This window comes from Ananas comosus, linkage group 11, assembly GCF_001540865.1.
Source record: "Ananas comosus cultivar F153 linkage group 11, ASM154086v1, whole genome shotgun sequence".
Classification (NCBI taxonomy): domain Eukaryota; kingdom Viridiplantae; phylum Streptophyta; class Magnoliopsida; order Poales; family Bromeliaceae; genus Ananas; species Ananas comosus.
The window spans coordinates 9,518,714-9,582,467 of NC_033631.1; the positions used below are offsets into that span (position 1 = coordinate 9,518,714).

At 35.0% G+C, this 63,754-nt stretch overlaps 7 protein-coding genes across 11 annotated transcripts; 1 reads left to right on the top strand and 6 right to left on the bottom strand.

The window, feature by feature from the left end:
• On the bottom strand, nucleotides 7,873–8,827 carry LOC109717642 (50S ribosomal protein L31, chloroplastic-like). Of its 2 annotated transcripts, none has more exons than XM_020243510.1 (2): nucleotides 8,600–8,827; nucleotides 7,873–8,442 (listed from the first exon to the last, which is right to left on the bottom strand). In XM_020243510.1, exons 1-2 carry the CDS (start codon nucleotides 8,678–8,680, stop codon nucleotides 8,113–8,115), a joined length of 411 nt encoding a protein of 136 aa, XP_020099099.1. In that variant the 5' UTR covers nucleotides 8,681–8,827; the 3' UTR covers nucleotides 7,873–8,112. The 2 variants fall into 2 exon arrangements, with proteins under 2 accessions (XP_020099099.1, XP_020099098.1); XM_020243509.1 differs by having other exon boundaries at nucleotides 7,873–8,445; nucleotides 8,600–8,825.
• LOC109717640 (putative pentatricopeptide repeat-containing protein At3g47840) lies at nucleotides 8,691–11,875 on the bottom strand. Of its 2 annotated transcripts, XM_020243503.1 has the most exons (3): nucleotides 9,313–11,875; nucleotides 9,118–9,220; nucleotides 8,732–8,773 (listed from the first exon to the last, which is right to left on the bottom strand). In XM_020243503.1, exon 1 carries the CDS (start codon nucleotides 11,634–11,636, stop codon nucleotides 9,495–9,497), a length of 2,142 nt encoding a protein of 713 aa, XP_020099092.1. In that variant the 5' UTR covers nucleotides 11,637–11,875; the 3' UTR covers nucleotides 8,732–8,773; nucleotides 9,118–9,220; nucleotides 9,313–9,494. The 2 variants fall into 2 exon arrangements, with proteins under 2 accessions (XP_020099094.1, XP_020099092.1); XM_020243505.1 differs by lacking the exon at nucleotides 9,118–9,220 and having other exon boundaries at nucleotides 8,691–8,773.
• Nucleotides 15,052–19,284, top strand: LOC109717641 (SNF1-related protein kinase regulatory subunit gamma-1-like). Of its 3 annotated transcripts, none has more exons than XM_020243506.1 (7): nucleotides 15,052–15,336; nucleotides 16,327–16,505; nucleotides 16,701–16,790; nucleotides 17,387–17,548; nucleotides 17,671–17,753; nucleotides 17,840–18,031; nucleotides 18,738–19,283. In XM_020243506.1, exons 1-7 carry the CDS (start codon nucleotides 15,189–15,191, stop codon nucleotides 19,108–19,110), a joined length of 1,227 nt encoding a protein of 408 aa, XP_020099095.1. In that variant the 5' UTR covers nucleotides 15,052–15,188; the 3' UTR covers nucleotides 19,111–19,283. The 3 variants fall into 3 exon arrangements, with proteins under 3 accessions (XP_020099095.1, XP_020099096.1, XP_020099097.1); XM_020243507.1 differs by having other exon boundaries at nucleotides 16,336–16,505; nucleotides 18,738–19,282; XM_020243508.1 differs by lacking the exon at nucleotides 16,327–16,505 and having other exon boundaries at nucleotides 15,064–15,336; nucleotides 18,738–19,284.
• Nucleotides 19,967–20,752, bottom strand: LOC109717146. Its single transcript, XM_020242819.1, has 3 exons — nucleotides 20,740–20,752; nucleotides 20,553–20,641; nucleotides 19,967–20,284 (listed from the first exon to the last, which is right to left on the bottom strand). The coding sequence occupies exons 1-3, from the start codon at nucleotides 20,750–20,752 to the stop codon at nucleotides 19,967–19,969; spliced, it is 420 nt and encodes a 139-aa protein (XP_020098408.1).
• Nucleotides 21,227–28,694, bottom strand: LOC109717147 (auxilin-like protein 1). Its single transcript, XM_020242820.1, has 10 exons — nucleotides 28,679–28,694; nucleotides 27,773–28,127; nucleotides 23,731–26,269; nucleotides 22,969–23,481; nucleotides 22,762–22,837; nucleotides 22,556–22,626; nucleotides 22,407–22,472; nucleotides 22,203–22,292; nucleotides 21,861–22,037; nucleotides 21,227–21,483 (listed from the first exon to the last, which is right to left on the bottom strand). Exons 1-10 carry the CDS (start codon nucleotides 28,692–28,694, stop codon nucleotides 21,448–21,450), a joined length of 3,939 nt encoding a protein of 1,312 aa, XP_020098409.1. The 3' UTR covers nucleotides 21,227–21,447.
• LOC109717730 (putative glucose-6-phosphate 1-epimerase) lies at nucleotides 40,734–45,522 on the bottom strand. The gene is made up of 10 exons (XM_020243618.1): nucleotides 45,354–45,522; nucleotides 45,120–45,233; nucleotides 44,331–44,444; nucleotides 44,114–44,165; nucleotides 42,600–42,737; nucleotides 41,908–42,006; nucleotides 41,708–41,805; nucleotides 41,406–41,513; nucleotides 41,221–41,302; nucleotides 40,734–41,144 (listed from the first exon to the last, which is right to left on the bottom strand). The coding sequence occupies exons 1-10, from the start codon at nucleotides 45,434–45,436 to the stop codon at nucleotides 41,079–41,081; spliced, it is 954 nt and encodes a 317-aa protein (XP_020099207.1). The 5' UTR covers nucleotides 45,437–45,522; the 3' UTR covers nucleotides 40,734–41,078.
• Nucleotides 47,865–51,621, bottom strand: LOC109716987 (laccase-2). Its single transcript, XM_020242623.1, has 6 exons — nucleotides 51,190–51,621; nucleotides 50,844–50,995; nucleotides 50,199–50,443; nucleotides 49,779–49,907; nucleotides 48,743–49,666; nucleotides 47,865–48,312 (listed from the first exon to the last, which is right to left on the bottom strand). The coding sequence occupies exons 1-6, from the start codon at nucleotides 51,286–51,288 to the stop codon at nucleotides 48,182–48,184; spliced, it is 1,680 nt and encodes a 559-aa protein (XP_020098212.1). The 5' UTR covers nucleotides 51,289–51,621; the 3' UTR covers nucleotides 47,865–48,181.

The window sequence follows — 63,754 nt, forward strand, 5'->3', positions numbered from 1 at the left end:
AAATTAAAAGTTTGGCTCAAAATATGAAATATTATTAATCACATCCTACTGGACAAGCATGTTTTCTTCAGGTTGGAATATTTGGATCCTGCTATTAATTTTTAGTGTTTTATACTCAAATTCGACACACTTACAAATATAACTATGCATTTGTATTTGTGGGACTGGTGATTTATATTTTATTATTTATTATTTTGTATATGTTGGTCTTGAGGGAGATTTGATGATACATGCACGTGCCAGGAGGGCACACGTGTGCACTCGTTGGGACTTGTTTACTGTGATGAGACAAGTCAAACATTTGACTTTGTACCCAATTGGAGCAGGTAACGTGTAAGGAAGTGGCCACTTGCTATGCTAAATAAATTCCAAAGTACTTTGATGAGATTATACAATAATAATAATAATAATAATAATGAAGTGTAGTGAGACATCATTTAAATCCAAAAAAAAAAAGTGCAGTGAGACCATTCAAGTGAAAACTATTCTTAAAAAGCAAAAAAAAAAACTTTAAATACCACTTATGTGATTTTACACTTTCTCATTTTAATATTCTGTAGTTTAAAATGTATCACTTTTATACCCTATAATTTTANTTCTCTTTTTTTATTTTTTCTTTAGTTTTTTTCTTAATTTTTCGTTAAATTATATGCAAAAAAATTTCAGATATCCATCTAGATTTACCGAATATTTACTTTAGTACCCTTTAATTTTAATTTTGTTACTGATTTGAGAAAAAAAATAATAAAATTAATAAAAAAAGAGAAAAACGAAACAACAGGAGGGCAAATTGATACAATTTAAACCATAGGGTACTAAAGTGAGAAAATTGGAAACCACAGGAAGGATTTTTAAAATTATCCTTTATTTTGTTTTATTCGCTTCCCGCTTTATTTATTTTTTTTTAAAAAATATAATTATTAAATTTTTTGCCATTTGCGTTGGGGACTGCAGGCACTGCGTGATGACAAACTAAACCGTAGTTTGGAAAACACTTGCCAAAAACGGGAAGGTGTCATCTCATCCGAGGCGTATCCACGGCGTGATCGTACGGTGGCCACGTGCAGGTGGATTGTTGGAGGATGATGGACGGCCCGGGTCCGAGCCCCCACTCTTTTCCCCTTCAAAGAGCGCGGGAACCTGATCGCGTGTGGTCTGACCCGACTCTTTGATTTGTACGGCCCAGATCACGTGGGGGTGGTGTGGGGTTAGGTGTAGACATCCAACGGTCCAGATCGGCCTTGACGCGCTGTTAGAACTTGGAAGATATTGACGGGGCCTACGCTGTGTCAACTGGCCGAACTTGAGCGACGCGCTGTTACAAGAAGAAAACGAGCGAAGATATTATCGGGGCCTACGCTGTATCAACTGGCCGAACTTGAGCGAGCTGGCTGGGATCTGTTCGTTCGTGTTCGCTCATTTACTATATTATCGGGTGTCAACTGGCCGAACTTGTGCGAGCTGGGACCGGTTCGTGTTCGCTCATTTTATTAAACACGCCGAATACGAGTTCACTCGTTAAAATATCGAGCAGTAGATTAGATTGGTTTTTTTTTTTTTTTTTTTTTTTTTTTTTGCTTGTTCTTTTTAACAATATAATAATACTAGCAATGAAGTTGAGGGGATCGGAACTCGAGGCTACTAACCCAAGCACTACATGGGATTTTAAATACAATTCGAGTAAAAAGAAAAATTTTGGCACTCACTTGTGAGAAAAAAGAAACAATATTTTTAATAAAAAGGGGATAAAAAAGAGAAACAATTATTTTTTAAAAGCTAGGTTAGGTAATGACTTTGAAGGCCATTTGGTCATCATTTATTGCACTCAATTTTCTTGGTTTCAATCATCATTAGATCCACTTATAAAGTGATTATTAGGGATTGATTGGTTTTTATTAAGTTAAGTGTTTGGAGAAGTGGATATTATAATATATTTTTTTTTTTCCTGAGAGTAAAGCTGTGCCAAGTGAATGGTATAGATTAAACAGAGTTTTGTGAAATAATGATACATTATTTCACATTTATTTCTTTTATTTTAATTTGTGTTATTTTTTTTGAACTAATTGTTTATCTTCACATGAGCTGCAGTTCAAGTTTCTGCAATATATATGTGTAGTCTGCACCTTAGCAGCTGGAAACCTATGTAGGGTTCAGAGAATCTTTTATCATAGTTATAAAAAAACATTATAAAAATAAATATTAAACCTTTTTTTTTGTGTGATGTAGATGCAGATTCATTTCCATATTTAAGGAGCAGGATTCAAATCTAGGTCTCCTAACATTGCATAATCTACTTGGTCTTCTTATATTTTAGCAAATTGCCATTTATTTGTTTAAACTCGAGTTAACTTAATCGAAATAATATATCATCAAAAGCACAGAATTTGCATGCTAACATTACGTCGAAAAAAAAAAATTAACAGAAAATTTGCATAATTTTGTTTGGCTGACGCTATTGCAAAAGTTTTTATCAGAATCCAAATTGATCATTAAAGTTACCTTACAAAAGATTCTATAGACACACGAAGCGCAAATGTTGCGATGGATCTGTTTAATTTAAGGCTTACAAACCAAATTAGTTGTTTTCTTGCAGTAAAAAGCTTTAATTTGCTTACACATCATCTCTTTCTTGTCTTAACATATAACTTCACCAAATCATTCAGAAAAACAAAAAACACTCCAGAAAATTTTAAATAATCCTACCTAATATACCCCCCACGATATCCAAAAGAATNCTTGCAGTAAAAAGCTTTAATTTGCTTACACATCATCTCTTTCTTGTCTTAACATATAACTTCACCAAATCATTCAGAAAAACAAAAAACACTCCTAATTCATTGGAATAATCCTACCTAATATACCCCCCACGATATCCAAAAGAATAAACCTTAGGCCACTACTATTAGCTTCTACCTTATCCATGCTTTTATTCAAATTGCTTTGGATAGTAAATATCCAAAAAAAATATGCTACAAGAAATAAGATGCCACATCTATGTAATTAGGATAAGATCATTCCAATGAATTAAATTACAAGCTAGATAACTTTTTAATTGTTCTTGCTTGTGCCTACTCTTCGTTACACATGTAATGATAAATCAATACCTTATTCTATCTTATCCATTCTATTATATATTATAAGTGTTATTCTTCTAATAACACCTCACCTATTTGTTGTTAACAATTCAAATAGGAAAGGTATATGTACCTTCAAATTTCATTAAACAAAAGAGAATCAGATTCCAGAAGCAACATCACTTTAATATAATTTGCCAACCACTTGCTAGAAGAATCTTGCCATCGATAGTGGTTCTTTCACTACTCCAACTTTGTTAAATCAAGCATTAGGAACTACTATATGTAAGAGAACACGTAAAAAATTCGCTCCATTTGTGCCTCCATTCGTGCTTGGTCCTGTATTAACACTCGATGCTCAGATTAAGGCAATTCGAAGTAAACCCTCTTTTAGTCGCGTTAAAATACGACCTTTTTCACGATACGACCTTTTTTAGAAATTAGAAAGCCTTAAAATACGACCTTTTTTACGATAACAAGAGTTTAATGTACGTTTAGGATCCTAGTTAAAGGATCGATATCTAATTGTATCTGAACAAAGAAATGTGATTGAAGGGGGTTAAGAGATGATTGTCTAAATGTTAAAGGGGTTAAATATAGCTATTTGTATTTTTTTAGAAGGGTAAAGTGAAAAGGATGTTTTTTTTTTTTTTTTTGAAGTTTATCTCATTTTCTTTCTTATATATATGTAACTTTATTAGTATTCTTAGAATGAGAACAATTGAAATGGAGAAAAACTTCATGTTAATAAACAAAAGCTTAAACTTATTTTGCCCATATAGTGAAAATTTCATATCTATTTTGTGCTCAACAACATTCTTAAAAACGAATCACTATAAAGTATAAACCAAATAGTTCAATCAAATTTACTGCTCCAACTGTTCGGTTAATCAGTTTATAAAAAAAGCATATCGATCGATAAAAAATGAGCTTGTAAGGAGTTGATTTCAACCGAACCCGCGTTTAATATGTTTGTCGAGTGTGGTTTCGACAAATTAAAACTTTGTCATGCATCAAAATTATATTAATCAACTGCAAAACAAGTTGGGTTTGGAGATGAAGGGAAAGGTGGGATTTTGGTTGGTTTTTTTCTTTTTCTATAAGGATGAATATAGCCCTGGATTTTGGCTTTATGCTTGCTTATTATTTAGGAACTTTATGCTTGTTTATTTAGGAGAAGCAATCCACTACATCAATGTTTATAGAAGTGTTATGATTCGAGGTGGGTCATATGTTAAAGGATAGTGCTTGAAAAAGTGCATCCTATTTATTATGCTTAAAGCGCGATTTAAAACTGTAGATTTATAGCCCTGTATGGAAGAGTGTCTAATAACCGACCTAACGATTAGTGACCTAAAAAAAAAAAAAAAAAAACTGATGTTGGGAGAATCTGAGTTTGCTAAAGTTTCTAAACGGCGCGATTCGATCATTCAAATTCTCCATCATCATTCATTTGCTTTACGAAATCTTTTTTTAAAAGAATGATATTACGCGTCTACGTCCATTCCAAAAGAGTAGATGAGTTTCGAATAGTGTGCGGAGTTTCTAATCTCGTGACTGTATCTCTTAGTATAATGTAATTCTCAACGCCTTGATTATATTCGCATCTACTTCTGAAAATTGGCATTGTTACATGACAATTATCATGCTATATATGCGGCTCCAAAACTTTTTTTTTTTTTAGTTATTTTGATAAAATGACAAAAAATTGTTACATAACAATGATTACATTGAAATAACTGCTTGTACATCCGTATGCGTCCGTGGTCCTTCACTGTCTCGAATTAGGAGGCACACTCAATTATGCCCAATAGTAAGATTAGTAAGATTTAATTTATATTTATATTTTTATTTTTTTGTGAAAAGAAATAGTAAGATATGTTATGGCAATTGCGGCTAGTCTGTTCATTTTCGCAAATAATATTATAATAATATTATAAATATCACAATGAGTTAGTTAAAGTATAGTTTTTAAGGTCAGAACCATTTTCGCTCGGTAGTGTTAGACAACTTTTAGTATCAAATGGACCCTTAAGAAAGTTATGATTTACAAAGATGAACTATTAAATGCTTAAATGAGAAGAAATTCTACTTGTACACCCCAAAAGGAGGGTGATGTAGATCATACACCCTTCATTTTAGGATTCACAAAAATTATTTAAATTTTTAATAAAATTAAAAAAACTTGATGTGACAGAACAAATAATAAATCTTTGGTTCGAAGTGGGCCTATAAACATATCAATGGGCCGAAAAGGCCATTTGATCCAAAACAACTGGGCCTGAGCATCGATAGAGAGCCTCTAAAACAGCTTACCCATTTTGCAAAACCAAGAAGTCAAACGTCTATTTATGACACATTTCATATTTGTTTTACCGAAGGTGAAATTCTGATTAAAGTAGACTTTCGGGTGAACTAGAATTCAATAAAATAAAAAAAAATACTGTTGTTTGTGTTGTTGTGGAACGAAAGTCTTTTTAGTTTTACTATTTGTTTGACAGAAAATAACTAACATAAAAATTAAAGGTATGATAGATAAATTATTATTATTATTATTATTATTATTTTTTCTGAATTGGATTCAGGTTAGGATGGGTTGAAGGAAATTATGATATTTTCGAGAGTTTTGAGTTTTGACTGAACGTGAAGTTACGGTGATCCAAACAATAGAAGTGAGCATTTACAATCGAAAATTACTTCATCCCTTTCTATTTTCGATAAAACAAATATATCTTTAGGCAAGAATTTAAGTGCTATGACATGAGGTCATACCGAAAGCTTGCCGGGACATTGCGTGCCGGGCCGTGCCGATACGTGCCGGTCACAAAATTCGTGTGCTGACACATAATAACATGAAATATTTATTTTTTTTAGCAACAAAATATTCTAACAATTTATTATGTATTTTTTATCAAGTTTTTTGAATTTTATTGAAAAAATTATCTACTAATTTAAAAAATAGAGGGTTTTGAGCTGTGCCATCGACATGGGAATATATCGTGTCGATATCTTACTGGCACAATACGGCACAACAAATATGGCCCATACCGATAGGCGTTTAAATCCTTGCCTGTAGGCAAAAAGCCAGAGAAGTTTTTAAGCCTCACATATAGAAGCTCTAGTTTGAAGTTTTTATGCTTTTGTCACCCTCCAAAGCTACCAACAGAAGTTTAGCAAAAGATCTTTTACTGTATTCTCAAACAACACTTTTACAGTAGATCCTGTCAGGCACCACGACCTTAATCCATACCTAGACAGATCAGACTAGATTTAGACCACAGTTGCTGTTCACAACCAAACACTATTTTAAGTCGAACCCAGCACCTTATCAATGGGATCTCAATGGGATTTCAAGTTAACCAAAAAGAAATTTTCATTATACTCCCTAAACATTCAATTCATCTCAATTGATTCAATCGAAAGTCCCGCAACCCCAAACTGCAATGAAGTGAACAACTAATAGAGATACAAAAGCAGGAAAATATCCACCAATTTATTTGCACATGAAGGTTAACAGCAGAAAAGTTCACTCAGCCCAAGGAAATTTTTGTGTCCTTTCTTTTCCCCTGACTTGTATGACTAAAATTGAAAGCTAATCAAAACCCAAGTTAAATGTTAGTTTTCCTTCAACTCTCAATGAAGTTTAAGCCATTTCAGTTCCTAATTTAAAGTCATCTCATGAGATCTTGCTCGGCCATTAGCAAAAGTTGACAATCCTTTTCTGATTTTTTGAGATCAGTTTTTGTGCTCATGGCTGTTCAAGATCTCACGACAAAGCAATCAATTAAAACAACACTGCCGACAGCATCCTAGAACAAGAATCTTCTAAATTCTCTCTTAGTTCCATCAACAGAATAGCCAAACCGAAGAGAGGAAGCAAAAGAGTTTCGTTAATATCAAATAAAACTTATAACTGAGACAGAAACATATGCATACATATAATAGGATTGCAAACCAATATACTTCATGTACCTTTTTTTAGGTTACAGAAGATCCAAAATTCGCTATGTTGTTAATTACAACAACACAAATAGGAATATACTTCCTACATCACGCTAATCCAGATCTTCTAGAGTTGCTAATTCTAACTAATGCAACTTACAAACAAATCAACAAAGGAACTTACTGCAGCTGGAGTTTCCTCACCATACTACTAGCTTTTCATAGTACTAAACATAGGCACCTAGAATGTTGACGTGTATTGATACTGAAACTATCTGTTACAAATTATGCGAATTGGCAGTTCAAAGTACGAAAATTGATTCAACTTCTAGCAGAAATAGAAGCAAAAGTTACAGAAAGAAAATTTTATACATAGCAAACTCTACATTACAAGCCATACACTAGCAATAACGGCGCAACTATAAATCAATCAGTCTAATCTAATCGCCGTGAAAGAATACGACAGCAAAATCATGAACCCACAAGCAGGAACTTACCATAAATACATTCGTTTAACGACAAATAGGAACAACGGGTGTTTGAATAAAATTACTTTAAAATAACCATTTCAGAGCAAACGCCGGCATTCACCAACATAAAGGACAGTAGCATAGTTGTAACAAAACAATCCCCACAAGAACAACCACGTTCCTAAATTTGGTAAATCAACATATAAGGAAGAGGAATCATGCATTAAGATGTGGTGAAAATGTTGGGTTCACTTCTTACCGCCTGTGCCCTGGTAAACTAAGAGAAAAGGAACCATTTCGAAGCTAATTCTAATGTCCACAATCATGAACTCGCAATCAAGAACAACAAGGCATTCCTCGTAGTAACAACAACAACAACAACAACAACAACAACAACAACAACAATTCATGTATGGATAAAAGTGATTAATCATACTATAAGAAAGAGCGGGAGTGTTTGATTCACCTCTTGCCGTCCTCGCGGTTGTAACTTCAACATAAAAGAAGGCAACAAAATGTAGGTTTCTCACAAATGATGATGATGATGATGATGATGATGACAATGATGAAGATGAACAGGTTCATAGTTTTAGAATAGGAGAATAGAATTGAGGGGGTTGAATTGGTTACTTCTTGGCGCCGCCCTTGCCCTTGGAGGACTTCTTGCGCTGGGGGAGGACGATCTCGCCGTGGCGGAGGACGGGGATCTCCATGAGGGAGGAGAGCTGGCCGTAGCGCTTGCGGAACTTGTCGACCTGGTCGGCGTCGGCGAGGAGGGCGGAGCGGCTGCCCAGGTAGAAGGGGTGGTTGCCGGACCACACGTCCACCGTGTACTCCCGCTGCGTCCCGCCCGTCGTCATCACCAGCTCCCCGTTGCAGTACACCCGCGCGTCCTCGTAGAACTCCGGATGCACCCCGCCCTTCTTCCGACACTCCCACCGCCCCCACTGCCGCTGCTGCTGTTTGTTTTCAAATAAATTTAATATGGAAGAATTTTCAATTTACCGTATGATTTACCGTATTTTCACTTGAAAAATGCTAGCCGTATGTAACACCTAATTATAGATTAAAAATCGACACCCGATAATTCTAGAATTTAGATATATTGGTTACCTGGGATGGGACGAGCTTCCTGGGACTCCTGGTGGCGGTGGAGGTGGTGGGAATGAAGGGGGTTTTCAAGAAGAGAGCCATGTTTTTTTTGGTTAATCTTTTCTCTCCTTCTTCTTGCTCTTCTTTCCTGGGGGCTTATCGCATCCTCTCTCGTCCGAGCCAGGAAATACTGGGCTGTCGAGTGACGGAAATGGCCCTAAGCGACATTGGGTGCAAAATGGGCAGGGCTACAATCGGGTTGGCTCTAATCGGATTTTAGAAATGCTTAAAAAATTTAGACAATTTTTTTTAACAATAAAAATATAAAACGATAATAATAGCTTAAAAAATTGGATTAAAAAAACACGTACCATTGTTATTATTTATTTAAATAGTCTCTCTAGATTTAATATTTTAAAAATAAATAAATGCGAAAAGATTCATACCAAAAAGCTTGTCTTTGATGAAAAAAGTGCTAAGTTGTATACCCAATTTTGAATGCACAAATAATTAATACCGTTCATCATCGCAAGACTTACCAAAGTCACCTCATCTTATTACGCATCACTTCTATAACTTTCATTGCGCCTATGTTCAGTGGAACACTATAAGTTGCTCTCCCTTACCACGCTTGATATATACCTAGTCAAAATTTACTTCAGTTGATAATGCACTTGTAATATCTACAGCCACATAAACGTCAAGGTATTACATTTCGAAACAGTAGACATTACCTTAATCCAACAGGAATCAACTCTTCAATAGCTTTTGTGCTGTAGCAGAATCAGAAGAATCACAACTGCAGTTCAAACTTCCAATCACACCAAAAGCTCGAGGCATCTTATTTGCCGAACATTTGAGTTCTTCAATCAAAGAAGGTATTCTGCAAGCGAAGCTAACAATCTTTACAATACGACTAGCCGTTAGCCGCCAATTCTTCATCAGTTTCCGAGTTTAATTCCGGCATAGAGCCCGCCGTCCGAGCCCCGTAGTCCACCAATCCTAGCATCCCATAAATCTCCTCTCCTCTCGGATGCGTTCGGTCCGCGGCCACGAACACCCCTACCCCTCTTTCTTTCCCTCCTACCGCCACCGAAGACCACCCCGCGCCCTTCTTAACCCCCTTCTCCCTCATCCTCTTTCTCTCCTCCGCCGCCTCGCCCCACCGCCCTTTCCCCGCATAGATATTCGCCATTGCCACGTGGGGCCCCGCGCCCCACGGCTCTGCCTCTATCACCCTCTCTGCCGCTCTCTTCCCCACCTCCTCCTCTCCTCTCGCCGCACACGCCCTTAGCAATGCCGTCCACACCACTCCGTCCCTCTCCCTCTCAGGCATTTCTTCGATCACCTTCTCCGCCTCGTGTATTCGCCCCGCCCGGCCGAGTAGGTCCACAACGCATCCGTAGTGTTCCTTTGTAGGCTCCAATCCGTATTCCTCCTTCATTGCCTCAAAGTACTTTAACCCAAGCTCCACCTTTCCCGCGTGGCAACACGCGGCGAGCACTCCGATGAACGCCACCCTATCCGGCTTTAAACCAATATGCCGCATTTTATCGAACAGTTCAAGGGCTTCCTCGCTACGGCCGTGCTCCGCGTACCCGCCAAGCATGGCCGTCCACGAAACAACGTCGTCGCGGCGGGATTCGTAGAATACCGCTTTGGCGTCCCCTAAGCTACCGCTTTTCACGTACATGTCGATGAGCGAGCTCGCGACCATCGCGTCGCCTCCGAGCCCCGTTGCAATCGCAAGGGCGTGGAGCTGGCGCCCGGCCTCGAGCGCGGCTGCGCCCCCGCACGCGCTGAGGAGGCTCGCGAGCGTGAACTCGTTGGGGCGCGCGGCGGCGCCGTCGCAGCGCCGCATCTCGGCGAGCAGGGCGAAGGCCTCCTCGGCGCGGCCATCCTGAGCGTACCCGGAGATGATGGCGCTCCACGAGACGACGTCCTTGGCGTCCGCCTCGCGGAACGCGGCGTCGGCGGCGGCGAGGCGCCCCGCGCGCGCGTAGAGCGTGACGAGGGCGTTGGCCACCGACCGCGCGCCCGCGAACCCCCGCCGGGCCGCGTGCGCGTGCACCTGCTCCCCCGCGCCCGTGAGCCCCAGCCCCGCGCACGCGGCGAGCACCGCCGCGTACGTGTACTCGTTGGGGGCAACCGCGCCCGAGGAGCGCTCGCGCATGCGGGCGAACGCCGCGAGGGCGTCGCCCTCGCGCCCCGTCTGGGCGTAGGACGCGATGATGGTCGTCCACGCGACCACGTCGCGCGACCGCATGCGGCCCAGCACGGCGAGGCCGAGGTCGAGGTGGCCGCACCGCGCGTACATGGCGGCGAGGGTGTTGGCGACGAACGGGGTGGCGTCGAGGCCGAGCACGGCCGCGCGCGCGTGGACCTCGCGGCCGCGCGCGAGCATCCCCGCGTCGGCGCACGCCTTGAGGGCCACCGCGTACGTGTGGGAGTCGCACTGCACGCCCGCCGCGCGCATGTCGGCGAAGCAGCGCAGCGCGTCGCGGCACCGCCCGGCGCGGACGAGGGTGGATATAAGGGCGGTCCAGGAGACCACGTTCTTAAGGGGCATTTCGTCGAAAACCTGGAGAGCGAGGGCCGCAGAGCCCACCTTAGAGTACGCATCTACAAGCGCGGTGGCGACGAAGACGGAGCGAGAGGCTAAGGTTTTAAGGGCGAAGGCGTGGAGTGCGGCGGCGTGGGGGAGGAGGGAGGGGTCGGAGGCGCAGGCCTTGAAGGCTAGGCTGAGGACGAAGGGGTCGTCGGGGGCGAGCGCGGGGTCGCGGGAGCGCATGCGGGAGAAGAGGGAGAGGGCGCCGAGGGGGTCGGAGGCGCGGACGTAGCCGGAGATGATTGTGGTGTAGGAGACCTCGTCTCTGTGGGGCATTTCGTCGAACTGGTGGCGTGCTTCATTCAGGCAGTCGGATTCCACCAAGCGTTTGAGCCGGGTGTTGGCCTCGTAGGGGAAAGGTGGTGGGCCGGTTGGGACCGGTCCGGTTGAGGTGGGCCGGGCGAACCGGAGCGTTTGGAGGTGAGCCGGAGAGGGTGAGAGTGCGCGCATTGGGTCAGTTTAAACGTGGAAAGGTAAACGCTACTTAGTGTTTTTTTTTTTTTTTTTTATAGTGTATCCAACATTCTATCCATCTATATAACTAGGGATACTTCTTTCTATCTTTTTATATTTAGATGGATAGAATATAAAATATGCATCTTTTTTAAGATGTACCATTAGTATTTCTCACATGAAAAATATTAAAAGAGATTATTTTGATTGGGGATATAAATACATCCAGCTTGATGGAGCTCCCATTCCAATTATTTTTGAATTATACTTGATATGGTTGTTATTTGGAAAGTCCACTAAAAAATTTGCAATTCAAACCTGCGCTTGGAGTTTATGAAAGAGGAGGAGGATAAATTTTAATTCTGTTCCTTATGGTTTAGCATTTTTTTACTTAATTATTTTGTAATTTAAAAAATATTAGGGTTTTGTTTTTGTTTCAGTATCTATTTTTATATAGAGCAGCAAAGTAATAAATAGCAAACTATGTAATGGCACACTATAATATTTTATTAATCTTTATCAATCTGTGTTTTTCAAAAACATCATTTTGCTACTTTGTTAAATAAAAAATTCATATAATAAAATAAAAAATAAAACTATATATTTTTTAAATATTACTTGTTGAAGTATAAATCGATCACCACTAACGTAAGTGCCAAAAGACTTGATATATATAGTTAGTATTCAAGGTTCTAATTTCGAAGTCAGTTGTTTTATATTTTCAGCTAACTAATTACAGTTTAGTCTTTATGAAATAGGAGTAAGAAAATGTGTAAACTTTTGACCCCGAAACTATGAGCCATGTGACATTTTAATATACGAATTTTAATTCGTTATAATATTTTGGCTCGAACGATGAGGCACGTAATATTTTAGGCCTTGAACTTTAATTAATTATAATTTCTGACTCAGTGCTAGAAGGCATATGATATTTTAGTCCTTAAGCTTTCTGAATTGTTTTAATCAAATCCTACAACTCATATTTTTTTGAATAAATATTGATAAATTACTGATATTGATAAATTACTAAAAAGCCTTCCAAATAAACTTTTTTCCGATAAAATTTATAAGCTATTTTGAAATAAATTTCTCTATTTTAATTTTTTTTACTCTTAATTTTAATTTAAATTATTTCTGTTAGTTAAATAAAAATAATACTAAATATGTAATAGCTTTGTTCATTATCAGCAGCTAATTGTTCAATTTTATTTACTATAATTAATTAATTAAAAAATTATTGAAGTAGGATAAATTTTCTAATATATATAAAAGAAAATATCAAAAAGAAAAGGGGAAAAAAATTATGCGTAAAGACCTCCTGGAATTTTAGCTATTTTGAAAATAATATTCTAAGCTTTTATTTTTGACAATTAGATCATTAACTTTACCAGATCGTTCAATAGATTATTGAACACATATCTTACATATAATCTTGTATACTTTAAAACTTATTTCTTCTATTCTTGTATAGGCATTTAAAAATCAACAAATATTGAAAGTAGATTCACATTATTCTTCAATTCACATGCTTATTTATTAAACTTGAAACAAAAAAAATTAAATTTCTTTCTTCATCTTGAAGTCTTACAAGAATTTGTGTAAAACATATGATCAAAATACTTGTATAATTAGTAATTTTGATTAAGAGAAAGAGCATATTAAATTATTTGATAAAATTAAGAAACCTAATTGTTAAAAGAAATGTTGAAGTGCCTATTTAAAAAAAAATGGCTAAAATTCAAAGACTCTTTGTAATGTTCTTTCCAACAAGAACATTTTAAAACGTAGCAACCCTATTCGTACATCTAAAAAGTTGGTATAATTCTAACATCCTCTCCATCCCATTAGCTAATATTTTTATATTAGTCTTATTAATTTTTTTTTGAATTTTAAAAAGTTAAAAGAGATTGATAAATTGCTGGATGTGTGGGTGTACAATTTAATGCTATTTTTGGATGCACAAACAGCATTTCTTTTGAAAATATAGCCAAAAGTTTAGGGATTCTCTCCATATTATATATCTCAATTATCCACAGGTAATACACTCTATAATGCTATTGATGACATGATAATATTATACTAAACACTAAACGCCATTATTAAACTTTAAACACTACTATTATATCCTAGATTCTGTAGCTAATTTATGCACATATATGCATGCTAACGAATCAATAAGAGAGAGAAGAGAAATAAAAAAAAAATTCAAAAAGTAGAAAAAATGAGACATTCAATTTTTTCCTAATTTTTTTTCTCTCATTCTAATCACCGATCAAAATTGATTGATGATTTGAAAACTAAGGCATTATTTGGTTGAGGGATAAAGTGGGAATAGACCACTTTATCACTCTAATTCATCCAAACACTATAAGAGGGAGTGAGTTTATTTAATCCCCCTCTTAACGGGTTATTCTATAATAACCCGTTAAGAGGGGGATTTGTTGTTCCACTCTTTTGGTGGAATAACAAATTTTTCTCTTTATACCTCTACTAGTTTAATAATAAAATATTATTAATTAATATATTATATATATCATTTTATTAACTAATTAGCTAAATTAAAAATTAACTAATTTAATAATAAAATATTAGCTAAATTAATAATTATTTATTAGTGTGTTTATGCAATAACTAATATCTTTATTGATTAATAAATTAATATTTTTACCAACATAACTAATTAAATAATTAATTAATTAATTAATTTACTAATATATTAATTTATTAGCCTAATTTGTTAACTTATTAAATTATTTATAGTTAGATAATTTATTAATTAACAGTACTCATGGTTAATTGATTAATGATTAATTAATCTGGTAAAATTAATGTATTAATTAACATTTATGATTATCTAATAATATTCATGATAAATTAATTTTTTAAAATTATAAATTTGAGATTTTAAAATTTTAAAATTTAATTTTGATTTTTAAAATTTAAAAGTTTATATTTTAAATTTTAAAATATAAATATAAAATATAAAAATTCTAATTCTAATATAAAGAAAAGAATAATATTATTATTTTTTATTTATAACTACCCACTTTAATTCTTATTCCATCTTACCTAACCAAAGGCTATTTTTTTTATTTCTAAGAATAATCTCATTTTAATCCAAACACAAAATTAATCTAATCTCCGCTTATACCTCAATTTATATCTATTTCCGGAATACCAACTTTTTGCTTATTCTCGAACCAAACGATACCTAATAGCACAAAAACTACTGTACGTCTAATAACACAATAATCCTACTGAATATAGTAGATACCTAAAAATGTAGAATACTCGAAGCATTTCTCTATTAAATATTCTCTCTTTAAAACATTTTCTGGAACCAAACAGCCGTTGGCATTTTGCCTCTCTATTTTTTAAATAAACCTTTTCCTTTTTCTCCCTTTTTTTTCTCTTTCGTTCCCCTCTACAAAACCCGCCACGCGTCTCAGACTTTTTGGGCGTCGAGGGTGATACAAAAAGGCAGCAACCGACTCGTGCCCTGCAAGCTCGAAGAGGAAGAAGAGCGAGGGCGAGAGCGATCCGAAAACAATGGATTTGAGGAAGGCGGAGGAAGAAGATGACGCGAACTCAACCATGGCAGCAGGCGGAGGAGAAGTCGACTCCAGCTTCGCTCTCCGATCCTTCCTCGACCGCATCCCCATCGCCTCCATCCCCGACCTCAATCTCTCATCCAAATGTGCCTGTTTTTTCATATATATATATATATTGTATCTATTTTTTTTTTTTTTTTCTTTTGATTCCGTTTCTCCTAGATCATATCCATTCGATCTTTGTTTCTGTACCGTTAGATTGTTTGATTCAGAATAAACTATCCTGACATCATTTCAGTACTCTTTTAGATTTTTTTGTAGTCAGGATAAGCATTCAGTGACATATATTTGGTACTTGTAGATCTGTTTGGATGCTTCGTAATAAAGCTTATTCAGTATATTCTAATTCGGTACACTAGTACTTTATTCGATATATCTTTTTGATTTACTTGAACGTTTATATATTTGGTAGATGAGGAATGTAATCAAATGTCTAAAACTTGATACCGGATAAGGTCAGATACGTTATTTTGCTGAATCATTTTCACAATTGCACTAGAAAACTCTTATGCCGAATAAGATACTCTTGGATAACTTATTCTGGCTTCCAAACAGGGGCTACTAGAAGTTTCTATTACGATTGGAATCTAGAGGTAAAGTCAAAAGTGTAGAATGGGATAGTATTTTCGGCCTTTGAGTTTTTTTTTTTTTTTAAATAAGCTAAATTACCTAATCCTGCCAAATCATGGGCTCAAAAGCTTTTGAGGAGCAAAAATCAAACTCCTACATTTCAATTATGCTAGAAAATTTTCGTACCGAATAAGATTTTTACAGTATTTGTGAATATTTTGTTAGTAAAAAAGTATTTGATCAGGTCACGTAATATTCGGTTAAAATGTTATAAATACTATTAAGATTAGGCCTTAAAATCATAATTTTCACATCTTCTGCAAAATAATGTATTGTTAGATAACAAAATAATATTTTTTTTGAAAGTTTAGATTTTTATTTCGAGTATGTTGTAGTTCTTTTTAAAGTTTTTTAAGCTATAACTGGAACAAAAATTGAGTTGTACTTCTTAGTATTGATTGGTTCCTCTTTTTCCTTTCTTTTTTTTTTTTTCTCTTCTTCTTAAGCATGCGTAGTTCCGGAGTTAAAGCCTGATGATTGTGTATTAGATGCAATCAATTTGATGTACAAAAACAATGTGTCTGGTGCAATGATTGTCGAAAATGTCGACACTGATTTCCAGACATTTGTCAATCGGCATATCGGCTTCATCGAATTTTCAAGCCTGGTCTTGTGGTCTCTTGAGGTAAATGCACCTCTTATGTTTTGTTTCTAGATACCTTGAGCAAAGCTTCATTTATATGATGTCCTAAAGCCAAAATTCTTCATAAAGAAACTAAATAGATTCTTGCTTCTGATATTCTTCTTCGCTACAAATTACAATTTTATATTTCTGTCTAAGCTGATGATGTCCGTGTTGCACATTTTCGATCATTGGTAGGAGTTCAGTAATGTGAATGCTGAGAACAAAATCAGTGATCATGGGTTTCTCTCAGCACTAGAACAGACTTCTCAGATTGCGCGGACAAAGGTGTGCTTTAATGAATCATCAGAATTCTGATGTATAAGAGTATTCTTTTGCTGTAGACTGCCACTAACTTCCTAACATGGCCGCATAGTGATCAAGCTAAAAGTTTACTTGTTGGTTTGATTTTTGGATAAACATTCTCTACTTTGAGAAGCAGCAGCATAATGTTCAGAAATGAAAAAGTCAAGAGCTTAAATGAGCTTCTGAGTTTTAAAAGTAGACGATTTGTTTTGAAGCTGCTTCTTTTGATCCACTGTTGAATAGATTTTCAAAAAATTGGTCGTTACTGCTACTTTGAATTACTATGCTCAAACAACACTTTCGTAGAAATCTCAGTTGGGTCAAGCAGGCATACTAATCAGCATGATCCACATTTAGTCAGACACTAATGAGATGACAAGGAAGCAATATCCATGGATGTGTCATTTCACAATGCTTTTCTGACCTACTTTAGATTAACATTTTGATGTTGCCAATCAACAAATGAAGTTTCTTGACAACCATGTAGAATTTGCATTAAACAAGAAAATTTATAGGTTTTTTTTACTGATTTACTTAGTTCTTAAATTTCATGGTTTATTATATGGCTATTTCAACAGATAGGAGAGTTGGCAAAGTTATTCTTGTGGGAACCCTTCTTTCCCATTTATGAGCATGACTCGCTATTTCATGCTTCTCTGCTCTTCTCAAAGCATCATCGGTTGAATGTCATACCAGTTGTTAACTCATCAAACCCTACCGTGGTTGGCTTCGTTACTCAGGTAATTAAATTTAATTTTTTTTCATTTTAAACAAGTGAGACCAAGTAATATTTTTTATGATGTACTTAATTTTGAAAAACAGTTTCGAAAAACTTGAACTTGACAACGATATTGTCATCTAGAATGCAGCACTACAGTTGCTACTCCAGTCTAGCGGGTTGGATTGGTTCGATAAGATCACAGACAAAGCTCTGTCGGATTTTAGGTCAGTTAGGGATGAAGAAAAAGCTTGTCGTCCATTAGTAATTCAAATAACTTTTGAGGACTATAACTGTAAATGCTTTACCTCAGGTTCAAGGATGCTAGTAGGCCGATTTTCATTTTCTCTGATCAGAGCCTGGCTGACGTATTGCATATCATGTGGGAGGAACAATTGGATGGAGTTGCGGTGGTCGGTCGCAAAACTGGAACTCTGGTTGGATGTGTGAGGCGTAGTGATGTCTATCTTCTTTTGGAGGATGACTCCATTTTCGGCAAAAGGAAGTAAGTCTGATCTTATTTATCGTTTCATCAGCATAACATTTGGGGCAAGTTAGAAGTGAACATTTTTCGCAATTTAGATTAAACCGAGCAGTACTAGCACTGGGTAAAATGTTTAAGGAGGGGCTTGTTTGGCCTGACTGGTACCAAAGCTGTTTAAAGAAGCACTAACAGCTTTTTTGTAAAAGAAACAGCTTGCTGCTGTTTTGTTTTACAAATGCCTCACTAGTGGTTCTTGGAATAGAGATACTGTTCTAGAATGTAAATCAGAAGAATTAATTCAGCAGAAAAGCTTTCAATAGTTGATAGAAATCACATCGAAAAGTAGTTTTGCCGTATCAGTAAATGAAAAAAGAATTGGAAAATAATCTTTTGTCAGCTATTTTACGTCAGGTAAGGAAGAGATATCAAATATATATTGCCCTAAAAGTCTCATTTACAATCGTCGATTATGGCTTTTTTGGATGACGGAACACGATTTATTTCTGATAACTTGCCTGTCTGGGCACACTCTTTTCGATTGAAATGTTGAAATCAAACTCTCCTCTCCGTTACAAGATTTTTCAGGATTAGTGTTCCACCGATGACATGATAACTTAGAGGTTGTTTAGACATCTTTCATTCACCCTAGAAACCTATTAAACAAGAGATATACTGAAATTATAGTACTTGTTTTACGAGAAGTTAGAATCTATTATTGTATTCTCAGGACACTTACAGCTGAAGATTTTATCAAATCGAGTGCTCGAACAAGCGACCGGAGCTCGTCGGCAGAAGTAGAGTCTGATCGCAACACACTCTGCTTAAAGAATGAGCAACTTCCCGAAATGACTGCTCCAGTAAGCAGTCGAAATACTGACAGCCTCAAGCAGGCAATGCAGAATCTCGTGGCTTCGAGAAGTGGTTGCAGCTTCATGGTTGATGAGTCAGGGCACGTCAAAGGTTTTGTGACGGCTAGAGACATCATTTCAGTTTTCTCTCCGCTGTGCATGGATTCGAGAATCGACGGCGGGAGCTTCTTCAGCACTGCATTGGAGCAAGCTGGTTGCCATGTGGAGGGTGGAGTTATAATCGAGAATTAGGCCGCCGCATGAATATCTTGTTCGATATATTTCTTTAATTTACTTATTGTACATTTGATTAATAAGGAGCATGATTAAATATTTAGAATGACTTATATTCATACTTTAAGCCAATTTTTTTAGAATTAAGATAAGTAAAAAAATTTGTAGGTAATATATGTTATCCAATCAAATCATTAATAGTAAGGCTTTTGAGGAAGCGAAAAATATAGTCCTTACAATCATACTAGAATATTCTCATGCAAAATAAGTTTCTTTTTGAATAATTTATTCATACATCCAAATAACACTTTATTCAAATTGCTTATTTGGTTGGCCGTATTCATTTGTTTTCAGAAAAGGAAAATTCATTTGATTCAAGCTTTATCTTCAGCTAAAAATTGAGAGTTAAAATTTTTTTTAAAAAACAAACTGCCTATTGCGCGCATTGTCCTTCTAGTTTGCTATGACAAGAAAATGCAAAGATTAGGATCAAAGTGGTTCTCTGTTTATATTTACATAGGAGTTTGAATCTCTGACCTTATTGATTATAGTTAAGTATTTTAACCACCGGTAGTTTGGTATGTGCTTCCTCATCTTAATTTTTTGTAATTCTTTAGTTTCTTAAGGAAGGAAATTCAAAAAAAATTAGTATAAAGGACATTATATAAAGATAAGGATGGAATTTATTCCAGGTTATAAAACTACAACTATTTACATTCAACAGCAAAGGTGGAGGAGAGAGAAGATCTCTCTGATCTTCAATTTCTGGGACTGACATATTTGAATCAACCAAAATTACATGAGCTTGTATCACTCAGAAACTTATAGCTAAATACATAACACAAAGAACTAAGGTACACCAATTTAAACAAATTCATTTGAAATAAATTGTGGGTTTCTCAGACTCCACATCCCAGGTTCCTGCCTCCCTCATGTACTCCAGGTATCTCAAGAACTCGGGCTTCGCCGCGGCTTTCTCCATTTTCGGTGCTTCTATCACTGCGATCACCGGGTGCGCCTTCGCATCCTTGCGCTTGCTCGGTTTCTTCGTCTTCGTCTTTGTCTTCACCGCCTTCGCGTCGGCATCTTCTGACGAGTCAAATGAGAACTGGTGCGACAGGATGCGGCGGTAGCCCCGGCGGCTTTTCTGGTACGCGGAATCTCCTGACATGGCTTTTGGGAGAAGCAGAAGCTGTGATCAATTGAATGGTGTACATGTTATGGAGAAGCTTCAATTGAAGTATTTAAGCTGAGGGTCGGCTTAGCTACCTCTGTTTGAAATGGCCTCGGGTGTATTGAAAATTGAAAACATGAAGGGATCATGCAACTACTCTGTGGGGCTTGATTTTGACTACTTCGTAGCTTTGTGGACTTGGCTACGGTTTGACTTTATCTACTCAGTTTAAGATTCGTGCTTGATGAATTGAACGAACGATAATTTAATAATGAAACCTACTCACTTGGATATAGTAGTTGGCCACATCCAAGCAATAAGTTAGTGTGCAAACACATCCTTGTTCACACTCGAAAACCAGAGCCACATTGGCTCCTGGAGAAATAAATTAATATGTTTCAGGATAAACTTCAAATTGGCCACCTATAATTTATTTTTTTTACTTTGTCACTCTAATAGTTTAAAAAATTTACTTTGCTGCCCCATGGCTGAAATTTTATTTTATCAAAAAATTCTATACAAGATAGAATGGTAGAGTAAAAAATTTTTAAAAATCCACAAGGAAGTAAAATGCCACTTCTTAAACAACAACGGAGTAAAAATGAACTAAATTACAGAAAGACAAAATAAAACCTTTTAAATCACAAAATGACAATAAAAAATGAGCTAAACAACAAAAAAATTTAAAATTTTCCCTATATTTTATGGATCAAAGAGTGCCTCTTTTTATATATTTGTCTTTTAATAAAATAATTACGTAATGCAGACATAAGAGATCCCCTTGATACTCTAGATCATATTTATCCATCAAATTTTGGAATAGAATAGAGTTTAAAATTTGAATTTTTCGGTCAATGAATGTAAAACCTAGATTTGTCCAGGGCAGAATGTAGATTTTACAAAGGAATATAGAATTACTAATATTAACTAATCCTTAAACGAAGGTGTCCTGCAAAAAGATACTGGCAACAAACATTTCCATACTGTTAAACTTGGTGGAAACAGAAATGGAACTTTTAAATTTGCTTCTTAAATTACCACATTTACAAAATACAAAAAAGGCTAATCAGATAGATGTAGAAACGAGCTTAAGATGTACCAAAAATTACAATACATAATGCTCTACAACAGGCAAAAGACTAAAATGTTGAAGGCTTTGTAGCTCTCATACCGTCTGTCGGCTACCGCTCTTCAGAGTTGAATCTATTCCAAGCTTCCTGCGGGCCACAAAATTATGCAGAGTAGTTCAAACAATTGTGATTCACAAGTTTAAACAATTGTGGCTGAATCACGACAAAAAAGATTAGAATTTTCTCGCAATATCAGAGAATCATTCATTTATACAATACTGTTATGTTCGATTATGGAATTCACATGGTTATTAGCACATACTATGGCTCGAATGAACGTTTTATAAGAAAAAGAATTCGAGCTTTAACATTGCCTCTATGAATCATTTCTTATAGTTATTCGTTTCAGAAGAGATCAAATGACTCAAGTTGAGATTTAAGTGATTAATTTTTGACGAGAATTTGTGATAGACAAAAGTCGTTTTACATAAATTATCAATGAGACTCACTCCATGACAACATACCTTAAGAAGATCGAAAACCTTTTCGCAGATATACTTCTGTTGGATGCTAGCACCCCTTTGTTGTACCTTGTCGGGATGAACACAAAGAGTAGCTTTCCTGTAAGCTTTCTTCGCGGCTGCAGCTGTAATAACATCTGTGAGAGGAATTGGTTGCCAACAACTGTCGGGCCCAAGGATCTGCCAACAAAAGATATCTAGTGATAAGCAGTTTGACCGATTCCGTTATACCTAGTTTTGGTGATTAAGAGCACATAACAAAAAGATTTATTCTGTAACTAAACAAAAATCTTAAAATAAGTGCAATCATTTCAAAGGCAAAGAGCAAAGAATCAAAATGCCTACATATTGAAGAGTAGATAGCAACGCGCGCAGGTTTCCTTCTTTTCCGCTTGACCATCTCTTGACATCGGCATCAAGAAACTCGGCCAATCTCTGCAACACATTGTCATAACAAAAGGCTAGTCAACAAGGGTAAAGTTTCAACTTATCATTAACTATATACATATTGTCTTATCATGACTTTCTCTCTCTACATATATATATTACATTTCTCTCTGCTTGCTCTCTTTGTGCCATCAGATCCCTTGTATTCTTTTCTGCGAGAGCTTTTGCCTGAAAATAGCATGGCAAAGCATGAGGGAATGATATTTGAAAGACGGGAGGAAAAAATTGCAAATTTCAAATGCCACACGTACAGCACGCTCAACTGTACGCTGATGCCTCTCCAGTCTTGCTTTACGCCTTAGAGCTGATTCAGTCTCACCTGCTTCAGATCACTATTAGAACAGAAGTACCAAATAACACGACAAACATACTAGGGAGTCTAAGACACATCCGCAAGTGGAGATGATTGTCCAATTAATGTCAAGAATAATATGCAGATTTGCTTGAGATTTAGTACCTTGATTATTAGAATCTGATGATTTCTGGAAGCTGCTAGAATATGCCCTTTGCAAGGGTGCGTCACGTGAAATATCCTGCATTTCCGAATAGAATTAATGGACTAGTTACCAAATGCCATAGAATCATAGAGGACATTTGAAGTATAGGAGAATATTTCAAAATAGTATTCATGCAACATAGATCATGCCCTAGTTCCAATATGTACCTGATTGCTGGTTTTATGCTCCTTGAAAGAGGAACTAAATCTTTCCATGCGTTCCCTTGCATCAGCAGCAGCTTTCTCAGCCATAGCTTTTTCTATTGCACGCTCCCTAGCTTCCGCAGTTGCTCGTTCAACAGCTGCGCGCTCAGCCCTCAATCTAGCTTCTCTAGAAGCCTTTTCCGATAACGTTCTTTCAAAAGCTTCTGTGTTAAGCCTTTCTGCTTTCTCTCGGGCTTCTGAAGCTGCCCGTTGCCGAGCAGCAACAAATGCCCTTTCATGTGCTTCACGTGTCGCTCTTTCGACAGCAAGTCTGTCTTTCTCTCTTTCTCTCTCCCTCTCTCTTTCTTGTTCCAGTTTACTTGCCCACTCTTTCTCCAGTTCTCTCTCTCTTTCTATTTTCCTTTCTCTTTCTTTCTCCCTCTCTCTTTCTTCGTCCAACTTCTTCGCCCTCTCTTTCTCCTGTTCTCTTTCTCTATCTCTCTCCCTCTCTCTTTCTTCTTCGAATTTCCTCGCCCTCTCTTTCTCATGTTCTCTTTCTCTTACTTTCTCCCTCTCTTTTTCTTCTTCCAATTTCCTCACCCTCTCTTTCTCCTGTTCTCTTTCTCTTACTTTCTCCCTCTCTTTTTCTTCTTCCCATTTCCTCACCCTCTCTTTCTCCTGTTCTCTTTCTCTTACTTTATCTCTTTCTCTTTCTGCTTCCAATTTCCTCACCCTCTCTTTCTCCTGTTCTCTTTCTCTTTCTATTTCTCTTTCCCCTTCTTTTTCTATTAATCTTTCCTTCTCTTTTCCATGTTCTCCTTCTCGTTCTAATTTTCTTTCCCTTTCTTTGTCCACGAATCTCTCCCTCTCTTTCTCCTGTTCCTCTTCCTTTTCTGCTGCTATTCTCTTTTCCCTTTCGTGTCTATTTCGAACAACAGAGGTTGTTTCCTCAATCGTCATTGTACAACTTGGTTCAGTATCTTGAACTGAGCAAACTTTGTTGCCTCTTAATTCCAAGTAATTTGTCTTCTGATCCTTCAAATCTTCATTTACCGCCATCATGCTGACTGAATCAGGCGTCATTTCTTCTTTTAAATCAAGTTTCACGTTATCTTCTTCAAGCACCTCTTTTGCTTCTTTTAGATTATAAGTTTCCTCCTTTGGTGGTTCTTTGGCTGCTTCTCGGAAATTTCCACTTAAGTTGTTTTCCAATTGGACTGCACAAGCTTCCTTCTCAGATATATTACATCCAAAGGACCCGACTGTTTCTTCCATGTCATTCTCCGGTTCTCCAGGTCCCACCGACTCTTGTTCCGTTTTGTTATTCTCTACTTCAGCTTCCATTTCATCAATTTTTGGGTTCATTTCGGCAATCAACACATTTTCAGTTGAATCGCATGTACTCTCAGTCACACTTGGTACCTCAGTTTCTTCTTTCCTTGGTGCCAAATTAAGGTTATCCAATTTAACATCTTTCTCTTCATGAGAACAGTCAGCGACTTGAGCTGCTGCTAATTCCTCCACTGCTTCTGATCGAGCAGGAATATCAATTACCTCATCCTTTTCATTCCGCAAGCACATATTCTTGGTTATATTCAATTGCCTCTCACTCTCTTTGCCTACACAAGGCTCCTTTGAAACTTCCAGTTCACTTGTGTCCTCCTGACGTACCTGGATAAATTCTGAAGCTTCCAATCCCCTGTCAAACGCTTCAGATGTTGGAGAGATTTCACCACTGCATGGTTCCTTTTCATCTTCTCCATAATGATGGGTTCCTTGAGCTGTTCCTAATATTGCATTATCCACAACACGAGAATCGTTAAACTCTTGTAACTTATTGGCATTTTCTTTGTGCACAGAAGTTTCTGAGATTGCATTTGGCATCTCCATGATTTCTTCCACCTTGTCAGGAGCGTTTTCACTGGCGTGCAGTTCCTCTACCTTCTCTTCACTCTCATGGTTCTCCTGAACCTTTCCTAGTCTCACATCTTGCTCTATATGAGTATTGTTAACTTGCTCTACCACTTCAATGTTTTCTGATTGTCCATAAGCCTCTGAAACACCTTTTGGAATCTCCTTCACTTCCAGCCCACTACTTTCAATATTCTTTTCCATCTGATGGCCAATTTCAGCAGTTACACTCTTGCTTTCTTTGTCCTTCCTAATCTCTGTAGCAGCTTTTTCTTTGTTAGCATTATCTGCTGGCTGAGAGACCTCTGTATTTGTGTTGTGCTTCAGCTCATTGTTGATCAGCTCGTAGAATTGATCATCAGACTTCCAGTTCCCAGAATTCTCCAACTTAGAAAACTGAGATGGTCCAGAAGCACTTCTTTGCATTGTCCTTTGAGATCTATCAGTTGATAATACATGGCTTTCCTTGTTGCCAATGACTTCATGCTTCTCCACAAGAGAGAAATCACTCATCTTCTTATCTTCCTTCACTTTTTTCTTCAACGAAAGAACTGTTTTAAAGACTTCTTCCTCTTCAGCAGTTTGACTTTCCTGACTCTCTCTACTTTTTATATCTCCACTATGACCCTTCTTCTTGCGGATTTCAAAATTATCACGCTTTCTTTCCATCAACTCCTTTGCACTTTTCAATTTAGCTTGAGCGAATTCCATTGCTTCTTTCATGGCAGCAGCCGAAGCAGCAGCAGCCGAACTAGCATCCACCTCAACATCAAAGAAATAAGGTGAATCAACCTTTGGTGGCAGTGAATGGCTTTTGGAGAAAGCCCCAGCGCTACTTGCTTTAGGCATAAGTTTTACTGAATAAGCATCTCTCTTTAATTTTGGTTGTTCTGTGTTGTTAAGTAACTTAGGTGGCGGCCTCGATGGCGGTGGGACACTCAAGGGCTGTGTGCAGAGGTTAATGTCAGAAACACTGAGAAAAGGAGCGTCAGGAGAAAGTACGTCGCCGCTAGATGTTGAATGATTACTTGAAGACCGTTTATGTTGCTTTGGATTTGCATCACCATTCTGTTTCTGATCACCTTTTTGATCACTTCCCTTACTTTTTGTACTGTCACTAGAATCATATTTACCATGAATCATACTTCCATTTGATATATTAGGAGGATTATCTGGCTGTGTATTATGCAAGGAATCCACCGCACTGGTTGCAATGGCTACTGAATCTTGTATTTGTTCTTGGCTTCTCTTGTTATATGAGATTTTCACTTGATTCACACCTTCATCCGAATGGTAGGAGTGTGATGATAAACCATCCTCTTCTAAATATGGCAAATTAACTCCAGTTGGGTATTCTGGATGAAATACAAATGATTCTGTGTCCTGTTGTCCCAGTTCTTCCTTGTTCCAAGCCCTACAATATTATGAGGAAAGCATATAAAAAAGTACACCTAGTTCCAACTGTAGTCCAGTAAAAGGCTTTTCAGGGAAAGAAGTGGACAGAAGCTATTTTGTAGCTGCTTAAAGGATAAATTGTGATACAACCAAAAGAAGAATGTATAAATGGCTGAGAATTATGATAATGCAAATCATTGTGTACTGTTTATGGTAGTACAAGCAAAAAAAATCAGTGCAATTCCTAGAGAAGAGTATTAACATAATTATTGACGGTACTTAAAGCGTCTTCTACATGAAAGGATGGTTCTTCAGGTATTCATTAAAAAACCAAGTGTTCTAAACACGCACTATTGTCATAAGCGAATATCCTACCACTAACACGAATCAAAGAGCTTTGTAGGAAGATCACTACTTTTAAATTTGTATACACGAGTTCCAGCATCTCATATTCTCAGATAGTACCCTGTCATTGTGAGCTATCAATGTCTTGGTTGTTTTCCTTTTAAATTTTCAAAAGGTCAATGAAGGAAAATGGATTATGGTGTTAAGGAGCTATAATTGAACAGAGAAAATCATAAGTAGAATAAAAAAGTCCAGGCAAGAAAGCTTATTAAAGCTCCTTAACTTAGATCAACAAGACAATGTCAAGCTTGACATAACCGGGCAGTTAAAGGAAGGTCGAGACTAAACAGACTAACTTTCCAATTTATAGAGAAAACTCCGCTCAATTCAACAAAAGAACTGCTAGCGATTTCTCAGCAAGATATAGGGGAATGTATATGGGTTTCATACATTTTTCTTTTTTTTTTTAATTTTATATTCACCAAATTACCTTGCTCATCGTGCCATCCAAAACTTACGCTTTCTACAGTAACCAGTTACCTAAACAAGCCACCAAAATTCACATGCAGCACGATGCAGTAAGCAGGAGTGGTTAAAGATGTCGACAAAATGACATAGCTGTTGGAAGCTCGACGGTTACCCTGGTGAATAAACTAAGGCCTTGCTTTGAAAACACCTTCTCAACTCCAAGTAGTGGTCGGGTATTTGGCAAGTACAATTCTGAAGCTTTTGTGGTGGTGAGAAGCTAAAATGAGTTTTACAGGCTCAGAAGCAGAAGCTCCAACCTCAAGCTTCTGCTTCTGCTTTTAGGCTATAGCAGCAGTATCTAGCAGCCCCAGATGGGCCAAACAGGCCCAAAGAAGAAGTCCCAACCACCATTTATCAACAATGAGTACTATAATCCAAGCACTATAATTTTCCCCTAATTAGGAAAACAGAAGAAATAGTCCCAGAAAGAAAACAATGCACACAGTAAGCTACTTCTGTCTTGGTTTTACCAAAATATCCTCTTTTTAGGGCAAAATCAAAACCTTTCAACCTCGGGGTCACTGTAACAAGCATCAAATGTACGGGAAATGAAAAGGATGACCATGAAAACCTACAAAGGAGCAAGCACGGAGAAACCTAATGGTACAGGGCAAGGTCAAAGAGGGGGGAGGTCCCAAGCAACCGTTACCTCCCATTCGACGAGGCGATCTCCTCCTCCCTCGTGCCCTCCCCGAACAGCTCCTCGTACGGCACCGCGAAGTCGCCGAAGTCCACAGCAGCGCCGCCGCCGAAGATCTCGCCGTAGTCAACTCCTCCTCCCCCGCCGCCGGCTCCGGCGCCGGCGATCGCCGGCGGGAGGTCGAGGAAGGGGATGGAGCAGGAGGTGGCGACGCCGCCGAAGATCTCCGGAACCTCGGCGGCCCGCCGAAGACGTCGTCGTACGCCGACTTCGCGCCGCCGCCTCCTCCTCCTCCTCCTCCCCCTCCCCCTCCGGCGGCGGAGGCCTTCTTGGAGCGGCGGGGGTGGCGGGAGGAGGGAGGAGGCTCCTCCATTGGCGAATACCTTAGGGTTTTTAGGGTTTTAATCTCTCTCTCTCTCTCTCTCTTCTCTCCCTACTGGCTATGGGAAGGATGAAGAAAGAAAAAGGAAGAGGAGGAATCGGAGTTCTCTCTTTTTCCTTTTTTGTCTTCTTTTTTCGTTTTTTCTTTTCCTTCTTTCTTTTTTTCTTTCTTTGGGTGTTATTGGGTTTTGTGGGATTTGTTTTGGGTATCGACGATTCTTTTGTGGACGGAGTGAAAAGATCGGCGCGGATGGGCCCCAGCGGGTCCGGCGAGTCTGAGGAACTTTTTGAGTGAGCCTAGTCCATAGACCTCCAAAAATATGCCTTTTTGAAGGGGATGAGTGTATCATGTAAGCACACCAGTTCATAAATAAGATCATTTCACTAGTATTGAGTGGGGTGCATATCAGGTGTTTAAAATTTATTTGATAACTTGAAAATAAAGCCTACAAATTCGTCGAGTTTGAAAAACTGACGGTCATATATTTCTTGAATAATATCTTTAGTTCATACTGTAAGTGAACTAACGAGAACCTGTAAGAGAGCTCATGCGTATATTCTATGGAACTTAGATTTTTCGTACGTACGCTAGATATATAAAGGTACGCACTTTTGTTTTTCTTTTTTTTATCCAACGTTTAAATAAGTATGGAAAATTTTTTATCAATATTTATAGATATTTAAGTTATTTAACAATTAAATGGGTGTACATAAGGTACAATATGCTCTCTTTTTAATTTTTTTAGATTTGATATTTTTTTCCCCAAGTTATTTCTTTTAAACATATTAAAATGTATGAGAATTAATGCCCAAGTTTAGAAAATATTGGCTCACTATTGCTCGTCCATTATATTAAAGAAATAATACTGTAACTGATATTCTATGTTTTAAATTATCTTTTATTTTTTTCTGTAAATATGTGTTATACCAAACTCTATATTAACAAAAGAGAAATGCCTTTTAAAAAAAAGCAGTAGGCTTATGGTGGACCAGGCTCACGCAACAACTTCCGCCAAAAATGATGTTACTGTTTGTTTCTACCAACTCAACCAAGGTGAAGGACACAGCCACCCCCCTTAAGGAAACTATTCACTAGACCCGGTCCACCCCATCGCCTGTGGACCGTTCGCATCCACCCCTTTTAGTTCCTATATAATTTTAGTCACCACCATATTTAAATGGGAAAAATATGTTTCCCCATACTCCTTGGTCCCAATTACATCTATTTTAATAGATTACAAGACCCGAAAATTTTAAAAGTGTTTCTCTCATCTAATAATATAAAATAGTTTAAAAAAATAGCCCTAATATTTTTTTCATCTTTTATCTTTTTCACCTGTGATATAATTTATCTTATTTCAGAAAGATTAGCTAAAAAGTAAATATTATTATTGTAGAATAAAAATTCAGTTATATTCTTTGTCGTTAATCATTACTGTATATTATCTTTCAATAAATAGATGCGGTGCACTAAATAAGTTGCTCATGCATCCAAATATATTCTAAACGAATGGATTAGAATGATTCGAACGCCGGAAAATCAATAATAAATAATCTAATATTTAGGCAAAGAATTTAACAATAATAAGAAAGGGAGTTTTGGGATTTATTACTCATAATGCTTGGAAACTTACAACAAAGTTAGGCATGTTACCAGTTAATTAAGTTGGGTCCCAAAACTTTCATGGTGGGAATTAATTTAATACCTATAACTTGAAGGAGAATTTTACATGTTACTTTAGAAATAAAATTTATTTTCAAAAATTGGTTAAATGCATCAAAATTATCCAAACTTTTGCTTGTTCGCACGTAGCCGATCTTAATTTTTAAAATGTCATATGTTTTTAATCTAAACTTTTAAGATTAAGCATTTGACCGCCTAGCTAGATTTGTACTTCAACAATTTGAAGTAATTACTATTAGCCACATGATCAATAAATAATAAAATGCACATGCCCGAAATGTGGAAGGGCCATTTTGATATCAAATAATTCAACCTCAAAATATAGAACTTACTATTTAGCATTTGATTTCTTGAAAATTGATTACATACGATAAGTTTGATCAATTTCATTACATTGTTAGCATGCATTCTGCATTGTTTCTCGACCAATTAGCTAATATTAATCATTTTAAATTGATAAAACATACATTTTATGTAGCTAATTGTAAAATTTTAAAAGTTTGGACCATAAATCTAAAGTTTTAAAAGTTTAGGTTGGTTATCTCTGCAAATAAACGAAAGTCAGAATAACGTTAGAACTGTCAACAAGCAGAATACGAGTGAGGCTCATGTTCGTTTGCTTAATAAGCAAGTCGAGCGCGAGTTAGCTCGTTAAATAATCAAGTTGCAAAATTCACATCATCTTCGACGACTTCTGTATTAGCGAATCAAACGCGAACTGCTTACGAATAGCGAATTAGATTGTTAGTCCTACGTAAGGCATTTAGCTAGCCGATGAAAAATTAGGAATGAATTGAAGTTGATGGAAACACGTACATTATTAATTGCATGAATTTGTAGGCCCTTTGAGAATGCGACATCAAAGCATGCATGATCATCGCAATTGATGTTAAGCAACAGAACTTGTCCTGTACGTAATTAAAAAATGGTTGCGACCGTGCACGTCGTAATGCTAAGGTGGAGGTGCGAATACGCAAAGGTACAAAAAAGTTTTTATTTCTTTAGGTGGTGGTGTAGATGTAATGGGGCAATGCATGTATACGGAAAAAAAGTGTGTGTGTACTCATAGCCCGTAAAATTTCTCTTTTTGCCTACAAAAAAAAGGTACATTTTTTTTGGGTAAATTTGTGGATTTGTTTGATTTTACTGTATAGTATAGTATTATTTAATAAAATAATATTTGTGTGGTCTTATTAAGAGAACTGTATTAAGATTTATGAATACTTTTTATTTGAAGCAGAAGCTTGTGAAATTTTTTATTTGTATGTAGAACTAAAGATTGTACGACTTAGCAAAGATAAAAACTAGGCCGAATATGAAAAAAAGAACTTTTGATACATAATATGGAGAAGTTATTATTGTTGCATTTGATCTCATTTATCATAATCTACCAATTAATCATTCATTCTATCTTTATTACCATTAAACCTCCAATATCCAATTGTACCAACACACTTTAATTTTTAGGACGAATTGATTTTTATTTAATGATGAAATTTGAAATATGAGATAAAATTGATAGATGTAACAAAGCTGTGCATAAGTTGAAACTAGAGTATATTAGTACAAAAAATTAGTAAGAATCGTCACAAAAATAAAACTGCTTAATTCGTTGTCTATTAACTTAAACTTGAAGATGCTTAGGCTGGTCCTCATTAATTTTTTGTTCTGCTACAGCATAGGCAATAATATCTCCAAATTATATATGAAAAAAGAGTGACCTCTAGAAATACGGAGTCATTCGTGCTTTTAAGTTGTTTTTAATGCTGTGACTTTCGAATTGACAATCGACTTCGTTAGATTTTATTTAGAGTATTTGAAGTATTTAAAAAATAAATTTTGTGATTTTTCGATATCATTTGTCTAGTGATCGAAGAGTTTCAAAATTAATAATTTTAATGGCCGTAGTGAGCCGTTTGCAAATTTAACGGTGTAAAAATATCCAAATCACGTTCCGTACTTTCAGAAACATACCAGTCTCTCTCTCTATAAAAAAAAAAAAAGCTATATATACACTTATATATTGATATAAATTTTACACCTTCTTAATTTTAAGGTTTATAAAAAATTTTATAAAATTTATTAAAAAAGTGACGGTAGATCACAAAAACTACCGAAAAAAAATATATATATTAAGGTAACGTTCTCGTACGTGTACTTGCGATATAATAATTAATAATTAATTTTAATCAAAAAAGCCAAATTCTGGTACTGTTTAAACCACTTTTGTTGAGACAAACACCATGGGATCCATTTATTAGAGTACTATACTACTATTCATCTTCTCTTTTCCTTTTTTAACAAAAAGGACAATGCCATACATCAAAAAAAAACTGAAGTAAATTTTATATCCAAAGTACTATTATTTTCACAGTTTTTTAAATTTTTTAATATTAAAAATTTAGAAAAGATGTATATGTTTTTTTTGATAGATGTATGTATAATTTACATTCCACATTAAGAAATATAATTTGCATTTTACTGATTAATTTATGTAAAAGGATATTACAGACATTGTGTATAGTTACAGATAAAAAATGTGACTTGCAAACAGTAAAAGTAAATTTATTAAATATAAAATATGAAAATATCACTCGGTAATGTGTTAAGTTGTCGCATTGACCAGAGTGTTTTGAATAAAAAATTGACGAAAATTTTTCTTAATATGAGATTGTCTTATCTATCATTCATAATATGAATAATACAAATCTCAAAACTGTATAAATAGTTAATAAGATAGTTTCTCATAAAGAACCATTTTCATTCAATATTTTTTTTTTCTACTGTTTTGCCATCCAGAATAGAAGATTCTAAAGTTTTGAGTTCAAATCTCGCGAGGCATTTAATCTTGTTTAATTTTTTTCCATCTAATTTAAAATTGCACATTAAATCTATTAAATTATCTTAAGCCCAAAACGTAATTAATTTGTATACTCTATTAAGAAAACCTCTCCTACTTCTTCCTGTCACATGGACCAATCATAACCATTTATTTATTTATTTATTTATTATTTAAATTATTTCCACCTAGTTCAAAATTAAGTATTAAATCTATTAAAATATCTTAGTGTAGAGCTACTATGTTATCAAAAGTATAAAGTAATTGGTGCTTCCGATTTTTTAGCCCTTGGATCAAAAATTCTACGGTTAGGATGATAGCAGTCCCCTTAGGATTAAGTGGTTTCCTTAGGATTGAGTGGTCTCCATTGATTAATAATATTAATCTAATGATTAGAAGTACCAACCATTTTATAATTTCGATAGTATAGTAGCTCTGATGAATATCTTAAGCCCAAAATAGCTTTATTTTGCATACTCTATTAAGAAAACATTTCTCCTACTTCCTATCACATGGACCAATCATAACCATTCTTTTATTCTGTACCATTCTATACTAAACCATTTCAACACACATGGTGTGCATTAACATACCCCTTTCAAATTTCAAAGGGTATTTAGCGGCAGTTTTGTAATTTCCTTGTACTCTCACTTATGAAAGGGCCCACATATACATATACATATATACATATGGTTGGCCCAGAACTTGCTAATTAAAGGCAAAATACAAAGCCTCTGAGATTTTGCCGAGTTAATCATTCGCTTTTGCTTCAACTGCTACGTGCTTAACTAAATAAGCAAACTCAATCAGCGTAATTAATAATAAATTCGTACGCGTTTGTTAGCGTGGATCCATCGCGGAGATAATCTTAATCATATGCCCCACATTTGAGAAAATGCTTTCACATCCCAAACACCACTTTGAACTGAGCTTGTGATGGTAACAGTTGGATTATTTAATTTAAAGCTTTATTTTAGTAATATTAGTGCGACTTGATAAAGTATTATTCAAGCGAGGGTACTGTAGTTGCTGTGCATGCATTTCGGTGCATGTGTCGGGGCCCTCGGGGGATTGTTGAGTACTCGGTTGAGAGCCATTTTCGGGGCCCAATGTGTTCTGGTTCGATTTCGATTCATTTTTTTCGTTTTGGATCAAAACATCATGTGCGGAGTCCCTTGAATTGATCTTCTTAGGTTGGTTTTGATGGGGACAATGTTTTAAAGTTCAATTTCATTTGATGATAAACTACAGGTAAATTAATGAATGTTCTCATTTAAATTCTTCATAAATAAAAAATAAAAAAGAAATGTAATGAAATGTTGAATTTTGAGAGAGGGATAGAAGAAGAAAAATGCAAAAAAAAAAAGAAAAAGAAAAAAGGTGACACCTTTTTACTCATGAAGAAACTCAGGTTTGAGTTCATTGTCTACAAACTCTTAAAAGAAAGAAAGAAAAAAAAAAGATGGTTTAGGTTTTGATCTGCTACATAACCCAATGGGGTTATTAAGTTTTTGGGTCGGTTAATGTCAAGTTGGGTCGGGTGTTAGATCAGGATTCAGATGAAATAAAGGTAAAAACATATAAAACTTATTGAAATTATGAATTATTTTGATTTGATTATTTAATTTTTTAAATTATGATTATACTATCCAACTTTTCAATTTTTTTAATTTGAATCAGTCAATGACACTTTGACCTTAAAATTTAAAGGCATTGTTTATCTTTACAGATTTATTTAGTATACTTCATGTAAATTTCACAATTATAAATTTATTAAAACTAGTAGCTAGCTTAAATTTTAAAGTCAAATAGGGTTGATTGACTCAAATCAAATAAATTAAAAGATTAAATAGTAAAATTAAAATTTTAAAAGTTTGAGTAATCAATTCAAAACAGTTCATAGTTCAGCTAAGTTTTATACAAATAAATAGATTGATGGATTGAGTCAAATTTTTTGGGCGACCCACCAACATAACGTGCTTGGGTCAATAAACAGCAGTGCTACAATGCAAGAGTATATTGTCTCACTCGAACTCGAACTCGAACTCTAACTCGAACTCGAATCTAATCAGATATATTTTTCGCCCTAAATTTGTGCCATGATCATAAAGACAATTCCCGAATCTTGATGTAGATCTTGGGCCAAACCAACCACATTTCTCTTGATCAAATAAAACTAATTATTTTTGTTCCTGTTTGGGAATTTTTTGGCATTTTAATACCCACCATGTTTTGTGGCGAGTTAGGTGAACATTATTTGTACCATACTTCGAAAGGCGTTTAATTGTTGTTGACGGGGATGTACTAAAAAGAAGCTAAAAATTCTACGTCGCTCTCATGCAACGTTGTTCCCATCGCTTTAAGATACGTACGACGTGCTAAGGTGTCATTAGCTTGCTTAGTTTGTACGATAATATATATTGGAGAAAAGGTCATTAGAAAATAAAACATAAAAAAGGATAAAACTTTAAGTCCTACCCGCACTTTTTCACTTTAATACTCAATGATTTAAAATATATCAATTTAGTACCTTATAATTTTATTTTTTTCTTTTCGTCAGTTCTTTCGTTAATATTTCTTTTAATTATATATAAAAAAAATCTTTCAGATATCCCATATAGATTTATCGAATATTCACTTTAATATCTTTTAGTTTTAACTTTGTTCCTAATTTAATGAAAAAATTAATAAAAGGGATAATAAAGAGAGAAAAATAAAATCACGGGACACTAAATTGATACATTTAAACTATAGAGTACTAAAATAAAAAAGTGCGAAATTACGGAGTGATATTTGAAGTTTTTTCTAAAAAAAAAAGACTTTTTACGCATAGTTTGGTTTCTGCTATTGTGCTTTGATATTTTATAATATCCAAAAAAATTTTAAAAAAAGTTTGATCTTTTTTAATAGCAAATTTTATTAAAATTTTTTGAGTTTTAGAGAAGGAATTATAGTTAAATATAATTTTAAAATTTTTGGGCCCCTAGAAATATTAAAGCAAATGTTTTTGACTAGTGCTATTCTAAAAAAAGAAAAAAATTGGTGGAGGCCGTGACATGCGGAGGAATCAAGGGCATTAAATAATAGAAGAATATTTTGAGCATTTAATTTATTTGCTGTTGATCGTGTTGCTACATTAATGGAAATTAGAGAGAGAATATTTTGTTAATTGAATATAATTATAATTAGTTTACATTAAGGTAGGTCAAATTAGGATTGTTTGACTTTTAAATTCGAATTTTTTTGATGGAAATGAAAGATTTTATTTTAGTTTAATAAAAGTGCTATTAAATTTAATTTTAGTAGCTAAAATTAAAAAAAACTATTAAATTTAGTAAATCACCAATAGATTTAATAAAAATCTCAAATTATTTTATAACAATAATTACTTTTAAAAAATTAGAAGTCTTTTAAACTGTAAAGCTAGATATTTTTAGAAATGCTTTGTGGGTGAATTAGTTTCAAGTAAAAATTACTTTACTTCTGCTATTTATTTTATAGCTGGAAAATTAAAGATTTATAGTTCTTCTATCTATTTGGTAGGAAGCGAGCGACATTAAAATTGAAGGAGTAAGAAATGAGCTAATATTATTATTGTTATTATTATTATTGTAATTTACTTTCGCTTGGGGTGTTCCGAATTTAATTACGATATTTTAGAGAGTTTGAATTTCGATCGAACATGAAGTTATGATACACCAAATAACAAAATTGGACGTTTACGACCAAAAATCATTTTACTCATCTCCACTTTCCATTAAAATAAACACATCTTAAATTTTACACTCTTTGATCTTCAAACTTCAAAACCCTTTTCTAGGAGAGAGAGTTTTTCAGATTTCCTTTATTTTATTAGAATAAAAGAGCGCAAATTTATACTATTTTTTTTCTTTTGAGTGTACAACTAGGATCGCTCTAAAATTAGGGATAATACTTCAACGGGGCCTTCTTATTTGCTGCTACTTATTAATTTTACCTCATCTAATAATCATTAGATATTTTTTAATACTAAAACCTAAAAATATAAAATTAAATTTTAGAGAAAAGAATTACAACGATTCGAGAGAAATAAAAATTTTATTTGATGACGATTTATAATTTTTTAACAAAATATTATTGAAAAGCTTCTCAGTGAAGTTTTTTCCTCTCAAAACTAAGTCTATGTCTTAAAGTAACGTTTGGTTCGGGTATAAGCAAGAACTAGTTATTACAGAAATAGGTACAAGTATGAGGATAAAAAAAATAGTGTTTGGATGAAAATTGGATTGTTCCCAGAAATAAGAATAATTTTATGTAATTTTATATAGAAAATGAAGGTGTCGATGGGAATAATCGAGAACTAAGTAAAAAAGTAAAGAAAGATTTTTGATCAACATTGAAAAAGACATAAAGAAAATGATACAAAAGGGCAAATTCCTTGGGCCCTTGCATTTACAAAATGTTTGCATTCCTCACGTGTGAACCAACGTCCAAATTTGCCCCACTCTCTGGCAGGCGGAAAATTTTAGAATGCACCTGATATATTGGTGACGTAGCGTAAAAAATCAATCAAATATTTCTTTTTAAAAATAAATGTCCCATTATGATTATAAAAAATATTTTTATTATATTTTTATTTGAAAAATAGATATGTGATTGGCTTGTTATTAATGACATGGTGTAAGTGTTACAGTGTAGAATTTCTCCTGGCCTGCTCTCTCCCTATAAAAATGAACACTCGATAAATAGGATCTATATTTTGTATTCATCCATTTAAGAGTTTAATTTTAAAAAAATAATTTATATGACTATTTAAAAAATAGTACCCCTTGGATATATACGAAGCAAGATTTATGCTCTAATCATAAATGGACAGGTAGCATTGTTCTTATCAAAATAATAAATTATTTGTAAATAAATATAATTTAAAAGTTCATATTTTATTATTTAATATTGCTATAATTCTGATTTCAGTATCTCACTCTTTGAAAGTTGATAGAAAAATTATTAGCCGCAAGTGATGCATCAATAATTTAGTATATTCTGTTAAATTATATAAAATAGTAGTTTTTCTCCGAAAGCATAAGTTATTTTGAAAATTGTATTTTTATATATAGGCTGGGGCTATTGTGCTGGTAAAAGTACCAAATATTTGATACTTGTAAATTTTTTACCATTAGATCTACTCTTATGATCATTTTCAATCGTTAAATTATATTATACAACCAACCACTCACTCAACCCTAGGGAGCCCACATCATCCTAATTGCATTTTCCTTAATCCAATGACCAAAAATCTAAAAACACCAATAACTTGGTACTTTTAAAAGCATAGAAGCTCAATTATATATATATATATATATATAGAGAGAGAGAGAGAGAGAGAGAGAGAGAGTAGAGCTACTATGCTATCGGAAGCATTGAGGATCTGGTGCTTCCGATTTTTTGACCCTTAGATTAGCCCTTTTAATCATTTCTAACTTTTAGATTAATACTATTATCCTGTGGGGATCACTCAACTAAAGGGGTACTACTCAATCCTAGGGAGGACTGCAATCATCCCAACCGTACAATTCTTAATCCAAAAATTAAAAAATTAGAAACATCAAATCGCATCAAATCCTTTATACTTCTGATAGCATAGTAGCTCTACACTATATATATATATATATATATATATATATATATATATATATATAGAGAGAGAGAGAGAGAGAGAGAGAGAGAGAGAGAGAGAGAGAGAGAGAGAGAGAGAGCAGTGCTGCTGTGCTCTCAGGAGCACAAAGGCCTCTGTGCTCCTGAGTCGTTTTCGATGATGGAGTTTCCGAATCGACGATCAGTTCCGTCAAACTTGATCTAGCGTATTTGAAGTTTCTAGAAAATAATTTTTGGAATTTTTCGATATCATTTACCTAGCAATTGAAAGGATTCAAAATCAATAATTTTTAACGGCTGAAAATAAAAATCCTATAAAAAGTGGTGATATAGCACTAAAATTTTCAATCAGAAATATTGATCTTGTTGTAGATAGTATAAAGAATTTTGTATCAAAATTTCATCTGATTTGAATACTTCTACACCGTTAAACTTGAAAACGACAGATATCAACCATTAAAAATTATGAATTTTGAATCGTTTCGATCATTAGGAAAATGATATCAAAAAATCGCAAAAATTGTTTTCTAGAAACTTCAAATGCACTAGAGTTTCCGAATCACTAGGTAAATGATATATATATATAGTTCGGCTACTCTTATGAGTACGATTACGATTGCCTTCGTACTCATAAGTCTTTTTCGATGATAGAGTTTCCGAATCGATGATCCATATTATTAAACGTTATCTAGAGCATTTAAAACCTTTATAAATCAAATTTAATAATTTTTTGACATCATTTACCTTATGATCAAAAGATCTCAAAATTGATAATTTTTAATGACCGGTATGAAATAATTGTTAGTTTAACGGCGTAAAAGAATCGGAATCGTTTGAATTTTTGATAAAAAATTCTATTCACTATCTAGATAAAAATCAATGACTCTAATCTTAAATTAAAGGATCCGATCATCCATTTTTAGGACGTCATTCGATTTTGACCATTCATTTTATACCCACTTGATGGACTTTATTATGATTTCGAAAAATTACGAAATTTATTTTTTAGAAGTTTCAAATACTCTAGATCATATTTAATGGAGCGGATCGTCGATTCAAAATCTCCATCATCGAAAACGATCTATGAGTACGAAGGGCACTGTACTCATAAGATATAGTAGCCGGACTCTATATATCTATATAGATATATAGAGTCCGGCTACTATATCTTATGAGTACAGTGCCCTTCGTACTCATAGATCGTTTTCGATGATGGAGATTTTGAATCGACGATCCGCTCCATTAAATATGATCTAGAGTATTTGAAACTTCTAAAAAATAAATTTCGTAATTTTTCGAAATCATAATAAAGTCCATCAAGTGGGTATAAAATGAATGGTCAAAATCGAATGACGTCCTAAAAATGGATGATCGGATCCTTTAATTTAAGATTAGAGTCATTGATTTTTATCTAGATAGTGAATAGAATTTTTTATCAAAAATTCAAACGATTCCGATTCTTTTACGCCGTNGAAAAATTACGAAATTTATTTTGTAAAAGTTTCAAATATTTTAGATTATATTTAACGGAGTGGATCGTCGATTCGGAAGTCCTAACATCGAAAACAACTTATAAGTACAAAGGGCTCTATACTCATAAGAGTATAGTAGCCCTACTCTCTCTCTCTCTCTCTCTCTCTCTCTCTCTCTATATATATATATATATATTATATATATGATACAGCAATACAGGATAGGGAAATCATAAGGGGAAAAAAAATGAAAAATGAAGAGGGCATGGGGAAAGACGAAAGTTAGAATTGTGCAAGGACTTGCTCATCTTTATGTTTCTTTGAGATAGGTTTCTCAACTTTTTTTCTTTTTCTTTTTTTTTTTGTTTGAATTGACATCCTCTAGCTTCCAATTCCCTTAATTTACCTTATTTTCAACAATTAAATTAAATATTATTTGAATTTATAGTTTGAAATATTTTGTTAGCTGTTGAAATTGTAAATTTGGTTTAACTACTAATGGTTGATGGCTAATGGAGCTTCCTATTCCACCCTTCAAGCTTTTGCCCATGATTAGCAATGCCCAAATTGATCATTGTTGTAGCTTATCCCAAAAGCAGTTGATACCTGATTTTCTTCAGTTGCTGCAGCACACTTTGGCCCAATTCAATTAGATGGCCTAAACCCTTTCCCAAAATTCAGTTGCTTTTAAGTTTCATTAGAAAGTTAAATTATTATACCATTACTTCATTAGAAAGTTAAATCGAGTTTGATTGGGAGACCTAATTGAAGGAAAACAAATTCAAAGAGTTTAATGCAAAAAATGTACTGAAATTTTGCTAGTTCAGTAGCCAATCTAATATGCTTATCCCCATTACTTGCAAGGAAATAAAAGCTACCTGTTTATAAAGAAACAGATGCCTCTGTAAACTTTTTAGACTTTTGCATGAGAAACTAACAAGTAGCAGTCAACAAGAGAAGTAATGAGAATTCAAAAAGAAGCCCAAGTTCCTGAAAATATATACAAATTAAGCTACAAAGTGTCATTGCCACAACAAAAGATAAAATGGAGCTTTCGAATTCTTTTCCTTTGTTTTCGGGGTTACGCGGATGATTAAAATGTCATTATAATATACAACACGAATAACTCAAAACTACATTAACAAGAGAGCGCGCAGATTCATGTATTTCTTAGTAAAAGACATCTATCTCCCTTATTAATTTCCCACAATAAGCAAACATCTCACATACGATGGGGATTATCCGAAATGAAAACCATCTTTTTTTTTTCTGTTTACTTCACGGCACGAGCTCTCTGGCACAGCTTCAGCTTGTAGCGATCCGCTGCTCGGCAATCCAAGTTTGCTCAGGCTCTAGGAGGACCTTTCCTATCTGAAATTGTATTACGTCCACATCAGTGTGCGACATTCAATGAAATGGTGAGTAATAGTGTATTTAACATTACTACCTTAGCATTTTCCACACAGACGAAATCTTTGTAGCAAGATTCCATCGACAAGTACGGGTTCCAGAGAACTGCATCCGACCAGCTACATAGGCAATGAAAGCAAAAATCAATGTTGAGTAGCCTTAATCGAAGTAATGAGAAGGGAGACAACTAAAAAGTTTTGAAGTGAAAAGAATAATAGGTACTTCGTATTTTGGATAGTGATTGCATCGCCCAATCCATTGTCTAGGTGGAGCTGATTAGGCGCATCGAGGTAAACGCAATCAACAAAGCCGGGAAAGGTAATAACGTCCCTGCATCAACGATCAAGTTGGTGAGCTCTTCCAAGTAAATGCGATTGCTCGTCATGAATTACAGGGAAATTGAGAATTCAGAAGACACAAAATAGAAAAATGGTCACTTGCATCGGCTCGTTGGGCATTGGATAATTAAAGGTTTTTTTTGAGAAATTTTAGAGAGAGCAAACAGAAAGGAAAGTTATACAGACCTTTCCTCCGTACCCTCGAGAGGATTAGAAGGGTCTGGATCCTTGTTTAGAGTCTTGCAGCCCTTCAGACCTTTCACTGATACACCAGTTATAGATGCCTGAACAAGAATTGAAAAGAAAAAATGGCAATGAAGAATTCAAAATTTTGAAATATTAAAATATAAAGACTGAAGGAAAGTTGAGGTTTAAATAGTTCTTACACGGAAGTAAGTGTGGAGCGCTGTGCTAAACGATAATTGCTTCTTGTCCGTATTTGTTACAGTTAGGGTTGTCGACAGACTCTTTGAGTGTAAAGTCACCTACATAACAATTCCCGATATGCTGTTAAGTAACAAAACATAGTAAATAAGATGGAAATGAAAGCATCAGAAAGAAATAAGCATATCCAAGTTAGTAAGTAAACACAGCAGTGGTAAAAGCAACCACAAGTATATCCCAGCCGTCTTCATGCAAGTCATTTTCAACATAGCGAACATAATCATCATCATCATCATCATCATCATCATCTTCTTCTTCTTTTTGTGTATGTGTGTGTGTGTCTCTGTGTGTGTGTGTGTGAAAGCTGAAACAACTTAAGGGGAAAAACTAACAAACATGGAATTTTAGTGCAGTGTATACTGGCGGAAAAAAGAAGAAAGAAGAATTATCGTGAGATGATGAAGAAAGTTTTGTAACCGTGTGTATTAGAGTGACAAGATTTCCCGACTTTGTTTGCATCAAAAGAGCTTCAAACAGAACGGTAGTATGAAATTGAACGTAGTAAAATTGTTATCTGTTAATACAGCACGCAGAATTTAAGAGCAATTTCATAAAATGTGTTTGAGTACTACAGCAAATAGTTTCTAAAAAATTAATGAACAATTGAAAGCGTGAAATGTAAAAGTAATTTAACCTTGTATAAAGCTTGGAAGCTGAAATCCCACATTGAGCGACTATAGGAGTCATCTTTTAGTTCCAAAGTCACAACTGGATCTCCCTCACTGACTTCAGAGTCAGCAATAGACCAATTCATGTTCCTTGCAAATCCATGCTATCAAAAAGCAGAAGAAAACTCTGATTTAATAAGAAAGATTAAGGATAGGGGCAAGCACCTCAAGAAATGCTAAAACCAAGTAAGCAAGCATGTAAGGCACAATTGATGACATACGTCAACTTAGTCCAACCCTACCTAACTTATACCTAACTTACCTATGTACTTGATTGGAAATTCTGAATCCAAGTGCAGTTAAATCGTGTTAGCTTTGTACATGATTAGAAATTCTGGATCCAGGTGAAGCTCCATTAGTTTGGACGTTGGAATATTGTTAATTGCATGGTTTACTCAACGAATTGGCTTGTATATGGTTTGTTCTGTCGATCCCCAGATGGAACAAGACATGAATGGATGAAGGAAAGAATTCGTTTGGGAGTGTTCATGAGTCATGACAATGCATTACTTTATGGCTTAATACAAAATGCTAAAGATAGCAATAAAGCCAATATGTATTTACAGACTGGCCATATAAGAGGATCAGCGAAAAAATGAGACAGGTAAAATAATAATAATAATAATAATCCAAACCAACAATTTTAAGGTCATTAATGACGGTATGGCGGTAACTGAAAAGACTGAGGTATATAAGAAGCTGGGATTACATCGACTTCAGCTGACATTGTTACTGAGAACAAACAAATTAGTCATGAAGCAGAGATTAGCTGAGCTTCTACTAACAAGAGGTGCTTGAGCTCATGACCAGCTTAATGGCTGCATATGTTGGGAGGAAGAACTTTGGAGAATCTTAGTACGATAACAGTTGTAGCCCCCTTAACTGGAGCACTTGGCAACTTGCATTGCAATAATCTTTACCATATGGCTTGAAAAGCACTCGGCATTTTACAGAAAGGGTGCGTTTGGTTCGCATTATGAAAGATTACTAGGAATAAAAGATATCCGAGAATCTTATTCCTATTCATCCTATTACTAAGAATGTGGAATTCCTGTGTTTGGTTCGCACGGTAATATTTATTAGCCATGTTATTTAATATTACAAAAAATATACAATTAATTAATTTATTTATTCATTTAATTTTAGATAATGTTATCAAAAGTTTCAACATCTTTTTAGAAAAGAGAGAGAGAGAGTATAAGTTAGAGAGAGAGAGCATAATTAAAAAAATAGAAAGAAAAATATAGTCGAAATTAGAGNTTGAAAAGCACTCGGCATTTTACGGAAAAAGCCATAAACAAATTGTCAGCATCAAAAATAGTACATAGAATCATTCCATATACCAGCATCCCAAAATGTAAGTTCGCATTCTAAAGATGACCTATTTTGAAATGATTCTGACCGGCAACCTAAAACAAGCAATCACCCTTTAGCTAAATGTAGCTCAGAGTCAGTTAAACAATGAAAGATGCAAATATACCTGCTGCATAGGACCAGGACCGAATTGTGGGAAGCAATGTGGGATTCCTCCACTGGTTCCAAACAAAAATTAACAAATAAGTCAGGTCAAAAGGAGAATTCAATACTGATAACGATTTGATTAAAATGCAGATGAGTAGCTTTTTCAAACTACATTTGTGAACTAGTTCGTGTAAATATGAAGTAACATTTATCTTGCCACTAGTAATTTGTATAACCTGATAGGCTTCTTCCCATTGAACACTGCATCCGGTCGAACAAATAGGAGGTCCTTGCCATTCGGAACCTTCCAAGATGTGACGCAAGCTCCAAACAGATAGATCTCAGCTTCACTGCATAAAAACTAAGATAGCAACCATCAACTCTTCAAGAAAGCTAAGGTATATGGCTATCATGCGAAAAGAGAAAAATAGGATCAAATCCCCTTATACCTATCGGGGATTATACACATTTTTGTTTGGTTATAGGTTCGATATTCATGTAGAAATAAGAGGAAAACAGAGGTAATCTGTTGGTATTTACAAGTTTCATGTCCCTACATCAATTGTTAAGCCAAGAAAGAAAAAATTGACTGCAATAAGAATTCAAACCTTGTGACTGAAAAGTAAGTTTTTTTTTTTGTGTGTGGAATTAAGTGTAAATCCAGCGATATAAGTATTATTGCTAAACTCAGTCTCACTCCACAGTAGTGTAAGCTACTCTCCGAATCCTCTCGAGGGCAATAAGCAAAACAATAATGGAGAAAGAACAAGATACATTATCCGAAGAACTTTAAACTTTAAATCTCTAATCTATATAACTGTTATCCTAAAAAGTCATTTAATTTACTTCTAAACTCTTCACACTCAACTGAAAAGTCCCAATTTGACCTCAACACTCCAATGCAACACCTCTCCCTCCACACACACAAAGGAGCCATTTTTAAACCGTGATTGCGTAAACTATCCCCTATGAAGCAAAACCCTAATCCCCAAATCACCAAATTAAAGCAAATGAAAGAGATTAACCTGCCATTAGGTGAGCTCAAATCGACCTTGGGGAGCCCCCCGTTTCCTTCGGAGATCTTAACACCCGGAGCCAAAGTTTTTTGCCCCAAGCTCGCATAAGCGATCCCAAATCGCCTGCGCGAGAACGAACCAAGAGGTAATGCTTCAATCTTTATAGGAATATGATAACAAAATGGATCCGATTGCAATAGAAATAAGGGTAATTGCTTGCCGAATCACGAAGGGTTTGCGTACCTACGATGGCGCGGGGAGTTTGGGTTGGAGAGAGTTAGGGTTTTGAAGGAGGAGGAAGAGGAAATGGAGACGCTCGACGCCATTATCGACCTGGGTTTGGAGAATTGAGGAGCCTCCTCGAGCACGGAGGGGTCGTTGAGCTATAAAGCTTAGACCTTTGTTGTTCACTATTATGAAGCTCAATCCCTCAAAAAAAAAAAAAAAAAAAAAAAAAGTAGGTAAAATTGTTGGAAATCCCCTCAACTATATTCTATTTTGAATAGGCCCTTTTACCGTATTTTTAGATTAAAAATAAAGCAAGAAAATTAAAAGTTCAAGGGAGCCATTTGAACATAGAATATAGGGCAATTGCTTATATATCCGTGAAATATTTTTGATTTTTTAATTTATCTTTTTTAGAAGGTTAATATTAAAAATATTTTTTTTATATTTTTAGTTTTTTTAATATTAAAAATATTCTTTTTAGAGTTAAACTCTATTAATAAACTGTTGGCAATAGCCGTTATCTCTGTAAAATTACTATTTTGCTCTTTTAATATATCTTTCTAACATGATCAACTTTTCTAATTTGCCCTTAAGTTAGAGATAAAAGAAGTATTTTGATTTTTTGTCTTTTTAAATACACTTTTCTACTATCACCAACTTTTCTAATTTATTTTTAAGTTAGGAACAAAAAAAAGTATTTTCTTTTTATCATCACTAACTTTTTTAATTTATCCTTAAGTCTTAAGTTAAGGGCAAAAGATGTATATTAATTTTTTTTATTCTGCTAGACATTTAACTCACGTTTAACTTGAAATAACTTAACGGATGGTAACTGTAGAAATATTTCTGAATAACGGAGAAACATATCACGATTATATTGGAAAAAAAAGTGAAGATAAATTAAATATTTTTGAAGTTTTATATATAGCAATTATCCTTAGAATATAGGTTGGGGACCATACATTTTTAATCGAAACACAAAGAATTGGAGTCGGCAACTTGATGGGACTTGGGAGAGAATGCCGACTTTATGTTTTTAGCAAGAGTTTTATTCCGGGATGATAGTGGGATATGCCGTGTGGATGAGTGGTAAAGAAGAGGAGAGGATTTGTATCCAATTTCACAAAGTTTTTTCATGTTGTTTTTTGTATTTCAAAACAGCAAAAGGGATATATTTTATAAAGTTTTATAATTTTAGAATATATATATATTGAGTAAACAGGGATATATCTTATTTATAATTTCAGAATATTGTACTAAATTAATTTATGTTTATCTGGATGCACGGACATTTTGTTTGAAATTATTTTTCTAGTTACTTAATGATGTGGTAATTAATTAACGAGTACGTAATATTTAATTAGATCCCTGTTGGGATGCATAATTATATTGTGTCATATATTTTTTTATTTGCTAAAAAATATTGTACAATTTCAAATATGTAGAATAGAATATTATATTGGTATTCAAGATATTTTTTCGAAATAAAATAAATCACATTATTGGTAAATATGTTATCCTATCAAATTACGAATATCAAGACTTTTTAAAAAGTAATAATCAAACTCCTTGCTCATAATCATGCTATTAGGCTCTATGTGAATGAATAAATATGTTATTTCGCATATTTTCTTTATTTGGCTAAAAAACATTGTATATTTAATTAAGAAGAAGTATGATAAAATATTTATAATAAAATATCATATTCGGACTTCAAGTTAAATTTTCAGAATAGAATAAGTTATCTCGTAGATAAAATATGTTATTATATCAAATCATAAATAGCAAAATATTTGAAGCAAAAAATCAAACTCTTTACCTATAAGTTACAATCATACTATAAAATCGTAATACTGAATAAATTATTCTTGACTAACTCATTCCAGCATCTAAACACAGTCATAGCGAATAAATTTTTTTTATTTTCGGGATAAGTTATTTTTGGATAACTTATTCTGTTATCCAAGCATGAACTACTACTTTTTATTTATTCAAAATATGGAAAAATCAACTCATATTTGTAGCAGGAGAAATCACAGAAGAGAGTTTGGCCAATATTGGAACCTTCTCCCTCTGAAACTACAAATCCAACTCAATTCATTGAAATTGAAGCAGTGTTGAAAGCAATCAAATTTCTCTTGGGTACTTTCCCAGGAGAATGAATTTAGATATTTTCGGACTCAGCATTGATTATTAAAGCGATCCACTTCAGATCTGACCAATCTGAGTCATTTACTTGGGGCGCTACAATAAAGCTCAAAACGCTTTAGTCTTTCATCGACGAATGTCACGTTTTCTTTTTTGAATGGAATTCTTGCTTCTCCAAAAATGCCATGTAAGCTGATCAACAAGCTAATTGAGATTTATCTAGCGAAAAATGTACTGTGTGATTCTCTTTTCAGGACTTTCTTAATTTTGTATCGCCTCATTTTGTTTAAGTGAATTTTTGCTCTGGGGCGATTTCCCTAAAAAAAAAATCCTCACATTTCAGCAACTAAAATTTATTTTAATCTTCAATTTGCAACATTCACATGAAAATACAATGTTTACATATTAATTTGATGGTGTACAACAATGAAGAACCAAAAAAAAAAACAAAAAACAGATGTTGGTTAATACAATTATTGCCCACAAACTTACAAGGGCATATTATTCACACAAAGGGCCTGATACCCAAAAGCCCTAAAACAAATCCCCATCAGATTACACAAGATCTTTTGAGACCTCATCACTCACACAAATTGATCAAATCCCCTGCAACTTTTTCTTTTTCCCCCATTTTTGCAGGGACAAATTAAAATTAAAACCTCAATCATGAATCCACCCCATCCACTAATTACAATTCAGCAAGGTGGGAGATTCTTTGGAGGGGTTAAGATTGATTCTTCTGGCCCATTTCCATCCTCCACAACAAAAGCCATCTTCAATCCCCAGGTTGTGTGCACCTCCAAATGGCAATGCATGAACCAAACACCTGGAATGGTTTTAGCCATTTTAGTTCATGTAGATGATGGATGTAGAAGAATTAGTTCATGCAAGAGCAACTATATACGAATCTAGCCTATTCTTCCAAAAAAAAAAAAGAATTTAGTAATTTATAGCCACTGAGATGCGCAGAGCAGATTTTAGCAGATACAAAGCGAATTTTTAGTTATAAGTTGAAAATGCGCCGACTCTAATAAAATTTCTTTTTTCCATATCTGAATTTGTAGTATGTATTTTCGGTTCTTTTCGTTTTTTTTTTTTTCTAGACTCATGTGATGTCTGAGTTCAATTTTCCTTTTTTTTTTATTATTTTGTTCGAGGTTAGATTGAAATTTCTAGACTTATTATAAATTAATAATATAATTTCATTTTTATATTAAATTATTTTATACTTCTTGAGCTGGTTTTTGTCTCCTCACCTGGATTGTTGGCTCGAAACCTGATCGCAGTCCAACCCCCCGCGGGAACTCCGACCGTATTCCGCTCCGGCGGATCGACCAAATTGTACGTGGCAGGATCCTTCGCAGGGTCGAAATTCCCGAACCCCGTACCGACGACGAAGAAATTGTAGCCGTGAAGGTGGAAGGGATGCGACTCGACCGAGAGTAGGTTCGTGTCCTGCAACACCAACTCAACGGTCGAATTGAACGCAATCTTGCTGAGCCTGGTCCCCAGGGACGTCCCGAGATTCGCGGTGAGTGGTGCGCCTGTGTAGTTGAACGCCGCCAAGGGCTTATCGGGAAAGTCGAGCCGAAACACTCCCTTTATGTCGAAGTAGTGTGCTTGTAGCAGTCCGATCTGGGGCATGACAAATGTGATGTTGTTTAGCGACGCCGTGAGCCGCGTCCCATTCAGACAAGTCGGGCACGGGTTCACGCCGAGGCCGATTGTGTAGAAAAGATGCCGGTCGACATTGAGCGGCACGTTCACGGGGTATTCTTGAGAGTTTAAGCTTCTCAGATTGGCGAGAAAGTTCGTAGCGAATTTCGTGTCATTGGTTTGCGGCAATTGAGGCACCGTCGGAAGCACGGAGTTCGGGACGCCTTTGTATTGGAGAATGGCGGTGGCGGTTTTGTTGTCGACCGGAATCGTGGCGTCGTTGAAGGGTTTGACCGACATGAAGTACCGACCGGGCAACCGGTCGGCCTTCACTAGCACGTTTGTGGTTTGGCCCGGCGCGATGAGGATGGCGTCGGTGGCGAAGGGCTTGGTGTAGACCGCGTCGATCTCGACGACCGTCATGTTATGGCCTGCGATCGCGAAGAAGAGCTCGTCGTTGAGTGCAGCATTGACGATTCGGAGGAGGTACGTTTTGCCCGATTCGACTTCTAACGCGTATGTATCTGAACAATAAGTAACTATTCAAAATTTCTTCTTTGATCTCTCTAATAATTTCGTATTAAAAAAGAAACTCGAAATAAAATAAATTAAAATAAAATAAATGATCGTACGTACGCTTCTCGGAGCATGGGAAAAGGGGCCCAGGTTTTCCATTGATGGTGTGCGCATCCGACATGTTGGGTGGCAACCCAAGCATGTTCCCCTGCTTCTCCACTGCTTCCACGTCGTGGTGCCACCACTCCCCTACAAAGTCACACCAAAAATTATTTAAAAGATTCAAATTTTGTAAAATTATTTAAAAGATTCAACAACAAATTGTATTTAGACTGTTTAATTGGCCAGATCAAATAGACGCTAATTCACCATTGAAAAGAACTCGGCATAACGGAACAGGTGAAATTATAACTTAATCTATTTGTTGCGATAGATGCAATATGATATTACTTACTGAAACAAATAAGTTATTTTGTTATCGTACTTTTTTAATGTATGTAGTGCAATTTTTTCACAATCTGATGAGCCAGTGGTACTGACCTAGTACGAGCTCGGCTTCTCCGTGGGGCTGGGGAAAAGGGTAGGGGACGCCTTGCTTGGGCATGACGACGATGGCGCCGTGGACGGTGGCGCGCAGCCACAGAATGTGGGCGTGCCACCACAGCGTGCCCCTCTGCCCCGTCACGTTGAAGTCGTATGCGTAGCTCGAACCCGTCTGGATCGGGCACTGCGTTATGTACGCCGGCCCGTCCGCCCATCCGTTGCGGAATTGCTTCATTCCATGCCTGCAGTTTTACGCACACGTAAACCAACATAAACAATTTTTTCAATGAGTACACAGAGATTTACGCTTCGTTTGGCACCAAATCAAAATATAATTTAATAAACACGGGATGAGAAGAATTCGGCTGAATTTTATTCTGTTTCGTTATTTGGTGAAGAAAAAGAAATTATTTGAAAGTGATTACATTTTTCCGTTCCATCTACAATCACATAGTAAGAAATATGTTAAAACTCAAATATTTTTTAGTTATCGAGAAAGTACTATTATACTAAATGAATTGATTGAGTGGGTGAAATTTTCTTTTACTAAGATATATCTTGATATCATGTGAAATAATCGATGATTGTGTTTTCGTTGATTGCTATAGAAAGTGTCTCAAACATTTTGAATTGAATGCCTACCAATGAATGGACATGTTGAACTGCGCATAGTTCGTAACATTGATGATCACTCTATCGCCTTCTCGAGCATAGATTGTCGGCCCGGGAAACCTACCGTTGACGGTGACGATCGGTTTAGGGTGACACAACCTGCTTACATTTTTCACAACAATCTGCCACAAAAAAATAAAAGAGATTTAATAAAAAAGTTGCGCTATTGCCAACAAATTTGGGCCTATTTGGTCCAGTAACTGCGGTCGTCGGGAGTTCAAGCTCAATGAGTTTCTGCAGACTACAGTTAAGTACAGTAACGCGCTCGAGAGCTCGATCGGCCAAATGAGGCCTTAATGGCAATTGCACTACTCACATCAAATTGGTAGCTTTTTACATCAGCTTCAGCAGGAAGCAGAAGAGCAAAAGCAGCAAAGCTGGCAAGCAGGAGAAGATCATGGAAGGAGAAAGCCATCTGCTGTGAGTTGTGGGATTGAAGAGGGTCTCCAACAAGTGATTAATGTTGGTGGTGGGATATATGAGCATGTTAGCTGGGGCATTGGGGTTCTTATATGCCCAGGGCTTTGGGCTTTTCACAATCAGTTTGTTAAAGGGAGATAAAAATAGTTTGGTGGGGGGATTTTCCTTTTAGGTAGGAACTTCCTACAGGTTGAGCTGATGCTTGGAAGGGAATTGTGATGGAGACCTTAAAAAGAGTAGAAGGAGAAATATTTTAAAGGATTAGGTAAATTAATTGCACCACTACTAGTCCTGTAACTTAGTTTCATTTTGGACATTGAACTTTCAAATTCGATATTAGTTGGTTGTCCTTAAACTTTTAAAATAGTTTCATTTTAGCACCAGTATATATTTATTGTTAGAAGATAAAGTAGAACTATTATACTTCTATAAGTATAAAAGAGTTGGTGTTTCTGATTTTTTGATTTTTGGATTAAGAATTGTAGGGTCGAGATGATAGTACTCCCCTCTAAGATTTAATGGTCCTTCAAGTAGAATAATATATTACTCCAAGTATTAGAAATTGTCAAAAGCATTGATCTAAGGGTTAAAAAATAAAAGCATCAATTATATATCTTTTCCACAATATATTTCAATCCTACCATCCAATAACCTATAATTTTTTTCTACACAAAACTTGATCCTTTGAATTGAAAATATGCGAAGCGTGACAAAACGATGAATTCATGGTATACGAACAAATAGATGAACTGTGAAAATTGATAATTTTTTTTCTCCAAATTTTATGAAAAATAGTTTTTTTATTTTTCAATTTTTTTTAACCGAACAGCAAAATTATAGAAAGTATAGAAAAATTCTTCCTGGAAAATAATATTTCATATTTTTTTCAGAAACCAAACACCACTTAGACGGTTTTAATATTTACAAAAGAGAGAGAGAGAGAGAGAGAGAGAGAGAGAGAGAGAGAGAGAGAGAAGTGAGCGTGTAGAGGGTTTAAAGTTTCATGGTAACGGCATAATAGGGTTGAGAGGTATGTTTGGCCAATATATAACTCAACAGTTGTTAAGCTTTATCGTTAAGATAAAGAAACAGTATGTTGTTTTTGTTCTATTTTTATGTTTTAGTAGAGAGAGAGAGAGAGATAGTGTGTGTAGTGGAGAATGATGTACTTGCACTTGGAGGGAGAGGATTGAGTTACTTGAAAGAGTACATGGGATTGTTAGAAGATGATGGGTCGCTTCAGTACATTTGTTTATGTTCATTGTAGCTTTGCGTATCCATGGGACCTATAGGGACAGGCCGGGTGGAGAGATTTTTTAACTTTTTCTTTCTTTTTCCCATTTTCTTTCTTTGAATTTTTTTTTTTGGTTTGAAGGAGAAAAAATTTCAAATACTACATTTATGATATCGTACTTTTTTTATTTTAGTACCTTATAGTTTAAAATATATTAATTTAGTACTCCCGTGGTTTTATTTTTTATTTTTATTATTCTCTCAACTATTTTTTTTTTTTCGTTAAATCAGTGACAAAATTAAAACTAAAAAAATACTAAAGTAAATATTCGATAAACCTAGGTAAAGCATCTTGGATTTCTTTGTATATAATTTAATAAAATGTTAATGGAGGAACTGATGAAAAGAGAAAAATATATAAAACCACAGAGTACTAAATTAATATACTTTAAACTACAGAATAGTAAAGTGAAGTTTACCCTTTAAAGAAAAAGATAACATGCTATCGTTTTATTTATTTTTAGAAATAAATTTAATTAAAAATATAAATTAATTAGACTTTAAAGTTGAAATTTTAGATACCACCGATTAAATCTTACCGACCGTCTCTAGAGCAAGTGGCAAAGGGTTTGGTGGTTGGTATCCGAGACCTAAGTTTGAATCCTAATTGTTTCACATTTCTAACTAAGTTTATTTCTAAATGAAATAAATAAAGCGGGTAGCGTGCTACCTAGCTCTAAAAAAAAAACGATTAAATCTTTTACCACTTGTGTTGGGGACAACATTTGAAAATTACATCACTTTTGACTAGACTCATGTAAGAGCATCCGAGCTCGTCAATTTCAGTTAGTAGTGAATAATGAGATATATAGTGTTTTTCGTTGCGTATGTAGTATTCGTCTAAAAGTATCAATAATCAGAAAGGAGAACAACATTACGGAAGAGTTTGAGCAGTACTCTGGAGTCCCTATCTAGCAGCAGAAATGACTCTGGGCCTAAGCAAGACTTTCTAGATGAGCATTTGGTTTCGTTTAGAATTGCGAGAGAGTTACAGTCAGAAATAACGATAGAAAAAATATTATGTTATAAGTAATAATATGTTTAGCATAATGCAATAAGTCGATCACTCGTCCCACAAAAAATAGAGAAACAAATTTTTATACTCTTTTGTTCGAACTGGGCTGTGCTTATTAGCAATAGACGAGCTTCAAAACAGGCCATATTTATCGCAAATTTTCTCGAAATTATTCCAGATCTATTCGATCTCACAAGAGCCCAGTCCAAAGCCCAAATAAATATATGCAACACTATGTTGCGCACTATTTCTATAGTAATTTTTGCATAATATTTTGGGTAAACTTCAAATACTATTTCTATGGTTTTGTACTTTTTTTAATTTAACATTCTATGATTTAAAGTATATCAATTTACCGTTATGTGATTTTATTTTTTTTCTTTTTATCAGCCTATCCGTTAACTTTTCGTTAAATCATATACAAAAAACTTTAAATATCCCATCCATAGTTTATCGAATATATTGACTTTAATACTCTTTAGTTTTAACTCTGGAAGTGATTTAATGAAAAAAAAACTAGTGGAGGGATAACAAAAAGAGAAAAATGAAACCACATGGTATGAAAGTGATACATTTTAAACCACATGATACTAAAGTGAGAAAGTGCGAAAGAACAAGGATGGTATTTGAAGTCTTTCCTAATATTTTTGCGTGAATAATACTACCCATATACTCCCGAAGGAGTATATACCATCATAGTTAGTTAATTCGGATTCGGCAAAAATTCGGTACGGATATAATTCGGATAAAATTCGTCTTTTAATTTTTAAATTCGTTGAAAAATACGACTAAAAAACGGATTCGGTAATTATTCGGATACGTGATTTGTATGGATATTATACGTTCACCAATTAAAAATTTAGAATAAAAAATTCGACCATATAATAAATATATAATAATTAATATACTATATATATTATTATTATAATTTTTATATATAGATTAAATATATTTAAAATTATAATAAATATATATTAATAATATATAAGAGTTATATATTTACAAATATTAATAAATAATTACAAATTTATAAATAAAATATTATAGAGGAGAGAGAGGAGAGAGAGAGAGAGTTGAGCTGAAAATGCCTATCGGTAAGCAAACGGGCTCTGTTGCCACCTTTGTTCTTCGATGATGGAGCTTCAATCTTGACATTCTGCATCGTTGAACATGATTTTATCACTTGAAGTATCTAGAAATCAAATTTCAAATTTTTCCACCTCATTGGACCTAATATCAAAGGGTTTCAAAAATTTGGTGATTTTAGATGGTCGGAATATTGGGTTTCTTGTTTAAGTTTTAAGTATCCAAATCAATGATTTTTGATTAGAAAATTTTTTAAATACTTTGACAAGATTTCCCTATTACTCTCGATCTTGATTCAAATTTCCTATTAATCAACTTTTTAGAGGATTATTATTTTCAGCGTTATTTTTTATGCAATTGATGAAAAGAAAACATATCGAAAAAAAGATGAAATTTGATTTCTAAATAATTCAAGTAGGTATAGATCATTTTAACGGTAACGATCGTGATTTGAGGCTCCATATCGAAAAATAATGGGTGGCAACAGAGCCCGTTGCTACGATAGTATTCCCAGCTCAACTTATTATAATTTATATATATATAATATATATATATATTTTATATATATATATTATAAAATGAGAGGGAGGTCACCTCATGCAGTTCACGAGGCTGGAGGTGGCCTCGTGACGTGCACTATCAATGCTCCAACGCTGCGATTTACTGCCTGGGTCGAGACAGACGATGCACCGCGCTGTCTTGCTCCCTGCGCGGCCGGGGCGGCGGAGGGGAGAACGCGCGACGAACGGATGGTTCGGGACGAGGCAGGACACGCGACCCGCGCCAGACTCTGTTGATCACGCACGTTTTTTCGCCGATCATTTCGGCGATCGCGAATAATTCGCGATGTTTTTTTGACGAAAAAATACTTTTTTTTTTTTGATTTTTCGAAAAATACGAAAAAGGCATTTAATTGTATCTTCAAAAATTGCGAATTAATTCGCGGATCTTACTAACTAGGTTACATCCAATCATGGAGTATATGCTCATCCTAAAATAAAGGATAGTCTTTACTCTTTTGCAAATGTATTATTCTTAATATTTGTTATCAAAAGTTGGGTCTAAACAAGATCCAAATGGTTTTTGATTTTACCTACGTCTATATAGTCCGACCTTTATTGCAGGCTGGGTGGAGGTTAAATTTTAAATAATAAAAATAGTATTTAATTTTACAAGCATTATTTGGTGAAAATGGAAACAAAGAAGAAGTAATCTTAAATGAGGGACAAACTTATTTCCCTTGATCGTAAACTTGTAATCAATGTAGAGAAGATTAGGGCTTAAGAAATTGACAAATTAGCAAAACATCTAACCCAAGTTTCCTTTATTCACTAGCATTAATTAGGATAACCACAAATGGTATCTATGATACCATAATATGTACAGCGTCTACATGAATCGATATACATGTACATTGTTCCTTGGAAAGTATCCTAAACGTAGGATAACACTAGAAAAAATAATTATGCAACTAATAATCTTTCTATCTATCTTAAACTTTTAAAGTTTGTGATATCATGGAAGGCTTTGAATGGAGGGTTTGGCGAGCCAATCCTGACGTCGATCCACGCCGTCGACAAGAACGGCAGGCTTCAGCTGTGAAGGCTGGTGGAGACCACACAACTCTTTCCTGACGGATCTTGATCCGGTCCATTAAGATCTGTATTCTCCGAAGAACACCCCTACGCAACCGAAGTTAAATAATATTCTAAAGCAAGAGTTATACTTTATTTATATAACTTAAAATTGGATGAAAGTTAGTTCTGGAAAATGTGAGAATGCTCCTATCTGGGCGAGATGGTATTTAATTGTTGAAAACTATAATTAATTTCGCTATTCTTTAATTACTTTACGAGCGTTTTGGGTTGAATTGGAGAATAATTTTGTTTTTTTAAAAAAACAATAATAGAGGATTATTAGGTATTAAATCGTGAAAACAGACCCTTACTGTAAATGATTTTCATTGGAAACTTGAGTTCTTTGGTTGCTAGGGTTCCCGTCGCCCCAACCGCTAGGAAGAACTGCGTTAGTCATGTAGGTGGTTGGCGACACGACGCGTGGATTAGAGCCCCCCCCGGTTCGTCCCCGATCATTTTCCGACTCCCGTGCATTGCACCCACGACAAATATACCCGTTCTTGGCTGTCCCCGCCGGGTTGCCGGGTGAAGGCTCCACCGTTGTGAGACGAATGCGATGGATTTCTCCAACACGTTGAATTGTAGCAAAAGCAAATAATTTTAAGGCTGAAAATCAGAAACCCGAATTTCGAAGTTTTATTTTTACCAAAGAACTTTCGAAAGATTTTAATCTAATATTATTAATATTAATAGTAATTTGGGTTCGCACATACTGCACAGTACAAACAAAACACATTTTTGTGGAGAATCACACAAAATACTCCAAAGCGTTAATCTACATCGCCGTTCCTCAAAGGTGCTTGCCATCGCCACGTTACATTTTGACCTTCGATGGCAGTTTTTGGTAGTGCCTTCCGGAGTCGTCCGGGACGGATATCTTTGAAGGAAGACTGCTGCAGGCGTAAAACGCCTGCCTGGTCCCGGATACTCTCAGTGTGCTTGGCGCAGGGCCGATGTGTCTGGAAAAAAAAAAAAAAGGAAAAAAGTATGGGTTCACGCGAATATTGTGTAGTAAGACATTAGTTCAAAATTGACTTAAAGTTATCAACTTCTTTTGATTATCATTATTTGCTGATGGGTATATATATCAAAATGTTGTGCTAATGAACTCGAATCTCATCTTTTGATTTTGTATACCTTAATAGTATATACTATTATATCTCAATTTAGGCTGGAATACTATTAATAGGTAACGTTTTTTGTATCAAGTTTTTAACTTGGATAATTGTAGGTCAAAATGTATTGTCGGTTAGAGTTGAGTGGTCCCCCTAGGGTTGAGTGGTCCTCATGGATTATAGTTTTATCAATGTTGAATAAATGAAGGTTGATCCGAGGCTAAAACATGGTGCATAATGAATTTTTGCTAGCTAATAGTGCCCAGTCATTCATCTCTCTCTTCTCTCTCTCTTCTCTCTCCTCTCTCTTCTCTTTCTCTCTCTTCTTCTTTATGACTATCTTATTATATATTATATGCGAACGCTTTGTATGTTGGTTGATGGTTTAATCGGATGCGCTTCAAGCCATATTTCAGACGCACACACGATTTCTCAGACTGCAATCCAGATAACAACCACCAGAAACATAGTATAGTTATTTTTGTTCTTTTCGTCTACTAACTTGTTAACTACACATAGCTCAAGTTTTAGAAGGCTCCAATAAAATTTCAGAGTTTTACAAACAACCTCCAAAATGACACAATCATTTGATTAGAAAAAAAAGGATAAATACTTGCAAAAGCAAAATTAGGCTAGATGGCATCTTATCATTATAAAAGCCAGCTTGTGAAACATAGAATTGAAAAAAAAAAAAAAAAAATACTTGGATTGTGAGGTATTTTCCAACAAAATCTGAAGCCATAATGGAAACTGTTGGAGCCTGCACATTGGTCCAAGGTTCATTCCAGGTGATGATGGTGGAATATGCTTTGGTGCCACTCAATGTTATGAGGGGCTTATCAACAGGGACCATAACCTTCTCACTGTAAATAAGGAAAAAGGAAAATTCATTACAAGTTAATTAAGAGGAACATTAGAGCATATTACATATCATTATTAGGTCATATTCTGTGTTTTTCATTTGAGTATTATTTGTATACAGATCCTTACTACTATGTTTTTTTTTAAAAAAAAAGAAATATAGCAAGTTACCTGTTTTGTTCATTTTTTTTAGAAATTTTTACAAATTGCTCTGCTGGAAATATGAAATTTGTTTGGTTCCTTCAAAAAAAGTGTAAATTTTTTTTCAAAAGTTTATTTTATGGATTTTTTTTTCAATTTTTCTCCCGTCTGATTCCAAAGAAACCTGTTTTTTTTTTGAAATTTTATTTTCAAGATTTTATAAAAAAACTAGTATAAGTATTTTTCTATAAAAATTCAAAAAAAATGAGACACTAGTTTTTCATGAAATTTGGGAATAAACTTTCCAAAAAAAACTAGTTTTCCTGAAAACCAAATGTGCGAACAATTGGAAAAGAAAATTGTTATTAAAAACTTTTTTATCGTGAAATTTTTTTCATACTTTTCTAAGAAACCAAACAGCTCTTAAGCTTTAAACTTGTGACCTCAAATACATACCATTTCTTAGCCAACTGCGTTAGCTACAGTCAGTACCTAGATCCTAACTATTGAAAAAGAAAAATAAAATAGTGATCTTTTTGACCATATTTGAACCAAATCCAATAATTTACAAGCAAAATTTTCAATTTTGTTATAGGGACTAAACTGGAATATATAAAGACGAGGGCTAATGCGATGAAGTAAAAACTACTGAGACCAAAATTTAACATCATGCATTAGAGTGGGAGAAAATATAATATTGTTACTTGTAAATTCCAGGTTCGACTAAGATGAATGTTGCGTTTGAATTGCCCGACGGAACGGAGTCTATCGCGTCTTGGATCTTTGTAAAATCTCCTCTCCCAGATTGATCAACCCTAATATGCACCGAGGAATGCGAATTTGGCGCGCCATTAGCGTACGAAGCTGCGAAATAAAAAGCCAATAATACAAGAATTGCACCAAAAAGAGGCTTCATGATCATATATAATTCCTTGTCAATGGCATAACACCTTCAACTGATTATGCTTGGTAGAACTATTTTTATAGTTATTTGCTATTAGGGGTCTTGTTGAAGTTGCTTATTTAGCAATATGTGAATGTTGCTAACCGTACGATATATATGGATATAAGTTGGAGTATATAAGAATCTAGATGATACGTATCTTTTTTTTTTTGTGGAGAAATATGTTTATAGTCCCTGTACTATTCTGACGTTGCAAGTTGGGTCATTCACGTTTACTAAAACACTTTAATCCTAAATTTTGACAAATTTTGCATTTTGGTACGTGGATTGTAAGAATAATCATGATTTTCATGCAAAGTGGCCTTTTCAACCCGGAATTTGATATTTTATGAAAAGAATAAAATGATTATGTTATGCAAAAACATAAAATTTCAAACAATTACGGACTAAAAGCATAACATATGTAAAAATTTAGGGACTTACATAGACCAAATCGCAATATATAAATATTACAGGGACTAACCATGCATACAGTTTAGGGTTCCTCTCTTATTAACTAAAGTCAACAACAATATATATCTTTTGCAACTAAACGTAGGTTTCCTTGTGATCTGTAATTGGCTCATTGCTTAATTCGTCAATTATTATCCAATTAATTCTACGTACATTACTCAATAATATAGCTTACGTGTATTTAACGTACCAAGTGGAAAATGGGACCAGATTATATTTAATTCTCTTTCAAATTTCCAATTTTGACCAGATACATTCGTTTAGAAATTAGGAAAAATTATTGTCGTGCTCTTCGCTTCGGCTGAGCATTTTCTGACTTACTGTTTACGAATGCTTGTGTTCAGATTTGTTATTAATTTTTGCATATTGTATTATTCTTTTGTGAAAAATCCCTTACCCTCGGGATATTCTAAAATGAATCACTAATGTGACATCTTCAGGAATTTGTTTAGTTCTATACATGAGATATAATAGGATTAAACTTTTTAATCTGACTATAGTATTTTGGATGGTGGTTAGAGACTAGATCAAAGAGATTAAGAAAAGAAGCATGTTAAAGTCAAAGTAATTCTATATAGGATGGTTGACCCACTGGATCCGAAAGGATGAAATAAGCCTCAGCTGAGCCATAATTATATAGTGAGTAGAGTGTGGCTTCCCGTCATAATTATATAGTGAGTAGAGCGTGGCTTCCCGACCGATGACTGTCTTATAAGGTCGCCTAAGCTTAGCGAGACAAGTCTTATATCATCTGGTCGTTGTGAATGTATTTGATTCTGATGAGAACGTCAGTACTTAAACGGAAAGGAATGTGACATTCCTCATGATTTGGATTAGCCTTATATATATGGTATAATAGTTTTAAATCTCTTAATTGACTAATAATGTTTTTTTTAGTAATGACTAGGTCTAAAAGATTATGAGAATTAAACGTGTTAGAACATTTTTGACGACTAAAATTTTATATTTTGGATTCACATCTTTTAATTTGGCTTGTATTTTTTTTTATGGTTGAATAATTTAACTTAATAACTAGAAATTTTAAAAATTCAGAAGTAAAACTAAAAGCTCAAGAGTACACAACATTAATTTCTTTTTTTTTTTTTTTGATTCGCCCTCGTCGAGGCCAAGCTACCTCACCCATGTAGCTTAGTTCATCCTTTTTATGAATGAAGCATTTAAATTGATCGAGAGGGTCATTTCAGTATGTCTCCATACATTAATTTTTTACTTTGAAAACTAAAAGCTCAAGAGTACACAACATTATATATATATTTTTTTTTCGATTCGCCCCCGTCGAGGCCAAGCTACCTCACTCATGTAGCTTAGTTCATTCTTTTAATGAATGAAGCATTAAATGAATGAAGCATTTAAATTGATCGAGAGGGTCATTTCAGTATGTCTCCATGCATATATTAATTTTTTACCTGAAAACTAAAAACTTAAAGAGTACACAACACTAATTTCTTCTGCTTTTTTTTTTCGATTCACCTCCGTCGAGGCCAAACTGTCTCACTCATATAGCTTAGTTTACCCTTTCTACGAATGAAGCGGACAGCATGCTATCTTTTTTCTCAAAAAAGAGTACACAACACAACATTTTATAAAAATACATTAGAATAAGTTGCGCCAAGCAGGCACTAATTAAAAAATAACTTAGAATGTCTTCTGTATGATTAACACCGAGAATAGATAAATTAGCAATTAAAAGAAAGAAATATGCACCACTAATTTGTGATAATATAAATTTTTTATAACACTAATGACAAGTTATAATCCCTGAAGAATGCATTTTCGAAAGCTTGGGAGGAGGAGTATTCATGATTTTGCATGTGCATGATGACATACATTACAAGAAAGTAAGTACTTGTAATAAAATTAATGTTTCATTTTGAAGAATGAGTAGATGACGCAACATTAACATCGAAGAGAAATTATCTACTTCCTTAAAAAACCAAGCATCAGGGAAAGTCCAACTTCCAGGCCCTTTCTTGCTGCAGCAGTCACTAACAAACAAGGGTTTTTTTTTTTTTTTTTTTTTTGCTAAATTACAGAAATTTTTTTGGTCAATACCCAATTTTTTTACTTTTTTTTTATGTCATTAAAAACCTACCCTTTATCCCCTTAAAAAATAAAAAAATATTTATAGAGGGGTACGCTATGACAAAATGACTAAATTGTCCTTCATCTTTTTCGAAATAGGCCTGGACGGAGAGGTAAGCGAGGGTGATGGTGAGGCAGTGGAGGCGGGCACGAACGTGTGTGTGGGTATGAATAGAAGGTGAGCGAGGGCGAGGCGGCGGAAGGCGAGGCGGCGTGGTCGAGAATGAGGAAGGATGAGGGTTTCAGAGATATGTTGAGTATAAAAAATAAGATATAAAAGGAACTCTAACAGAACACTGAAGGCGGGATTTTTTTTTTATGTTTTAAGAAGGCAAAGTGTAGATTTTTGAATGACAGGGAAGAAAGTAAAAAATCTGGTATTGATAGGTCATTTAGCATTTTTTTTCATTATTTTGTTATTTTTACCTCTCTTTTCTTTTTTCTTTTTTTCTTTTTTTTCTTTTATTTTTTCCAGAGAATAAGAAGTTAGTCACTCTAAGCTTGTGCAAAATGTGGGGTCTTGGTAAATACAATTATGCCTATGGATCAAGTTGTTGTTTACCCGGCCTAAATTTGCAACACTTTCTCTTTGGGCTAATTTGACATCTGAAAAACAATTTGGATCTAATTTTTGAAAATGTAATGGCCTGAGTTGCCTTTCTAGCCGGACCGGCACAAGGGATATCAGCTTATTGGTGTGACCTTTGAATTTTGGGTTAGGTCAAGTTCGATCTTTTTTTTTTGAGAGAGAGAGATAGGTAGCACGCTATCCGATTCATTTATTTCATTTAGAAATAAACTTAGCTGGAAATATGAATTAATTAGGATTCAAACTTGGGTCTCGGATACCAACCACCAAGCCCTTTGCCACTTACTCTAGGAACGGCCGGTAAGTTCGATCTTTGTTAAGAAGGTGAGATTGGGACTCAAAGAGTTGAGGCCTAATCTTACCTATCTACCTGAAGGTACAAGTAGATCTACACCTAGCAATGTTGGGTTGGCACGGCCTACATTTACGAAGGCCGAAACAATCGGGGGACCGATCCAGTCCTGCCCGATCTGGCCCTAATTTCGGACCATCTAATCTGCGATCCAGTATAGCCCTTCAGTCGATAATGCCAAGAGGGCCGGGCTTTGGACTGGACCTTTATTCCTTTTTCATTTTTATGATTATTTCAAAATTTTATAAAATTTTGAAAAATATAAAAAAAAAGTTAGAATGATCCTCTTTAGACTTAGTTGGTCAAAAAATTAAAAATTAAAAATTATAAAAGTATTTATAAATAACAAAATTTTAATTTTTTAAAAAATTTAAAAATTTTTAATTTTAAAAATTATTTGGACTGGATATCTAATTTTACTTCCGAGGGACAAAGGATTAGTCCTAGGCCCGAGGCTCTCACTCTTTAAGATAAGTTGCTCTAAAATTCCGACCATATAGATTAAAGAAAATTACGTGCTTAACTTTTTGAAGGAAGGATATATTCTTAGCTCACAAGTTTGTGTTTTCAACTGAACTGATTCTGCTACATGTACTATCTTTACAGTTGCGTCATTGGAAGATAAATTTGTTTTTCCTTTTTCTTTCTTTAGCGTGTAAGTGGACGGCATTCCTTTACCTCCTAAAGAAAAGAAAAGGAAAGACATAATTATATATCAAATGGATGTGAGAATAACTAGGAAAAGGATAAGCTAATAATATCTTGATGGAGTCATACAACACTACTAATTGAGATTGTGTGGTATCTCAAAAAATTCCCATATCTTATCTCTTTATCTTTAGCTTAATAACT

Coding starts and splice junctions, on each gene's coding strand:
- LOC109717642 (XM_020243509.1), bottom strand. CDS start 8,680: ATGGCTCTCTTCTTGAAAACCCCCTTCATTCCCACCACCTCCACCGCC. Junction 8,446..8,599: donor GGAAGCTCGTCCCATCCCAG/GTAACCAATATA, acceptor GAAAACAAACAG/CAGCAGCGGCAGTGGGGGCG.
- LOC109717640 (XM_020243505.1), bottom strand. CDS start 11,636: ATGCGCGCACTCTCACCCTCTCCGGCTCACCTCCAAACGCTCCGGTTC.
- LOC109717641 (XM_020243506.1), top strand. CDS start 15,189: ATGGATTTGAGGAAGGCGGAGGAAGAAGATGACGCGAACTCAACCATG. Junction 16,791..17,386: donor CTCAGATTGCGCGGACAAAG/GTGTGCTTTAAT, acceptor CTATTTCAACAG/ATAGGAGAGTTGGCAAAGTT. Junction 17,549..17,670: donor TGGTTGGCTTCGTTACTCAG/GTAATTAAATTT, acceptor ATTGTCATCTAG/AATGCAGCACTACAGTTGCT.
- LOC109717146 (XM_020242819.1), bottom strand. Junction 20,285..20,552: donor TGGCCAACTACTATATCCAA/GTGAGTAGGTTT, acceptor AATTGATCACAG/CTTCTGCTTCTCCCAAAAGC.
- LOC109717147 (XM_020242820.1), bottom strand. Junction 22,473..22,555: donor AGCGTACAGTTGAGCGTGCT/GTACGTGTGGCA, acceptor TGCTATTTTCAG/GCAAAAGCTCTCGCAGAAAA. Junction 22,038..22,202: donor TGCTATCTACTCTTCAATAT/GTAGGCATTTTG, acceptor TTTTGTTGGCAG/ATCCTTGGGCCCGACAGTTG.
- LOC109717730 (XM_020243618.1), bottom strand. CDS start 45,436: ATGGCGTCGAGCGTCTCCATTTCCTCTTCCTCCTCCTTCAAAACCCTA. Junction 41,303..41,405: donor ATCACTATCCAAAATACGAA/GTACCTATTATT, acceptor TTGCCTATGTAG/CTGGTCGGATGCAGTTCTCT. Junction 41,145..41,220: donor TCTGTGTGGAAAATGCTAAG/GTAGTAATGTTA, acceptor ATACAATTTCAG/ATAGGAAAGGTCCTCCTAGA.
- LOC109716987 (XM_020242623.1), bottom strand. CDS start 51,288: ATGGCTTTCTCCTTCCATGATCTTCTCCTGCTTGCCAGCTTTGCTGCT. Junction 50,996..51,189: donor TAAAAAGCTACCAATTTGAT/GTGAGTAGTGCA, acceptor TTTTTGTGGCAG/ATTGTTGTGAAAAATGTAAG. Junction 48,313..48,742: donor GTTTCGAGCCAACAATCCAG/GTGAGGAGACAA, acceptor AAACCATTCCAG/GTGTTTGGTTCATGCATTGC.